Source organism: Anomalospiza imberbis, chromosome Z, assembly GCF_031753505.1.
Source record: "Anomalospiza imberbis isolate Cuckoo-Finch-1a 21T00152 chromosome Z, ASM3175350v1, whole genome shotgun sequence".
Taxonomy (NCBI): domain Eukaryota; kingdom Metazoa; phylum Chordata; class Aves; order Passeriformes; family Viduidae; genus Anomalospiza; species Anomalospiza imberbis.
Genome location: NC_089721.1, coordinates 35,825,523 through 35,885,996, shown reverse-complemented (window position 1 = coordinate 35,885,996; position 60,474 = coordinate 35,825,523). Strand labels below are relative to the sequence as shown.

Sequence of the window (60,474 nt, the reverse complement as noted above, 5' to 3'; positions counted from 1 at the left end):
TACAGAATTGTATTTTGTTCTGTCAGCACTTCAACCAGTTTGCTTCCCACTTAATATTTTTGTGGGTGTGGTCTACAAAAGCTGAAATGCTCCTCTTTTTTTTTATTAACTGCAAATGAGAGCTTTAGTTACAATTAGGAGAATATTTAACTCTGTCAAAGAACTGCTAAAAAGTTGGGATGATTCAGTGACTGAAAAAATGTGATTACTGCAGTATAGCCTAAAAGCAGAAGTTCATATAGCACTTCTCCTTTCACTTTGCTGTTTTGACATCAATTTAAATCTACTGAAGAACAAGCTCTACAGCTCCACACAGTGTTGACTTACCAACGTCAAACCTCTGAACAGGCTACAGAATTCCTACAGATTTTTCTAAATGTGGATGAAGTCAACCAACTTTCTAAAATTTTTCAACTGCATTCTTATATAATGGTTTTATTTTTCATTTAGGTTATTTAATATTTGTCAGGTCTAAGAATATAACTGACAGTATTCACTTTCTTGTATGTGTGTATTTTCAGCTAGTCCTGATGTTACATCTTTTGCCACTTCAAATCTCCAGTTTCTGCTGAAGTACAATCTTCTGCTTGACAAAAACTTCAAATCTGTCTCCTTAAATAATTTACACACTTAAGTGTGGTGATGCACATATTTTTAATAAGATTTTAGCAACAAAGACTTTGATGACATCCTAGAGACCACAAAGATGTTTGCAGTATAGCCTTATATATATATATACACACTAATATATATATATATATACATACACTAATATAATATATATATATAACCTATACTGCAGACATCCTAGAGACCACAAAGATGTCTGCAGTATAGCACAGTCTCAGACTAGAAGACAGAACTCTTGGCTTGTAACTGTCCTCATTGTTCTGAGCCTCATAATTATAAAACATATTTTGTTTAATGTGCAGGGCACAGTCAGGAATGAGAGCAATTTACTAATAAATACAGTAATGAAAAGGCTCAATTTTATGTGATGATATTTTTGCACTGAAAGGATTACCATTTAATCAATGATGATTTGTAATGAGCAATCAATTTTCATATAATTTACCAAGAGAGGAATTATTTCCAAGTTCTGTCCTACAACTGGAAGGTACTTTAAGCCACAATACATAGAGTATTAACAAATAGGTAAAAAAAGAGGAATTATAAATAATTTTTTACGTTGAACACCTGTAGGAAACAGCTCAAAATATGATGCTTTCTCCAACACTGTCATTCTCAACAATGTCATTCATTGTACTTGCAGTTGTATTTAAGGGAAGCTTGGACGGTTCTATTTCAGTATCAACTTGGCTGAAAGTGACAAAAGGCCCTTAAAAAGAAGTTGAATTTTTTTTTTTTTCAGTGTAATCATTGTTTACAAATAACTAAAAGCTGAATTGATCACCTTTTTTTTTTTAGACACAGCCAGGTCAGTACAGACAGAAATAAGCGTCTAGGGGAAAGACAGAGAGGAGTTGGAACTCCTGTTGCTCGGAACTCTATATGGTTGTAACACAAAAACTAATAAGAAACCGGGCTCTTGAAACAAGCATGTAATTTGTGTGCCATTTCATGAATCACTTACAGCACTCTGTGTATGTTTCCAAGCAGCTTGGGAATAAAATTTCAAAGTTCAGATGATGCTTGGCTAGGAAAATATTTAAAAAGAACCAGCTCAGCTACTACAAACACATAATCAAGAGTGGAGATACTACAGCTCTCTCTAACCACCATGAAAAAAGCCTGCAGAGGGCACTGCTAAACACTGTCTTTATCTTAATATACTTTTTGAGGTTATTTAACACACATAATAAGTGCCTACAATGAAGTGACATAGAAGACAAGGTTAAGAACCACTAAGATTATATAAGAAAATCCCAGTGTTTTATTTCTTCCTTTTACTTGTTCCTTATATCTGCTCAAGAAGAAACTTGTGGATGTGTTTTACAACCTGTGACCTGAAAGTCAAAGCCCTGCCTCTTGGATATAGACTGTGTTCCATGCTGCAGTGGATGTTCAACAGACCACCAGATCAGACTCTTGCCTCTGGCATCTGTTGTCCTCTACTGCTCACCTTCAGACCAAAAACATTCAAATCCATCAGATGAGCTGAGGCATGATCTATTATAGGTAACACTGTATTACACGTGTTACAGATAACATGTATGGCTATATTATGTATAGCAATATAATTCAAGTGCACTTCCTTTGAATTTCAGATTATACAATAAAGCAGATGCTCACGAAATTCCAGAAACATCTAGTAAAAGCAGTAATTTGAATGTATAATATATGACAAATCTAGGCCATCCTATCTACCAACGCTTCCATATGCAAGAGCTCCTACCTCTCCAACTCTTCTGTCTGCTAGTTCCATATCCATCTAATACACTCTAACCCTACTGTGTAGCCTGTACTTCACATAGGTGGTGTTACCTGTTAAAAACTTGCAGTTATCACCTAAAAAGGTTTCATTAAATTACTTCTATACACAGAAGCTGCATGGTTCTTTGGTCAGTTTGTTTACAATGAATATAAAATGTCTTTCCAGCACTGGTTCTACTGAAAATTATGTTAGTAAATGCATACCTGAGTCAGTTAGCTCCTTCTACAATCCCTTTTTCCTCTTGCAAAGTCATGTATAGTTTATATACAGACTCTTTATTGAGCAGCAGTGACCCAAAGCAATGAAATGATCTGCAGTTCATTATGTTGGTGCTTTGCATAGGAGGCAGCACTGTGAGTTCCAGAAGCTAAAAGAATTTAATTCTTTTCTGAAGCTGAGATTTCAAAAATGATCTGTGATTCTGGATGTTTTGTCTTCTTAGTATCAAATATTGAAGGAATGCAGTTATCTAGAGATATTTAGAAACCACAATGGCTTTTGGCGAAGTAATTGTGTGCACAAAGCAAATACTTCAGTGGTAAACTATTCATGAAACCAAGAGCATATTCACCAGTCACTGAAACCCTGATAATGAAGTCTGAAAGCACAGACTGTATTTCTAGGGATATTTTTACTAATGCAGAAGACTTTTTTTTTTAAATACCCTCCACTGAACTTATACCAGTTATGAAAACCAAATGGAAGACCTCAGGGCTGTATAATCTGAAGAACCCAGATTTTCTGCAAATGCTGTGCTAGGTATGTTAAATCTGATAGACCACGGTTTTGGCATTCCAAAACTTTGAAATACTTGTCTACCTTTTTATCTGGCTTTATATATTGGTATGGCTGTTAATGCATGGAATGAGCTCTGTCATGATTTCCCTTTCTATTTTCTCAGAGATAAGTAAACAAAAGAAAGTATTTTGGGCTCAAATTTATTTGATTTCTAACCTAACTAAATCATAACCACAACTTTATCCACTCTAAAATTCACTAGTAAGCTTGAAAATTTTAGCTTTGGGTTATTGAATGCGTGGTGAAAGCCACTTCTCAATTCTATATACATTTAAGAAATTTAGAATACAATTTTGTCAGTTGTTTGATTTATCCACTGGAAAAAAAAAAACAAACCAAAACATTACTGCAACACACTGTTGAAGAACTCAGGAAACTGGGTTCTAACACTACTGTTTTTTACTGCTAATGACACATTGTTCAGTCAAAAAACTGAAACGGTACTGTGTGATGTATACAAAATACACTATAAAATGGATATCAGCATATTACATATAATCAGAGAATGATCAGAAACCAATCATTATTAATTGCATCAATTTATAAATTATCAAATGGTAAATAATATTGCCAAATAAATTTATGACCATTTGTGAGTGACTGATCGCTAGAAAAATCAGGTAGAATTTATCTAATTGATTTTATTACTGGCACTTTCTTAGCTCAGAATTAGCTTTTTACTGTATTTAAATGCAGCTGGATATAGTAAACAACTTTGAAAAATTGTCAGAAAGTAAATCTAAACATTGGGATTAAGAACTGTACTGTATTCTGCACCAGAATTATTGATTTTTGTCCCAGTACCTCAGGCCATCCACTGTACGTAAGAACAAATTGCTGCATTGAGTAGTAACAATATAATAAACTGTTCTTCCCCTTCTTCCTAACAGTCTCTTCACAGGAATACTCCTTCCAGCTCTCTCAGCTGATATCAGAAATTGTCTGAAATAATCAGAGTGATTTTCCACTTTACTAATTGCAACTGACTAGCCTTAGCATCTAATCCACTTGTTTGTTTGGTTTTCTACCTTTTAAAATATGCAAGATTTTCTTGTGGTGTTACAAGAAATCACTTCCCTTTTACTGGGTTGGTTTCAGAGTGTTTGGATTTTTTTTTAATTTCTGGTATTATTATTTCGATAGTTCTTTAGATTTCATTAAGGATGATAACAACCATTTTAACTCAGCCTCTGAGAACACCTCTGTGGATGGTCTGTAGGAAAATGGTTTGAATATTTGTCCTACCTTGTTCTGTTTATCTGGAAATGTTTTCAATGTAAATGTCCATTTTTTGGTTCAGTGGATGACTAACAACATGGGCAGCTTAAGTAACAGGCTAATATATGGCAATCTTTACACTTCATCAGCAGAAATCTGCAAGATAAAGGACTCATTTGTTCCACAACCAGTTTTACAAAGTGAAGATGACTTAATGAAGACATTTTTATGTACATAACACAGATGCTCACTCACTGTCACATACTTCATGTGTTTTATATGACACAATGCCTCCGTGTGTAAGCAGCATGGCAAAAACTTTAGACACTGACTCTGATCATGCCTCAGTCTTTCTGAGTTTCCTTCTTTTACTCTGAACTATATTGCTAGTAGTGGCAATAGTGGGGGGAGGAGTAATTGCTCTTTTAAAATTTAACATGCAGGAACTAACACTGTTACTGCTTATGCAAGAGCTGCAGACACATTAGGTGAGAGCTAGCTGCACAATCTAAAGAACAGCTCAGGGCACCAGCTGCACATCAACACCAGGAATCTTAACAAAGGCAGCTATATGGAACAACTACCCTCATACAACATATTCATTTCAGACCTGCTTTGTCACCAGCAGTATCTCCTCCTTCCTTTCATTAGCCTGCTAATATCCAAACTTATGTATGTAGGCTTATGAAATTTCAAAGCCCCTGGATGTTCCCACAGCTCTGTATGAGCTCTTCCTTTCCAGGACACAATCATCTCAGGAGTGTGGTTTCCAAAACAACATGACTGTCACTAAGTAGGCAGCTGCAATCAAGACTTATTTTCAACTTCGTGAAGTTGAGGACAACTGACAAGTGGACCTTTGTGTTTAAAAGGCTTTCACAATTCTCTTGAGCTTTGCTATCATAGTGTTGCCACTATCTCCTGTAATTAAGCCTTGGTAGCAACTGCCAGAGCTGTTCAAGAAACTCTCTGAGCTTGGTCCACTGCACACATTTCTGCACTTCCACTGCACTTGCTTCTGCACACACAATTTCTATACAACTTTTGCATCGTAGAGTATTATGAGTTACACTCCCATACTGCAACACTCAGAAATGCTTTTCTAGCCAAGTACAAACAGACTATTAGAAAAAGTTGATCACTACTGATCTACCATTCTAGGCATCTAGATTTGTTCTTGATTCAGCCTACGAAAATGTACCATAACCATTACATAATTTGGATCACATTTGTATTATTGGTTTGAGAATTTTGGTAATCACGCTTCTAACAACACAGTGCCATCATCATGATTTCTAATTTCAAATATGTGCCTTGTGTCTTTACACAGAGAAAATAACAATAGCAGCAATCCAAAAATTGCAAAGGCTTCAGTCTCTACTTTTTGCACAATGTACAGTTACCACAAAATCCTACCAATGTAGTCACTACTAAAAGCAGTAGCTGTTAATTCTTCATTAATGCTGGTCTTGGCACACAACCTCACACTGATCCACACACATGAACAGCATGATCTGGAAGTATGTTTGCTTCTTCCACAGCCATGTTAGGATGCTGCAGCATTAACTAAGGAAGCTACAAGCAAGCATGAAAAACATGCAGGACTCTTACTAATTGTTTCATGGAATTTCCTTGACAAATCTCTCCTTACTTTTAAGTAAAATGAACTTAGCTACAGGCAATTAATCCAGAAAGATGATTCTATAATTGTTACTATTCTTCACTGTGTATTTTGTACCATTTATTTAATAATCTGAGGAATAGGAGAGACAGTAAAATGAGATGATGCCACACTCCTGACATAATATCTATTTCCTAATTTAGAAGGCTAGCAGTCAAAAACACAGATCAAAAAGATTCAGTGAAAAGGCTAAAGCAAGGAGAGTATTTGTAGCATAAAGCACTGGTTGCCATACATTTGAGAGTGGTGAATTTGATTTTAAGGCAATTCCAACTAGCCCAGTTAAAAGCCTAAGATATGAAACATCTGGGTATTTTGTTCCCTTAGTACTATTTTTTACAAGTTATATTATGGTGTTAGGATTCTAGCATATGTGTTCTCTTAACTCACTTCTCTTTTTGTGCTTGTGCTCAGATGAAAACATTTCAGCTGGAAAATGGTATTCAGATGGTAACAAAAATCCATATGGTAAGGTAACCAGAAAGCTGTTGGGAGAGAGAAGGCCTTAGGTGTGCAGATAACCTATGTTCTTTGAAGAGCACTGGGTAAGTTGTGCAGTGAGACCTGTTACCAGACAGTTCAGTCCAGATGAACTCCTCTAACAGGAGTGCAAAGGGACTGGTTGATAAAACTGTTCTGATTATTTTTACCAATAGCTATTTCTTTCCAACGAGGCACTGCCCTTGTAATGGCATGGAGATCTTACCTTTAGTTCTATTTCCCTTTATTTTCCAGTTAGAGAAAAAGACGTAACTTTACTACCTCTAAAGCTACAACTTCCTACTTTCCATTCTTCACACCACATGCTCCTGCTCTCTCCACAGTGTGTGAATAAAAGCATAAGAGTAATGATGGAAACAAGATTAAAAACACGTCTTGGGTAAAAATAGCAGTGTGGATGCTCAATCCAACACATCAGTTAGGATAAAAGTTTGTGGTAGCACCTGTCAGAAGCCTGACGCCAAACGCAAGATGCAGCACATTCACTATGTAACTGTGCCCTGCACTCACCTTGTCCCCAAAACCACCTCAGTGGCAATGTTCACACCGGACACTCACAAGGTTTTCTCACGTGGATTTCATCACAGAACCACAGAGTGGCCTGGGTCTGAAGGAACTTCAAAGGTCATCTACTTCCAAGCCCCTTGCCATGGGCAGGAGCACCTTCCACTAGGCCAGATTGCTCAGACCCCCATCCAACCTGGCCTTGAACACTTCTAAGGACGGGGCATCCACACCTTCGAGCGGCAACCTGTGCTAGGGTCTCATCCCCCTCACAGCAAATAACTTCCTCCTCAGATCTACTCCAAACCCACTCTCTTTAAGTTTGAACCCACTCCTCCTTATCCTGCCACCCCTGGCTCTGGTTCTCTGTCCCGCCATCCGCTTCTCTCCCTTTTGTGCCCGCACCCCACACTCTCGCGCACCCCCTCAGGCCCCACGCCAGGCGTGTCTTTTCCGCCCGGACCAGTGACGCTGCATCTCTGTGACGTCACTTCCGGCCGCTAGGGCCCCGCCCCGTCCCTGCCTCCTCTTGCCGCCCCCGCCCCTCGGGTCCTCGGACACGGGAGCGAGGGGAGGGGGAGGAGGGAGAGGAGGAGGGGGAGGAGGAAAAAAGGAGAAGAAGGAGCAGAAAGAAGAGGAAGAATAAAAGGAAAATCAAGAGAACGAGAAGTCGGAGGGGGAGGATCCGAAGAAGGAGGAGGAGCAAGAGGAGCGGAAGCGGAAGAGGGAGGAGATGGCGGCGGGGGCCTCGGCGACGACACCGATCCGGAGCGCGGGCGAACGAGACAACCGTGGGAGGGCGGAGCCGCCGCCGCCGCTGCCGCCGCCGCAGCGACCCGGCGCCTGCTCGGAGCAGTGACTGCCTGGCCGCGTCCCCCTCGCCGCCGCCTCCCACAGGCCGCCCGGCCCTTGCCCAGCCCGCCTCCGCCTCCGCCCCCGGCGGCTGCGACGCTCTCTCGTCCTTGCACCGGCGGCCCCAGCGCCGGGGAGGTCTCAGGCCCCCGTTCCCAGTGGTGCTGAGCCCAGGCGTCCCGTCGGTGTCCCGGTGATTATGCGTGGTTTGCCGCGAACGCTGTATCTCTCCTTCCGCTGATGCCCCCGCTGTCCCCCCGCCTAGGCTAGAGCAGGCTGAGCGCCAGCTCCTCTGGAAATCTTCGGCCATGTATTTCCTCAGCGGCTGGCCTAAGAGGCTCTTGTGTCCTCTGGAGTCCCTGGAGCGACCGCTTCACATCCAGACGGATCCCCAGAGAGCTTTCTTCGCAGTTTTGTTCCCATCTCAGCTGAGCATCTGGTACTGCAGAGTGAGTATCCATCGTTTTATAAGCTCTGGGACGCTGCTCTCCCAGCTGAAAAGATCTGTCGCCTGCTAAATTTTTTTCTTCTTCCAGATGCAGTTGTAAAATTTGATGCTAACTTTACAGGATATTCCAGTATTTGTGAAACTGAGCGGTTATCCACGATGTTTAGTGATAGCAGTGTAGGCTTAAGAAAATATGCAACGCCAATCTGCTTACAGTTAACACTGTTTTTTCCTAAAAAATGAGACTTCCAAGAAACTTTGTGATGTTTGTGCTTAACATAAGGAGTATTTGTAGCAGTGTAGGGTTTTTTTGCATGTATGTTTCATGTCTTTCACCTTTGTATTGTCTGTGTTTTATATAAATGAACATATGAATATAGAAGATATAATACACTCTTTGTAAAACATGGAACAAATGCTATCACTGCCCAGAATGTTGTAACATAAAAATTCATAAAGTTTTCTTTTTATGGGAAGTTTAAAAGTTTTGGGGATCTAAAAGAAGACTTGTTATGGCTTTTGCATGGAAGGTGCTGGTTTAGTTATATCTCGTTTGAAACTATGTGAATAATTGACATTAAGTGCCTTGCTTTTAACTCACATTGTATTAGTCTGGTAGCAAAAATGCTGTTTGTTTGATTTGATGCAGTCAATGAAAACTGTGATACTGGCTTTAAATTTTGATGCTGGATCCTTTTAAATACTGCCTAGATTAGATCCTAAATCTGTCTATAAATATCTCTAGATCCAGGTGGTTTATAGAGTTCATCTCAGATTACCAGGGAAAACAAACAGTCCAGTTTTAGAAAGCTAATACTGAAAGATGTCAAATGACAGTCATAGCCGTAAAATCTCGCTTTAAGTTATGCAGCGATTTCATCACTTTTTGTTTTATTGTGCTCAGTAAGGCTGTTTACTAGTTCCTGGCTGGGGTGCTCATGCTGTTTTTTGAACCTAGACAGGTATCCAGCTAGTACATAATCAGCCCAGTAACTTTGCTGTGTGAACATCATCATCTGGCCTCCCGTTTTCCTTCAGTTTGTGGCACACAGTATATATAAAGTGTACACTTTTGAGTTTTTGCCAGTTGTTGAACCTGTAGTTGTAATCTGTCAACACAGCAGAACTGATCTTTTTCATGGAAAGACATAGAAAACGACAGGCTCATGAAATGCTTCACAAGATGTGCCCTGTTGTCTAGAATGTAGCTTACTTTATGGGCTGTTTTGAAGGATGAGGTTCATTAGCTTGCATGCTCAGACTTGTTTTGAAATGTTAAACATATGACTCGCTACAGACAGCACTAGAAGAATTAACTTGGTGCAGAAGAGTTGCCTAAACTTACATTGGTAAAGGTCATTGGTATTTTTAAAATAAATTTTGATTCTGTTTGTAATGGGTGCTTTTGAGGAAGGTGCAGACTTTGCCAGGCCTGACTGCTGACTGATCTTAAACTGGAAAACGTGTTACAGTCTCATGGCCTCTGTGGACAACTGGCTGTTATCAAAAACCTGAAAGAATAAAGAGTAAAGTTCAAGGTCATTTTAAAAGATAATTTCTTGCATTATTTTTATGTATATAGCTGGGGTTCTGAATGTGGTTTGTTGGGGTTTTTTCCCCCCAGGCTTTTATTTTTTTCAATTTCTTGTTTGTTTTTGAAGGTGATGCTTAAAATTTGAACTTTGATAAAATAAAATAACTGCATTCTAGTAAATGTTTTCATTGGTCAGAAGTACAGTCTTTGGAACAAGGATAAATTCTGTCACGTTGCACTAACTTGATTTGTAGTCGCAGAAAAGCCTTCAGTTCTTGTTAAGACTTGCTACTATCTCAGCTATGTATCAAAGGTTTCATTTAAGAATGAGATGATGAGACTGGGAAAAGTTCTGTTTTGAAATTTTCAGAAACAGAGGTCTTTTAAATGCTTTCAGGTGTGTGAGTTTACATTCAGTATGTGTATTTTTTAAGGTGACATAGTAAAGTTTAAAACTCCTTTTCACCTACTGTGCACTAAGAAATAGTGGAACTAAGGAAAGTTGATCCTAAAGTGTGGATTGTTTCCTGTTTTGGAATCAATATAGGTATTAAGACTCTAAACAGAGTAACTGGTGTTGAAATAAAACCAGATGGAATTCTGCTAGTGTTTTTGAACCCAAAAGTTATTGACTTTTTACATGTTAGGAGAGATTGGATTGTGGATAGAGAAGATCACTCAGGTGAATGATTTTGATCATGCACTAGTATTGGTGAAAGGTTGTTGAGCGTAAATGATTTTGATCATGCACTAGTATTGGTGAAAGGTTGTTGAGCGTAGCCCCCAGATATGTTGACATTTATTTATGAATTATATACATGTGCTACTGTACTAATATACCCATTATCAAGCATACACAACGTAGTCTAATTTTTTTCATCTGTTTAGAAGGGAGCTACATTGGTCACCTAGTCCAACTGCCTGACCAATTCTGGGCAACCAGAAGTTAAATCATTTTAAGAACATTTTTCAAATATACATTATACACTAGTAGACTCTAGGCATGAACCACATCTCTTGGATGCCTGTTCCAGAGTTTTAAAAGGAACAAGAAAGATTGAGGTGTGACCAAAATGAATACATTTTAAAGTTTTTACTTTATTTTGTTTTTTAGTGGTATCAAAAATCCTTTATTGCTCCCCAATGGATTCTGTTAAATACATCCCACTGTGGAGACCTCTGCTCCAAGCATTTTCCTTAAATCAGAAGTTTTAGGACTACATACTGTAGATAATTTCTTGACACTTGAGAGCCAGCGTAACTATTTTCATTGATAGCATGGAAAAGCTTGTCTAACATTTTCATTCGAGTAGTTTAAGTACTTGGATGCTTGAAATGAGAAACATCTCAATGAATTATAGAACCTTTCTGAAATGCTATAATGAGAAAATTGCTGTTTAATAGATTGACTTGGGAACTGAAGATGAGGTTTCACAAGGCAGCTGTGCAGTCCTGTGTGTCATCATCTTTCCTGCTTGCACCTTTATTTTAATGGAGCTTATGATGGACTAGTGATGTCTTTTTACAGGGCTGTTAAGCTTATAAAAAAACAGAAGCCTGTTTATTTAGTTGATGAAAGAATGAAAGGAACATTATAGTTGGTCCTTTGAAAGTGTTATTCCTTTGACAGTGTGGCTTTAATTTTAAATTGCTTTAGTTAGCTCTTGAATTCTGGAAATTCACCCATAGGGCTCTAGGTATTAAGAGAAGAGGTAATGTAGCTAAGGAAGAAGGTGTCATAGACGAGAGGATTTCCTTGCCTAACCCTTGACAAGTGGGTTGCGTGCAGCAAGAATAGTCTGCTGATGTAGTTTTACATATAAATATTGTTCAGTGTTTCCTTTCTTTAGTATTAACAAACTTGTGACAATGACAGAAATAAGTACTGGCCTTGAATATTTAATGAAAACTCCTGTAGGTTGTTTGGACTATCTGCTATGACTCTGTCAGTCAAAACCAGTTTTGTGAGCCCTTTCGAGCTAAGAGTAGCATGTCCCATCTGCTCATTTAGGGGAGAATTCTTGATTACCTGTATGCTTCTCTGCTTTGTAAATGTAAAATGATTTACATTTACTCTTCTTCTTCTTCTTTTGTTTCTTTTTTTCTAATGATCTGATATTGAGTCTGAGCACCTAAATGAACTAAAAGAAGCTTTTGAGAAAGCATGCATGTCAGAATCCTAAATTGTCAAATAGTTGGTATTCATTTTAAGTGCTGTGTAAGTTGATATTCAGATAGCTCTCATAACTCTCTCGTATGTGCTCTTCAGTCACTAGCTGTTGCTGTACTAGAGTTGAAGTCAATGTGTAAGTTAAATCTAAGCATACAATAAGGTAAAACAGGGTACTGGGCTTCTGTTGGGGAAGTGAGCTCCATAACCTGGAATTTTGCCACACTATAAAAAGGAGTTACTTGTGACACAGTGCATAGAGTTCATAAAATACATTAATACATTCATAAAATACATTAATAAATACATGAATAAATACATTAAAATTATCTGCAGTTGTTTCTGTAGTATTTTTTTACTTACGAGGGCTGTTAAATGTTTTTACTATGCTTTCAAGATTATGTTTTCATCTCAAAACTGTAAGCAGAACAATTTACAGAATTATTGTGCGAGGCTTTTTCTTAATAGAATTGGATGCAGTCTCTGGAGGCTTTTTATCTAGAATGTGATTGCAGAATGGGACAACAGATATCTTGTTATAAGTTGTTGTGTTGGCTGTGTATTGTGGACAATATGATGCAGATAGCATCAGTGCAAGTTAAGATATCCTACCTACCGTTTCTGTTGTGTTTTCTTCCTTAGGAATTTAACCCCCAAAATGCTGATCTCATACTTATACTCTTTAGACACTTGTCTGAGAAGGCAATTTCTTTTTATTTGTCAGTAACAGCTGTGCTGTTGCGTCTATTAAAAAGATGCAGTTGTGATTACATAATGAAAAAAAGAAGTTACATTGATGAATTTATCTAATTAAATCCAAAATTGTCATGCGGTTATTTAGTAGGACTTACAGGCTTTCAGTGTCTCTGGTGTCGTAATTACATGCGTGATGGGAAAATGCATTCTCAGTTATGACTTTTCAGTGTCCAGTTAATTGCATGTAAGAGAAAACCAAAGATGTATAGATTATGCCTTTGCTTTTTGGCAGCATTTTTGAGCAGTAGGTTAACTGAAAACTTTTATTTGGGAGAGGTAGTGGTTGGCAATTCTGCACTTTGGTTTTCTGAATTATTTCACAATAGCCATGAAACACACAATTGGAAGCTGTGTCTGCTCTGCTGGGTGGATCTTCTGTTGATTCTAAGCTTTCCAAACACTTCAAAAATTAAAGGAGTTATGATTTTTATAATTAACATTGATTTTAGAAAATAATTTGTCACCACCTTGTATCTCTGCTACTGACAAAATGGCCTTTTGTGGTCTATTTATACGAATTTTTCTGTTCCTTATGTGCACATGCTTGCTTTTCTCCATATAACTTTTCTGTTTTATTAGTTTGTAATTTTAAAAAGCTTCAGCATTTAAAGGAAGCACAGACCATATAGTGACAAAATAAAATGCACAGTGTCACCAGACTTTTGTTCTATTCTGTTTTATTGTTTTCTCCCAGCTTTGTCTGTGTCACTTAGATCATAAGCTCATCTGAACAGCATTTTTGATTTTTGTCTTATGCCTACAGTCTAATGAAGTGTTAAAGCATTTGGCATATAAAACTAAACAGAGCATTGGTGTTTTTCAAGGAAATGGCTTCTTTATCCTCAATGAGGTGGATTTTTGATGTCTAGAGTAATATATGGTAAGGAGATGAGAATATTAGGTTTTAACAGTTATCCACAGTCATGCAGGTTCTTGGATTGAAGTTACATTAAGAAACCCAAACCTGTACATAACACCATGTTGCGTCTGTGCTGTCAGGTCATGTGTTTGCTTTTTAGACTTTGTAGTTTTCTGCTGTATTTGCTGACCTACTTCTAAAATCCACAATTTGCACAGTTTGTCATGAACTTGCAGTCAAACCAGAGAATCTGGTTTAAGGAAACTATTTTTTTCATTATTTTATTTTCTGTCAAATGATTGTGCCTCTTTCCAGTTGGTTAACGTGTCATTTTCTGTGACAGTGTAAACATCTCAGTTAGGACGCTTGCTTGTGGGAAGACTGTCATTCAAGTCTGTTCAAGGCTGCTTGTCCTCTTTAAAGAGGGCCTTTGCAAAGCAACAGTCACATTTTAGTGACTGTTGTGACTGATGTGACACATTTTAGTGTCACATCAAATGTAGTAGAATGCTTGTGTTAAGGTAAGTGAATTGGTAATTTCCCATATCTAAGCTTGCTGAGAGAATTTGCTGCAGGGTTTGTATGCCTTAATAGATCTTTTCATAAAAACTACTTTATACTTGGCTAAGTGTTCTGAGGTGGGTTATGGTGTTAATACTTGGTAAGTGAGCAAGTTACTGTATTACATCAGGTAGAATTAAGTTATACAGTAACAATTAGGGATTATTTCATTGTGAGTTTGGCTGGGGTGTTTTATGTTGTAGTTTTTTCTAATTGTTTGCATAGGTATTTTGTCCAGCTGTTGATACAGAGCTCACAATTCATAGTGGAAAGTCCAGGGGGATTCTTAATGCACAAATCACAATGAAGCAGCTCTGAGTTTTTAGGTTGTTTGAATTCAGGTGGTTTTGTTGATGGAGCTGTCTCGTTACCTTACTGTTTTACAAATAGTGCAATTCATTTCTGGTAATGCAAACCAGATTTGCTTTCATGTTATAATCTCACACCAGTAAAAAAGAGGCATGTTTAATGCTAGAAAAACATTGTTGTGAAGCATAAAAACTTCTGAGTAAGAACTGTGGAACATGTTCTTTTTAAGAGATAGCCAAGGTAGCTGACTGATGGAAGGAGATAAAGTTTAGCTGTGAGAACAAGAAGTTATGTTTCTTTTCAGAACTAGTTAACTAGTGCTCTGGAGAGTTTGTTTACATGTTAGTAATAGTAGTGCTATATTATTTTTAAGGTTGCATTTCTTATTTTTCATTTCACCACTTTTGTTATCCTGTAAGCATCCACTGCCACAGTTCCTTTTGTAACTGAGTGTCAGCTTCTGTTTTGCCTGACCTTACATTCCTCTTGAGAGACAAAAGTACTGTATCAAAATGCCAGATTTTCTTTGCAGCAGATTAAAAATGCTAGATATGCTTCTTATCTATTTTGGGAAGCTTTTTTTAATGTTAAAATGCAATTAAGACTTGCTTACTCACTTCTTTCTTCCTTAACATCTAAAAGTGTTTACTTCTTCCTCAAAACAAATTTTTTACTTCTTTTTAAACAACTCTTTATTTGTTAGGTCATTTGATATGGTTCTGGAATCCAGTTTCTCCTAAAGCTCTGGCTCTACCATTAATATTTCAGCAAGTAGATTTTAAGCATTTTAAAGAAGAAGGATCAATATATTGGCTTATTTGAGACAGTGGGCATAATTAATTAGCTGAGGTTAACTACATTTCTTCATGTTAGTAGCTGCATGCAGAAGTGTGAAGAGTAAAAGACATGGAATTTTAATGAAGCTTATATGGAGATATGGGGGGTTTTTAACAGAAAAAAATGTAAATATTTAGGAAAAATTCTAATTAATAGAATAGAATCTAAACCCCTACTGTTTCTTATAGGGTATGAAATATATAAAACTAACAAGAGGAGAATATCTAACTAACTAGCCTTCCCCGCCCACATTTTTTTGTGTTTTTTGGTGGTTTGGTTTGGTTTTTTGTTTGCTTTGGTTTTGGTTTTATTTGTTAAAATGTATGTTAAGTGGCTTGCTGTGCTTGGGTCAAATAGTTAGGTTGATATATATTCCTGTTCACAGAAATATTCCCGTGCCATTATACATTTTCAGTCACTTTAGATATAATAAATTACTTCAGGTGTAAAATCACCATTTCTCATGCATAAGCAGAGCAGGATCTTGAGCTCTCCTTCCATCTTTGTTAATCCAGACCATTCACACATGTGTGGAAAGCTTTTAAGCAGGGGGGTAAATTTGTATGTTAGGGTTTTCCTGATGTCTGAATTCATACTTTTGAGCTCTGGAGTATGTAGAAATTAATAGTATCAGTGTAATATTTCCTCATTTGTCCTCTAGCTAGGTAGCCTTTGTGACCTATTTAATTTGAAGTGGGTCTGCTTTCTAATAAGAAGCTACTTAAACTACAGAAAGATAACAGTTTGAGTGCAAGCAATAGTTTTTAACTCGTTAAGTCCTCATCTGCGAGTCACAAAGCCTGGAAATCAATTTGTATACATTTTGTTGCTGATATGTATGTATAATGTTCTTCCAGCTTTGAAGATGTAATAGCCACTTTCTTGTGAATCAATGTCACAAGAATTCTACACTATAAATACTGTGATTACATTCTGTAAGAGTAGTAATATAGAAAGAAAATTGTGTATTACTGAGTTTCTAATTTTGCCAGCGGTTAAAATGCTTCAGGCACAGAAGTGCTTTAAGAATGATCTTCAGGTTTGTAGTAATGATGCAGATTACCAAGACACTTCTTTTTCTCAGTATATCTAAGGCAGTTAGGGTGTTTCTAAGCCAATCAGTGAAAAGCTGTGTAGTTCATTGAGAACAATCAACTAGAGTCTGCTGGTAAGAATAATTAGTTATCTATTTAATGTTAGATAATTTGATGCAAAAGAAGCCACACAAATTGAAAAAGCTCATACAAATAGGTCTTAGGGTAAAGATTAGTGTGCTTGTTATACTTCATAAATGTTTAACTTTATTTTTGATAATTCAGTTCTGTGTGGGTGTGAAATGTAAAGAATAATGCTGTTAGCAGCATACCAAATCATACTGTGAGTTTACCAAGGCTAAGGCTGCCCATGTGAAACTAATTCAGCTTGTTATATACGTGCATGAGGACAACATTTCATTACTTTGTTTTATACTCTTTAAAATTAATATTCATACTTTAAAATGAGGTTGTTTGCAACTCTACTTTTTCTGAAAGGAAACTGAAGGAAGTGATTCCAAATAGGATGGTAGTAGATACTTACCAAATTCTGGAGTGATGGACACTCACAAGATATGTGGGTAGAATTAATGTTTTTATATTTCTTGTACTGCTTCTGCTGGTCCATCAAGTAAGCAAAGAACAGTACTAAACTTCATCACCCGTGGTGGTAGTGGGGAGCTTTGCCTAATGGTATTGTGGTTAATTTCAGTAAAAGGAGTGGTTACTCTGTACCCTCTTAGTTCCCTTTCAGTGTACTTTTTTTGGTATAATGTTTGATGCTCCAAATCTGAATGACAGCTGAAATTGATAAAGTTAGGACAGCATATGGTATGAAGATGCGGGGTAACTTCTTCGACAAAACAAGAAGTGTGTCCTGCTTAATTTAACTTCTGACTCCCAGAGTTGGAGGATAATGGAAGGGGAAATACCCATCTAAGCTGAAAGCTATTATTGATTCAAGAGCAAGAAAATAGAAACAGTTGTGCAGTATATTTTAGGAGAATGAATGTTTCTAAGCGCTAGAGCAAGGAAGGGTAAGTTTGCATTAGGTTTTTGTGTTGCAGCTCTCAACTGCATTCGTGAAAGGGAATGAAGGCTTAGTGCCTGTGGTAACTTTGTCTGGTCTTCATCACCCCAAAGTTTTCTCCCTTCCCAGAAGGAAAGGTGCTAATGGGTGCACCTCATTACTGGTAAAATCCTTCCAGCTAACTGTAGAGGTGGATTTTTAGCAGGTTCTGACAACCTGTTCTAGAATCAAACTTCCTGATTATCATTCTCTTTAATACAATGGCCCGCCCATTTAGTAGAAATGAAGCAAATTATCTGTACCAAATATCCTATAGAATATTTCATCCTAATTCATTTGACAGTCCTTGTCATTATTGGAGCCTGTTTGATGTGTGTCTGTTCATCTTAAGCATCAGTCACCCTTTATCAAAATTGAAACTATTTCTGTGTTCTGTAATGACTCCTTACTGTGCAATTAAGTATTTTATTCAAATGTCCTGGGTTTGAAAGAGTGAGATTAGGAATGACAATGTGGCAACAGTTTCTCTCTGAATTTTATTTAAAAACACTGTTTTCTAATGGATTGTGAAATACATATTAATTTTTTAACCTCCTTCAAGGGAAACACATTGTAGCTGTTAAGGAAACATAGTTCTTTACAGGTATACCACAACATATAAAACATCCTATTCCTTCTAGATATGAGATGTAATTATTTATATCTTTTTTCCTCCAGCCAAGTGTATTAGTCGTAAGCTACAAGGAACTTTCAAAAGCAGTTTCTCAATTTGGACCTTATAAACAAGCAGAATGGAGGCCTGACAGCACAATGATAGCTGTTTCGGTGAGTAGAATTTTTCCTTCTTACTCTGGTTAAACTACTGCAAACAGAATTTTGTGTTACCAATTTCTGTGCTTATAGAAACTTGCAGATTGTAAATATATTTAATTGATACTTGTCTTGTGAAAATATATAATCATACCAAGGACCTTTTAGATGATAGACGCTTTCTTTTGTAGTTTTATTAATTTTTCCCAGTGAGAATGAACTATGGTTTTTTGTCTTAAAACAATGGTTATATGTTTTGGCACAGGGTGATACAACATCTCATTACTTGAGTAATCTGGTAACAAATAATACGGTAATGTAAAGTTATGTGAATGAAAGAAATAGTTGTGGACTTAGGTAACATAATCATGTTTAACTTGATAAATAGGGTTTAAAGGTGAGTCTTAAGAGATGAAACTGTGGCCTTATTTCTGGCTTTTGGTGGTTTAAATATTGCAAGTCACTGAGAACACAGAAACAAACTCTTCTGTTTAGAGTCTTAGAGATGAGATCTTGTCTCACATGGAAATAAAGTCGTTTCATAGCTGGTGCAGTGTTCATAACACTTCAGATTATTTCAGCAGCAGTACTTAAAGTTTGAGGTGCAAGGTGAGCACAAGAAAGATGGGAGTACAGTTTACAAGAGTTGCAATATGGGATAATCCTCTTCGTGTCTTTTGGTCAGGTCTTAACATTAGGACCAGGTCTTAAATTAGATATTGTTATCTTAGTGGAAAACACCAGATGATTTATGGAGTAGTTCGTGTCTCTCGCAATATCATGATAATCGTAAATCAGCTTATTTTCCCATGCTCCAGTTTTCTTATCCATAATGCAAGTTAATGCAAGTAAGTAGTTAGTCTAAAATGCTAAAATTGCCTAGAAGTATCTTATGAAATCAAGGAAGTTAAGTATTTCTGTTAGTGCCTGATTATATTCTCAGTGAGTACTAATAATTATCAATAAAGTCGGGAAGATTTTTGTAATCTTTGCTATGGATCAAAAAGAATTATTCAATTTTATATTGCAGCATGTACGTCCAAACACATTTTAATTAAACCTTTATGTAGTAGTTCAGAGGAAATATGAATTTTTATATTTAATTACTTTGCATATTGTGGGTATTTTTTTCTGAGGTGTTGTGATCCATTTGCTCAAGAGACCTTGTGGTTTAGCTTACAGTCAGATTAGCTTTAGTTTCTGCCACTTCAGTCACTGAACTTTAAAGTTTTTCTGCAACTAAATGTACAGTGCTCTTCTTGGCAGATAGTATCAGGATGTAAATGCCTATAAAGTCTCAGTTTGTAAGCTAAAGTTCTGTGAATTAAAATTCAAAATGGTCAACACTTATGAAATAATGAGTGCAATAAGATTTTTTATATTCTTCATGTTTCTTAGGATGATATTTCTTCCCTGGGTGTATGTATACAAATTATATAGTCAAGCATGTTTGTTATGGTGGTTTTAACATAAGTTGTTTTGCAGTATACTTTAAAAAATATATAGTTTAATTTGGAACAGTTATTGAGTCCTACTGAAAGACCACACTTACAGTATTGCTGGTTTTGTTTTAGTTATGCAGGGCAGAAAGTCAGTTTTTGGAACTTTAATGAAGAAGGTGTTTCTGCAGATGTGTGCTACTCTCCACCCCAAGAAGAGTTCTGTCCAAGTGAATAGTTTTCTCGTTTTTCTTAACTAACACTATCAAATGAAGGAGCAATGGCAAAGCAAGTTTTTAATGAAACACCCAGTAAATTTGAACTGAATTAGCATCACTTAATTACTGAAGTCCTGTGCAACAGCTAAAAATTTCAGTTTGAAAAGTGAGTTAGGTGATGTTTCTCAGTTATTACTACCTGTGCTCATGATAACTTGATTATAATAATTTATTGTAACAATATTTTAAGAAGGTGAACATAAGGCTTAGTATGTACTTATTAGTGAAATGGTACATTCCCTTCCCCCCCACTACTTTTTTTTTTTAATGACATTATCATGGGGAGTGTAGTCTGAATTTTATTTTCATCATACCAGTGATATACCATGTTTTTTTGTATCTGACAGCCCAAATATTCAAAGTGCCTTTATGAAAACAAATCACTTTGCAGCATATGCTTTGAGGTAGCTATTATTTGTACTGCAGGCAGACTTTGGGCCAGCATATCAGGCTTTATAACATACCTCAAGTAGCTGTAAAGGTATGCAGTTAAGCAAGCTTAAGCAGTTTTCACAGTGTCACCATCTCTTAGAAATTCTAACTTCTTTTTCTACTAGTATCTTTTGTTGCTAAACTGTTGGCACATTTCCTAGGCAGATATTATTTTATCCCCTTATATTTTGTAGTTTCTTCCTTCATATTGCTGCCTTTGTGATTTTTCCAGTGTTACTAGGAAATACTTTTTCTTGTTTAGATTAGTACATACATCCAAGGTAGCTAATTCTAGTAGTAAATCAAACTTAGGAATTGGGTCAAGATGCTTCATTATGGAGAAGTATAGGAGGCATTTTGGTCCTTCCAATATTACAGGCAGTCCTCCAATACAGACTGCTCTTCAGCATACGTTCCTATAGCTAAGGCAGAACTTTATTAAACATGAAACCATGCTATGGAATCCCTGGCAAGATTATCAGTGTTTATACTTCTGACTGTCAAAGATTAGAATGATCAGGGAATGGATGACAGTGATAGTTACTTATTTAGTTAGTTTCACTAAGACATTTTTAAAGCAATGAAACCTCTGTAAATATGATCAATTTGCCAGAAGTCTGTGCTTGAATGCTTCAGTATTCCATCCCCCTCTACATGGAATGTAAGATTATAGTTAGAAATACAATAACAACTTTGTGCTTTGAATAGTTTTCAGTAAGGCCCTTTGTACCTTCGTATCAGTATAAAGATACTTCACAGTATTGTTTTACTCTTCTTTCCAGGATAAGATAACTTAGGGGTTAAATATTTAATGATGTAATGGAAAGAACCTGTAAAGATGTTAGAAATGAACACGTTTCTTTGCCACATAAAACCTGAACATGATATTACAGCACACAGAAAAGCTTCCATTTATTGTCATCCTGTCTCAAGCTCACCATTATGTTTCAAATCTTATTCTTGCTTGAAAAAGATACTGGCTTTGAATGAGAATAATAGTATTTCTATTTCTAAAATAATAATAGTATTTCTATTTTCTAAAACACAAATTTTCTAAAGCCAAATGTTTGACTGAGGAAAGCCATGGCATCTATGAAATGATACACTAAGCTAACAAGAGTGTTGCTTTATTCAAAGAAAAGGAAACCAATATTGCAAAGAAATGTGAAACAATTCATTTCAGTGCTTTTTGTCTCCAGTGCTTTGGATACATGCCCAGCCCATATTAAAATAATTGAATGGAAATGCTATTTAACCAAAATACATTTACCAATTTTCCTGGAAAATAAATTCAAGATGTAAACAAATAACACTTCTTTGAACACATAACATTATTGGTCATCTACTTCTTTCATGCTTATGCAAGCAGCTTCTAGATATGACTGGAACATCATGTAACTAAATGATTTGTATTTGTTCCCTGTATATAGTATGAAGTCATTCTTCCAGAATGACAGCACATGGCTTGGGATTGAATTATTACAGGTGTTGTGGTAGCTAAAGATAAGTGATGTGAGGATTTTTGGAAACTACCTGGATGACCATCACTGAGAGGCAATGCCTAAACTCTGCGTTCAGAGTGTTTGTATGTGTTCAAACACCTGGAGAGTTTATTCAGGTACTTCCCACCTTCTACTTTGTTTTCTACGTTAATTCATGTAGTTGATACGAATTACGTGCCCAGGTTCTAAATATCTGAAATAGTTGTCAGGTTTTAAAGGTTTGTATGAGTTAGAGGAAAATTTCTGATGTACTGGTGCATAAACAGAATTTTTTTCTTCCAATTTTTGATCTCCTGCCTAATCTATTCACTTGACTTTAAGGGCGGCTATGGATTTTACCTGGAATTAATATAAACACACAGTATTTTAAATGTCTGAATGAATGTATATTTGAGTTCAATATATGAGACATACATAGAAATCACATGACACTAACAGATTTTACTAATGCTGAGACTAGATATGTGTCTTATCAGTATTTCTCTTTCAGACTGCAAATGGATACATCTTATTTTTTGAAATCCCATCAGCAAGAGACAAGTATCTTTATGAGCCAATATATCCCAAGTAAGTAGTTTAAACTTTTCATCCTCACAGTGTGAAAAAATATGACTAGACAACTTCTAAGCAGTTTTTATGACAAAAAATACCTCCTTACAGAGTATGTTTTAACACTTGATGAGTATATAAGCCATGATTCCTCTCAGGGTAGGGGAGAAGTTGTGTTCAAGTAGATTGCTGTGTGCTGGTGTGATTCCTTAGGTTCATCTTAGAAGCTCTCAAAATCCTTAATAACAGAGTTAAATTACAAGCTCTCAAAATCCTTAATAGCAGGAAAAGTCTAATTTTATAATTCGAGGTAGTTTGTTGCATTCATGATCTGCAGCAAGATTTAATGACGCCTTTTGAGTAGTTCAGTTGGAAAAAATCGAGTGTTAGGAACTATTAAGATACAATTCAAAAATAGATCCTGTCCCTGATGTTTTCATAACTTAGAGATTTTTTTAAACAAATGGGGAATAAAATCCCAGTATTTTTGAAAGCAAATGGATACTTTTTAGTAAGAATGTACAAGTCTTTCTGGTGCAGTGTGTTATATTGTCAGTTTCATCTTATTTTCCGTGTTGTGAATGACAGAATACATCTTATGCATTTAAAACTTGACTGTTATTTTGGGTGTATTTGTGGTTGACTTAGTTGATTTTGGATTTTACAAAATTGGGAAATGCCTAGGACAAATTAAAACTTGGAGGAGTATATGCGTACGTGACTGTGTGTTTAGATGGGCAGAATCTGTAGTCATGGGTTGGATTGAATTTGCCTGTGCATGTAATAGCACATTCTTGATTTCTAATTGGGTAGAAACTTCTTTTTTTAAAATATATCCTTCTATATATCTTCATCATTATGTTAATACTACTCAGTTTATTTTTTTTCACATTCATAAAAAGAGTTAAAGTTGAATCATGGATCTCTCCACATGGTCATCTCTGAGGAGTATTGGATAACCTAAGATGTCATGTAAGAGGAAGATATTTTGACTTCTTTTTCTTTTCAGTGAAACCATGAGCATGAAAAGAAAATAAAGGGAGTTTCCAAAAGTATTTAAATTCAAAATCTATCTTCTTTCACAAATATGTGTAGGAAGAAATGACTTAGCAGGTAGTAAATGATTTAAACGTGAATTTTCCTTTATTGACTAGAAAACTTTTTGTGTGTTATGGCTATAATCCATATTTTGACCTCTGAAATAGCACACAAAGCTCTGGAATTAACTGGAATTTATTGCTGCAATTTACTTTTCTTGTTTTCAGAAACTTAAGACTAATGTATACAAGTTATATTACTTTACTTGCCTCTTTGGAGAACTGAATAGCAGTTTTCAAACTGACTCTTCATATCTGGCTTACTGTCATCAGGGGAAAAGGCAGACAGCCTGTTGCTGCAACTTGCCCAAATAAATAAACTGGTAGTATATCCTTGGCTGTACATTACATAATGCAGAAAACTAAGCAGTAGTTTATTGTGAGTTTTTCTTGTTCTTTTTGGGAAGTTGGGGGGTGTTTCAATTGGCAAAGTCTGAAAACTTATGGAAATATATATAAAACACACAGTAGAAGTTGAAAAAGAAGCTTTGGAAAGTTTGCTTAGAATATCACTTGTAGGAAGGCTTTAAAATACCTTTTGAGACGTCAGTGACTAACCACTCTAACTTTTATAAAGTTATATAAAACTTTAATAAAACTTTAGTAATTTATATGAATTGTTGACTGAAAATGCATATTTTAGTTGTTAGTTGTGTGTTGAACCATCAGGGTTTTAAAATACATCTGTATAGCCCAAAAAGGACTATAATGCAGATTCTGTAGATGAGTAGGACAAGGTGTTTGTCGCTAATGTGTTTATTATTGGTTGCTCACAGTCTCCTAAGACTAATGTGTGTGCTTACCTTTAAGAAGATGAATGATCTCACTGAATTTACTGGAATTACTAGCTTGTCTATACTTAGCCCCCAGTTTTGAAAACCTAAATAAAATTACTGCTGTTCTGGTTATATTAGATCAAAAGAAAGACACAGGCATTTGTGGGTGAAATGTGCCTCCTGTGATTAATGTCAAATGATTCTTTTAAGTTATTAAAATGGAATGAACTTCTTTTGCAGGTGCAGGTACAGTGCACTGCCTGTAGGCAGTCTCACTAATTTTCATTGTAGAGCAAATACTTGGCAGGGGGTTAATCAAACAAAAAACCTCCAATCTAAAATGAACAAACAGACAAATGAGACCAAAAGCTAGAATTGAAACTTTTATCTTTCTTTTGGCATATGTTCATTTCCCAAAGGCATTATTTAATTGAAATACTTGGATTTCACTCCTGCTGGGCTGAACAATATCAGATTCGTTTTCTTCTCTCTGAAGCCATTAGAGATCAGTGAAAGACCTTGTATGTGACTTGTCTCATGCTTGAAAGGGGACATCTTACTGCTTTTTCCCCCTGTAACAATGTGTTTTTGGCTCCTTCCTCTTGTTGGAGCAGTGATTATGCAGCTGTGCCTTAAGTAAAGTTGGGTTGTTGACCTGATGGGGAAACTAAACCTGCTTATCTCCCTTTTTTAACCCTCCCAATCCCCTGCCATGGATTCTAGTAGCTTAGTTTGCAAGCTGGCATTTAATAAAAACCTGGCATTAGAAAATGGTGACTTTGAAGTAGCAATGGGTAGCTACACTGAGAAATTGAAAAACATGAAGTGTCTGTTCAATTATACTTGTATAAATCTTATGATTCATGGGAAAGCAATTGCTTGAAACATTTTTACTGTCATGGAGATACTAATTAGGACTCTTCCAGCTCTGTCTTGTGTGGTTATTTACCTGTGCTAGGCAAAGTGAGACAGGGTGATGACTTTTGCAAAAAGTGTGCGGGTGTCCTTGCATTAGCAAAGTGACAGACAGCTGCTGGAAACAAGTCAGTAAAAACTGAGATGAATGTTCAGTCATGTTCTACTTTTTAAAATTATAATTAATTCTTAATGTTTATTAAGTGCCCATATCTACTAACTTTTTGTAAGCAGAATGAAGCCAGTTCTTTAGTAGCCATTCTTTAAATACTAGTGCCCAGTTGTGGCAGAAATACAAAATTTCAATGTCATTACTACAATGAGAAAGGGAAACCCTCTTCATAAAACATCTTGTTGAACAGAATTCTTAAGCTGTGCGTGTCAGTATAACAAGGTGGTTGTGCACTGGGAACACACACCAGTAGCATCCTTAGCTGCGCGAAAATACTGGTCTAGTGCAAAATTTCCTAGTTTAGTCACTATCCTGAAATTGCAGCTAGGTTTCTTAACATGCAGGTGAAAATATTGAGAATGGTTGTATTTAGAGCCTTTTGTCAGCTTAGCTTTCATTTAAACAAAATGTGCATATTTTACCATAAATTAAAGAAAAAGTGGTTAGTCAGAAAAACAAGTACTAGTTATATGATCATTTCTTGACTTCAGTAGTTTTTTGCAGTCTTCAAGATTGGGATACTAGTAACTGAAGTAAAGTAACTTCATGTGATATTGGTACTTTTTTAATAACTGCTTTAAAATTTGCTTGATAATGGTTTAGCTTTGATTTGAAGAAAAAGATAAAATGAGTTGCTGAAAGTCAAAATCACTCATCAGTTGTTCGTATGGGAGAGGGATGTTTGTGTAGAAATTGTCCTTCCAATTTATAGTTACTTTTATACAGTTGTTACTCCATGTAGCTGTTGAGCAAGATGGACCAGAAGACCTTGCCTGTATCTGGTGTGTTAACAGAACTATTCTAGCATACAGCTATTGTGTAAACTATAATTGCACTTATGAAAGTTTCTTATTAGTCCAACTTAAACAAAATACTTCAATGTGGAAAGCAAAACAAAACTGTATGAGAAGTGACAGAAACACTTGTGCTGTTTATAACTCAATATGCATTGTAGTATATCTAATCATAGCATGATTTATTTTCAGGGCTAAGTCTCTTTTAGTCAGCACATATTTAGTAAAAGAGCTAAAGTGTGAATTGAGGCTAAGATGCCTTCCTGTTTGAATGCCAGAGTCTTTGCTTTTCCTTATCTTTCAGTATTATGAAATACAGAGATTTTGGAAAGTAAGGTTGAGTGAACTTTCCTTGCACCCTGCTATTGTTTGTTTTAAACCAGACAGAATCAGAGCATAGGAAAATTGATTTCCTGTTTAAAAATGCACATTTCACATGATTACCTCCTTTTCATATCAATTGTAATGGTCTTTATATTCTGAAATCCAGTGTTTTAATGGAAGTACTAAAATCCAAAATTAACATTTGTGGCTGGATCCCACAAATCTGTTGAAGTTTGTTGTATTAGTAACTGAGGATGTAGCTCTTATGAAATTTAAAATATGTTAACTACTTTAAGAAGGTTTAGTGGGAAATACTTCTTAAACTCTTTTATACCTTTAGAGATTTAATCTATATAAAATCTACTCATGTAGGTGTGATAAGAGTTAGACAGCTAACCTATTCAGTATTACGCATCTTATATGTAAAAAGCTGTTACTAGACTTACATGATAAAACAAATGCTTATGCCAGAAGTGCAACATATGAATATTTATATATAAAAAAGGAAACTTTTCATTTTTACTGCTGGAATCCATTGTTATTTTTTGTCATATTATGATATTTAAGGAATGTAGTTTTTCTGTCAAAGAAAATGTTTCTGACACTTTTGATATTTGGCTAGAAATTGCCAGTCTGTTCTTGACGTGAACTGTCATTCCTGCTTAATGAAAACTTACAGTATTCTGCTTAATTTGTGAGACTAAAAACAGGGGGAAGAAAGCAGTAATTGCATGGTGTTTAGTTTTTAAAATTGAGCTAGAGTAGCCTGCAGTTTCATTCCAGCTCTTGGATGCTTTGCTCCAGTAAAGAGCAGATTTGGAAGAGAATCAGTATTGGCCATTAGCCCACATTCTGGGATATTTTCCTACAGTGAGCACAAGTACAAAGTCCTGCTTCAATTAGCTCAGTCTGGTTTTACCACCCAATTCCTAAAGTAACTACAAGACAAAACATGAAAAATAATGTATGTAAGGTAAGATTGTAGCATGTTAAAATAAAATTTATCTCTGCCTGTGATTGCTTAAGGAAAGTGACAGTGCATAGAAGCAAATTTGCAGCTTTGTAAGCTGTGGCAAGGTACAGTGGTAACTTTTTGAGGAGTTTCAAATGAATTTTGCAGCAATTCTTAAGTTTGACAGTCAAGAGGTGAGAACACCATCAGAGTAGGGGCTTTTCTGTACTGATCTGGTTGTTGTTTCTGTTTAGAGGTTTGTCAAGGAGAGTGAACTCCTTGAACTTTTTTCTCTTGAAGAGCATGTGTGACTTAGTGTTGAGGATATTTTGCCTTTCAAAAAAGACAAAATCTAAACACTTGCATGGCTAATTTAACTAAATGTGGTAATTGGAGAGTCTTTTGAGTCATGTTCTTCATATCCTCAAGTGGAGCCTGCATTTGGGGAGTGATAAGAATGTTGTGCAAATTTACAATGACACCTCAATGGTGTAGATTATTAAGTCTCTGAAAGTGCTTTGAAAATTAATTATTATCTAACCACTAGGAATTTGTGAAAAAACTAGTTCATACGATGGTTTTCAAAGCTGTATTGTTGCTTTTATACCTGGTTACTTCATGTCTTAATCTTTCTGGCATTTTTAAAAGCCATCTCCTTTTCTATAGCCTGATGTTTTTATAGGTGCCATAAATTACCTCATCAGTGGACATTTTATTCCTGATTCAACGACTGAAGATTAGTATGTACAAAGGTTTTGAACTTCAAACTCTGCAAGGGTAATCAATGAAGTGTACGGTTAATTAACTTACTAGGTAATTTTTGCTCAGCATTAAGCTTCTGCTGAACTTTACCATTGTGGTTTTCCCTGTCAGATTTTAGCATTGTTTGGAAAATGTATTTTTCAAACTAGACTAGCTGAAGAATTTTTATTAACCATTATGGCACTTGCAAACGCTTCATGGTGTTTCAAGAGGTTTTAACCTCTTAATTTAAAGAAAACACAGGTTGGATATCAGGAAAAAGTTTTTTACAGAAAGAGTGATAAAGTTCTGGAATGGTCTGCTTGAGGAGGTGGTGGAATCACTATCTCTGGATGTGTTTAAAAAAAGACTGGATATGGCACTCAGTGCCATGGTTTAGTTGAGGTGTTGGGACATGGGTTGGACTTGATCTTGAAGGTCTGTTCCAGCCCAGTGATTCTGTAGTTCTGTAACTGTTGTCAAGAAATCTTTGCAACTGAAGTAATAATTTGGTAAACCATTTAGCTTTTTTATATGAATAGTTGATTAATATGCTAGCTAGCTGTTTATTTTCTCAAACTGCAGAAATGTGCTACTACCTAATTGTGTAGTAAAGGCTGTACTAAGAGCTACTTTTCTAAGCACTTATTCTTTATTCTTTATAGTTGTTACCATAAACTCACTTTAATTTTGTTGGCAGCTATTGCCAATCTGTATGAATACATCTCTGCATCCAGCCAGATGTATTTAATCCTCAGGTGGTGTCTGCCCTGCAGTGTGTTGTGGAGAGATGCAGGTTTAGGAGTGAAAATATGCTAGTTGCATTACAACCAAAGCTCACAGGTGATGATGCAGGCTCTTTGAATCAAGTATAAAAAATGAAGTCCTCAGCTTTTGAGTGTGAACATTAACTGAAGTAACCATTGTAAAATTGTTAGGAAACATTGTCTGATGGTGCTAATGTAGTGATAATGGCTGTTGTCAGGGTTTTTTTTTCCTTCTTGCCTTCAAGGAGAACAACTTGTTGGTGATGTAAAATGTTTTAGAAACATTGCCCTGGTTTTGTCATATAAATATTGCCATTAATAGCTGAAGCATCATGATTTTTAATCTTCTTCTTGTCCCTTCCCTCCCACTCCAAGTACTACTGAAGAAGGCATTTTATCAGGAACAACTAAGAAGATAATAGCCCAAAAGAAGTATAAAAATATTATACCTTGTTTGTATCAAACAATTGTTCTAGAAATAATCTTGAATTGCCTGAAGTCTTCCTTATTTTTTTCAGTGAAATGTCTCCATTACTTCTCATTACTTGCATGGTTTAGCGAGTGAGAATGGATGCTACTGCCATGTTTGTTGTTTGTTTGGCTTTTTAAGTAATATACTGTTTGCCATTAGCCACAGTATTTTTTTGAAGTACTGTATTTTTTAACTCTGAGAGCATTTCTGATTTTTTAAACTATTATCCAACAATAACTGCCAACTATATTACTGTGATTACCCCAAATAGTACAGTGGAAACTAAAATATGAATATAATGCTAATTCTGTCTCCAAACTAGAATTCTCCATTACGAAGCAGAAAACGGTGGATGTTATTTTCAAATACTTAGAACAGACTTAAATATAATATATGTTGTGTACCTTAGTTGCAATTATAAAGAAACCTTTAAGTACATGCTTTCAGATCCTGCTATAATTAACTTTTTAAGTATTTCTTAGATGCTTTTGGTAGCAGTGACAAATTTGTCTGTTTATCATGTTGTGTGACTTAACCGCTGCGTAATTAGTGTAGGCCATAAATGCAGTACTGTGCATCTAGAAAAATTAGCTGGTTGGTGTCCTGTTTCCTCCCTGAACTTCCCACCATTTCAGATAACAAACTTAAAGGAAATTCTTCCTACCAGTTGAAGAGTCTATCTGACTCTGCTTTTGCATGGTGCTGCCTCTTTCTTGAATTTAAGATGCTTTTAAGTTTGGTATGGTGGAGCTTTTAAAAACAGCATCTCTAATCTTTTCATGTTTGAGGTTTTCTTGGGTTGCAGATTTTCATCAGTTCTGAGTTTTAAGAGATTTATTCACAGGCTTAGTTACATTAACAGATGCCATGCAAATAGCAATGATTATATTTGATTCGACATGCAGCTGGTCAGTCACTGTGTGGACTGTGGAATGTGTTCCTCTCAATTCTTGTGCAAAAGTGAGTTACTTAAAGTTTGGCTGCAACCATAGCAGATGCTGATGTGGCAACCCAGACCAAACATTCTTTCCTGCTTCAGTCATCTGTGTGCATTCTTCGTTTAAAGGTCAAAGGAACTCAGCCAGTAAGGCTGACTCATTCGGATGTGGACTATATGAACACTGTACTTTCAGTAGCACCTCCTTTGCACCCATACTATGGGTTTGTTTTTGAATTGATGAATTAGACAAAATCATGGGCAATGAGATGAAATAGTGGCATTTTTGGAGTTTCAGTCAAGGTGATGTATCTCAGCTGTGTGTGGATTGGCCTCTTGCAAGGTGGATAAAAGAACTCTTTTTGGGACAGGAATGATAGTGTCCCAGTGGAAAAGATAAGATGCCACAGGTGGTGACCAATTTGCTAAAACTAGCTTGTGAAACTGAAAATATTCAAATATTCTTGCAAGCTATTTTTTATCAGGCGTTGAAGAAAAAAAAAAAACAGCCTATGTGGAGAGTTGAAATTTTTTTTCCTGCAAAAGATTTCTTTTAAACCATGTTGTTACCATTCTGGCTTTGTAGTTTGTGCTGTGTAGAAATATTGAGTTTACCCTTGGTTATGTACTTCAGTCAGTTAAAACAGACATGTCAAGTTGTGTCTTATACCTACCTAACAGTAACATTTCTGCATTACTCAACCCTTTCATCTCAGTTTTAGTCACTTGCTTTCACAATTCAGTTGTATCATTGACTATTGATAAACCAGAGTAATTTCATCTAGTTTGGGAGTATACTCTCTGGAACTGTATGTCCACATGGGTTGAAAAGCCTATCTCCAAACACCTGGGCTTTTGTATGTTCTAAAAAACACCACAACAACCCCACCATGTTTGTATTATTAAAAAAAGAAATTACTGGTTTTTTTCAGGATTCCTGACAGTCCATGATAGCTAGCTTACATGAAGGGCTAGATATTTCCTAAGACAGCTGCCTTTTACAATTAATTTTTGTTCAAAATGCAAAACAAGCATTCTAATAATTTAAATTTATACAAGTTACAAATCTTTTGGTGATAGATTAACTAACCTTAATTTTTTTTTTCATATTTTGATGTCATTTTTCACAGCCACCATAGTTTTGTTCTGGAAAAATGATACTACGTCCATCTGCTAAATCTAGATTGTCAAAGGTTACCTTGGTTTTACCTTAGCTGGCATATATCTTTGTCCTTGCTACATAAGGAAAGGTATAGTGCCCTTTTAAGAATAACAGATATGAATTTGATGTTGCTATAAAATGGTAATGAATTAAGGAACTTGATATCTACTGAGATAAGCAAGGCAGGAAAGAGATTGAAAATATCCTTGTGCTGTGAAACTTCTCTAAAGCTGCATCTTCTTTGGCTTCTGCCATGTCTTAGGCAGTTATATTTACTACCCTGATGTAAATTGAAATAAGTGGGTTTTTTTCAGTTAAAATACAGGTAAAGATTACATGAATTTGTGTACATATCTTGAAGTTTCTATGAATTCTAACTTGTCCGCAGTGCCTGTTACAATTATAGTTTGCTTTGCTTACTAGCATAATGCTCATTAGATAAATGAGCATTGCAATACTACGGCTGTAGGTCAGTTTTCATTTTAAAAAAAAGTTAAAAAAGCACATGGCACATCTGATAACCCAGATAAATAAGGAATACTTTAATGGTGCTATATAATAATGTATAATGATGTTTTAATACAGTCAGTGGAATGTGAAATTTAAAGTGTGGAAGATGAAAAAGAGCTTTCTACATCTGGAAGTTGGAATTTTGTAATGGTCTGTTCAAAGGGACAGAATCAGTGTTCAGTCATCTCTTCTTAGTAGTCTTAAGTTAAAAACTAGTTAATTTACTTCAGGGAGAAATACTCCTATGAAATACTGTGATAGATGTCTACTTGTGTTATGCATACTGAATTTATATTATAAACATTGATCTGATAAAAGGAGTGGAAGAAACGTAAACATTTTGGAGTCTGTAATATCTGTAATCCATCTTGAAAAAGAATGAATTTGAGATCCTTAAGAATTCAGCATGTTTTATTGCTGTAAACAGTTGAGTAACTATTTATTAAATCACATTTTTCACTGATACATATCCCTTATTTTAGGAGTATTAAGGCAGGCCACACAGTATTGTAATGTTCATTCTCTGTTCATGGTCTTATTTTGCCTACATACTCTGTGGACATAGAGGGTGATACGATAGACTAAACTTCTAGCACCAAAATTACATCCTAGATATTCAGTGCTACTTGTGGCAGATTGCTCGTGACTGGTTGGTGTGTGTGTGTATATATATATACACATAAATATATGGAGGAAAAAAGACCATGGGAATGTAAGTCAGTAACTTGCATCTTTTGAGGGACAACCTGTTTTAATTCTAATATTTCTCTTGTATTTTAGAGGAAGCCCTCATCTGAAGGGAACCCCACATTATAAGGAAGAACAATGTGCTCCTTCATTAAATCTAGAAATGAAGAAGGTGCTGGACTTGCAAGCCTCTATCACAAGGTATGCTCCTTAATTGGGTCTTGAGAATTTTTCCATATAGGTCAATACTTTTTAAAAGCTGAAAGGAAAACTGAATGGAAGAAAATGCTTTTAGTAAGTTTTTAGGCTTATTAATAGTAAGGACTAATATTAGTAAGTTACTATTAGCATCTAGTAAGTCTGAGGAGGTGAAAAAGTGAATTGCTCTTTAAAAATTCTTTCTGTGCTTTGCTATACTGATATTATCATCATATAGAAGTATGTAGTATGTTCAGTATTACTGTGTATTACTATAAATGAGTTTGTCTTTCAGCTCAAAGTGTGTATTAGAGATTTCATGGAGGTGTTGGTAGGTCAGAGCAAAACTATTTCAGTATTTCTCCAGATGCCTGCAGAGAGTCCACATTTGTCCTTTTTCTTTACCTCTTGCTTTTTTGCAGTTGATGGCCTATCCTATAAAGAAATTTTGAACATGCTAAATAAGTATGTGTTAAAAGTTGGTGAAACTTCATAGCATTGAAGGAGGTGGAAAAGTAACTAAGTGAAGTTTGGGAAGAGGCTCCTTAGGACAAAATGGGTGTTGGACGACATGCAGTATATACTGGAAAAAGCTTTGTATGCAAGTAGATTAACAGTAGTTTTCAGGAGTTTGGAAATGTTTAAGGAAGGATTTAGAAGGAGTCTAATTTCTCCTTCATCAATTTGTTCCAACCACAGATTAAAATGTACTGTGAATTATTTACACCCTAAGCAGTATTGTTAATTTTCTGGGATAGATGAATAATTGATTGTTGGCAGCAATGTCTTATAGTTAAGCAAAAGTATTGAAAATCTCTTCAGCAGTTAGTATACCAGTTAAGCAATTACTCTAACAATAAAGACCTGTTCATGAACAGTAATTACTCGAGAGAAGTTGAGGTGTATACTGTATTTTGTCAGCGTGGTACATGTTTGTAACTTGCATGTAACTTTACAATGTAGTTGCTGGTACAAGAGGCAGTAATACAGTGTTTATGACATTAATTGATACTTCTGTGACATTGATTTGCGATGAAGTTTTTTTAGGGATTAACAAATACGTTTTATCAGTTTGCAGTCCATGTTGGAAGATCTACTTGTGGCTACTACTGATGGATTTCTCCATCTCATTCACTGGGATGGTATGACCAATGGGAGGAAGGCCATCAACCTGTGTACAGTTCCCTTTTCTGTAGATCTGCAGTCTTCTCGAGGTAGGTTTTAGGGATTCTATTGCTTACAATAGTTATCTCTTAGTGACATACAATCTAATATAAAATATTCTCTCTGTTCTTAAGCAGAGATGGAAAAATTTTGTCATTTGTAAATGGGAATGAAATAAACTGTTTAAATTAGGTTTTCTCTTTGAAGTTTTAAGTAAATATCTGAATGGCTTGCAATATTTCTGTGTTCACATATTTTTAAATTACTCATACTTTCTCAGCAGGTTCACTTTTGGGATTTGAAGATGTTTACATCAGAGATATGGAATACTGTGCCACGCTTGATGGCTTTGCTGTTGTTTTTAATGATGGCAGAGTTGGTTTCATTACACCGATGTCAAGTAGATTCACTGCTGAGGTATGTTTCCTGTAGCATTTCTACCATGCACAATAAATGTCTTTTCCTTCGTCTCAGTTGGCTTTCTACTTTAAATTCTGTTCAGCTACAAAGAAACTAAAATTTAACATCTGCTTAAGAGATTACATAAGAACAAGATTGCATCATTTGAGCTAGATTTTTATAGGGTTGGTACCACTGGGAGACCATAATTGACAATAGATTTAACTTTCATTTATTCGTTCAAATTGTCATTATAGACCGTGTCTTATTGTGTCAGACCAACAGACTTCCTGTTAGAAGTTACAAGCGGGATGATAGGAAGTGGTTTCTCCTATGGCTAAGTATCATAAGTACTATGTTTAGGACTTAGTTCTTATCAAATCTATCTCTTTCCCATAGTGACAAGCATACTTCAGAATTTCTTTTACAGGAATCTTTTCCAAGTTAGGTGTTTTCTTACCTGTAATTCAGCTGAAAAAACTATTAACATTTGTTGTTAGATGTGTGTATTTTAATTATGGAAAACCGCAAAGTATACATCTATATCCGATTCCTTCACCCACTTAAAAAACCTGTGATCTCAGCTGTTGTAGATGGAAACTTACTTTCCTGTTTTTCTTTTTCTCTTCATTCTTAGTACCATTTACCAATTTTTTTTCCACTAGGCAGTGTTAGGGCCTTTTTTGCCTTATAGGTATTGACTTATTTTGTTATTAAGAGATCTTATAAACAGTTTTCTTACACAATTATATCTTTCTGTAATTTATATTAAAAAGAATATAACCAGTTTTATATTTACTGGATTTTGTTTGTTTGAGCCATGTCAATTGATCTTGACATTTATAGAAATTTTGAGATCATGAAGGTTAGCTGGCAGATGTGTAATATGGTGGACATGGATAGAAGCTGACTGTTGTTAATAAAAGCACTATTTAAAAAAAAACTTTTGAATTCCTTTCTCTACAGCAGCTCCATGGTGTTTGGGCACAAGATGTAGTTGATGGAACTTGTGTGGCAGTGAATAACAAATACAGGCTAATGGCATTTGGATGTGCCAAGTAAGTTTTTTAAGGGTAGTTCAGAGCGGGGGAGATTGTTTCATTATAAAGCTGAATTAGTAGTTACTTCATACTAAGTTGGACTGCAAGAACTGTAAAGATGATAATAATCAGTTAGTGTGGAGATCGCGTAATGTGCTGTCCAGAAGGCAGGAGAGAGGTGGAAAGAAATGGTTGCTTGCTTGAACTGCAGTTGAAATTTATGTTTGCTGTTCAGGTCTGGGAAAAAAATTAAAAGGTGGCTGGACCAGTAGCAAGGACTGGAAAGTGCTGCAATCCCAGCTAATCTCAAAGCAGGATTTTAAAGTCAGTTTTTAAGTCGTTAGTCATAATAATATTGGACAAGAATCAGCACTTCACATTCAGCTGAGAAAATGCTCTGTGCAGTCATGATTTGGTCAAGAAGAATGTTGCCTGTTTGAGTAACTGTGAATATTTGTAAATTAAAAGTTGCAGAAGTGCTTTTCATTGTAGTATTTTGCATACTGCTCCTTCAAGTCCCCCCTGTATAATACTGCTTAAGCTGGCCTTAGAGTGCAGCTTTTTATTTTTTATTGTATTTTACTTGGGTTTTGTATTAGAACATTTTAAAAACTCTGGTTTATTTTTCATCTGTCCTCTTAAAAACTAGTATTCTTGTTTGTAGTAACAATACAGTATGTTGATGTTTCCTCTGAAACAAGAATAGTTACTTTAAATTACTGATCATGGTATGCCTTGGCACATCACTGATGAAACTTTGGCACTGAGTAAATGCTGCCTTCTATCATGGATTGTCTGGCAATTGGAAGCCATAAATGTATGTGGATTTTTTGTACATATGTATTTTAAGAGAATGAATTAGTTTCAGTGCATGGATTATTCTAGGGCTGGTGTTTTGGGTCCTCTCATGCCTTCTGGAAAGCATCTTAGAAATTTGTTTCATAAAATTCTTTGGCTATTACTTGATTCAATATCTCTGTTCTAGATAAATTTGTTATTGGCGAGAGAAATAGCATCTTTTCTTAGTCTCTTGAAAGTGATAAGAAATCCAAATGGTCTGTAGTCTAAAGCATGTGTAATGTCTTCCAGTGGCTCTGTGCAAGTTTATACAATAGATACCACCACTGGCGCCATGCAGTTTTCTCATAAATTGGAACTGACACCAAAACAATATCCTGGTGAGCTAATTTTATTGCTAGAATTTTCCAGCTGCTTTTAGGGTATACTGTATTTTTTATAATTGGCTAGTTAACCTCTGTTTATTTGTTTGCATAATCACTGATGTGAATAGTATTTACTCCTGTCTGTTTGTAGTAATTAACTTTTGTATCTTTGCACTTTTAGCTGCTTGCTTTTTAATTAACTTTTGGATGTGTTTTGTATGTGAGGGTTTGGGAGGCTGGTTTGTGGTTTTGTGGGGTTTTTAACTAATTCGTAGTCTTGAAATTGCTTTTCAATTACCTCAGGAAGTGAGAGGTTATTGACAAAACTGATAATGAGTATAATAGAACTGTGAATTAATTTGAAGCAACTGACATACAGGGTACTGAAAAAATCCTGAGTAATGCAGCATCCTTCCTGCACTGCAGTGTATTTTTTTATGTAGTATTCTGTGTTTGAGAGTTAAGAACATACAAAGTGGGTAAATTGCATCCTCAACTGAAAAAATAAATATCTATTGGTTTTCAGTTAAAAAACAAATCCATAAGTAAGTTTTACAGTTGAGTTAAGTGCCTCTATAGTCTGAAAAACTCTTTTATTAGAATTGTGGTTCTGTGGTTGTCTTATAGCAGTGTACTTCTGGCATGTTTTCCTGTATTCTTAGTTTCTTATGAAACCAAGGATGCATTGAAAAGAAACCGTTTTTTGTTTGCTACTTATTCATTTTAAGATGCTCAATTTGATAAATGCATCTGTTAATTGAAAAATGAAATTTTTACTTCCATATATTTTTGTTCATACTTTTACGGTGAAACCAGTTGAAGGACTTTCACTTACTTTTTTGTCTACTTTTAAACAGATATTTGGAATAAAACAGGACCTGTTAAACTAATCAGATGGTCACCTGATAGCTGTGTTGTGATGGTGACCTGGGAATGTGGAGGTTTGTCCTTATGGAGTGTTTTTGGTGCTCAACTTATCTGTACTTTAGGAGGTGATTTTGCGTGAGTATTTTTAATGACATTATAAAGAGTTTATTAGAAGTCTTTGTTTTTCTAATTGAAAGCATCCAATTACAAATTAATTCACTGAATTAGCTTTTTAAAAATCTCTTGTTCCTTTATGATTTCTTAGATATTGAGATATTTTGGCAAATATTTAGGAGAGGATCATTTAAATATAAAGAAAAATGTATTTTTTTCATTTTGTAATAGTCTTTTTTTCTGTAAGAGAAAATTACCCTAGAAGCAAGCTCGAGCAGGCAAATATTAAAATTCCCTCAGTGCCTGTATTTTGAATAGTTTATGCTAGACATCTGACAGTTGCATTGCCTTTTTTGTAGTGTCATGGATCAAACAGGCTGTACCATTTGAGATGAGGTTCAGTATAAACCATATGAAAATATGAAGATAGAAATTTAATTTAGTATTCTGATTAAGTCATTTGCAAACTCAAACTTGTTCTGTTTTTAAGGTATCAATCTGATGGTGCCAAAAAGGACCCTCTAAAAATCTGTTCCATGGTAAATATGAATGTAAATATACTGTAATAGGATGACTCCTAATGTTTTAAATTGTTTTTAATATAACAGATTTTCAGAAAATCAAACTTTCTTTTGCCTAATTAGTTTTCATAGTCAGATGCCTTCACTACAATGTTTTATTGAAGGAAAAAAGGACTACTGATGAATTTTTTTCATGAAGTATGCATGACATGCCTTTTCTTGCCTTTGTTTTTAATGTTAAGAATGAACACTTTGGGGTTTTTTCTTATTTTTCTTTTTTTATCTGGTGCTATATTTCAAATTGCAGTAAGACACATATCAACAGTAATTGTAAACTCCCTTGTTTCTCTAAAATTACAAGCTCGCCTTTGACACTTAAAGCAACTTTACTCAGATTATGAATTCCAGAGAAACTTAACTGCTGTTCTTTTAATATAAACTAGGTAACATTAAATCCAATCCTGCTAATCTGTAAAATCAATAAATAAATAGAATAAATTAGAGTAAATTTTAAATTAGAACAAATTTCAAACACATTCTACATGACCTCATACAAACCATGGTGAATTTCATGCAGTATTTCTAAAACAATTTGGTTTATTCATCATGACATAGTTGCTATGAAGATTGACAACTCTAAACATGCATCCCAAGTGGAGGTACATATATGCAATGAAAGTACCTTTTAAATGTACCTTTTAAAAATTTTCAAACATTGAAATTTTGATATAATTGAATTTGATGAACAACAGCCAGTGTAATTTTGGAAATCAGGATTGTTTCATACCTGGCTCTGTGAAATTTTTAAATAATAAACTGTGAACTAAACAGTCGTCATTAGTTATGTGGGTGTCTTTGCACAGTTACACTTCATTTATTTATTTATTTATTTTTACATAAGATAGGAAATAATTCAAGCTAGATTCTTACTGTACCTTGTGAATTTTACTGTTTGATTCCGATAATTACATGGTTTAGAACAAGAAAATGTGTGGATTTTTTCCAGGCTCATGTATATCATAAGATCAGTTACAATAAGTTTCTGTAGTTCTTGTTTTATGAGAATATATACTATTACAGTTATATGTATGTATGTAGTGTTGAGCTGGGAATTTTATTATTGTTATTCTTTTACCTTCAGACCTGGGGATCAGAAGGGTATCATCTTTGGGTTATTGATGGGAATTCTTCTTCAAACATGAAATCTGAAAGAAATGCAAATAATGAAGCTCAACAGTTTGGTATTCTGCAGTTTCAGTTTATCAAGAGTGCACTCACTGTTAATCCTTGTATGGTAAGTTTTTTTGTTGATAAATATATCCTTGTTTTAGATCATAGTTCCTAGTTTTAGGTGACCTCTGAGTTGTTATCTCAGATTTTAAGTCTGTTCTGCAGCCATTAGAGTTGTCTTTCTTTTTTGTCATAGAGCCTTTAAAATGGTACTGTGAAAATATTGCTATGCAATATTTCATATTATTTACTTAGAATCTCTTAAATATTGATCATGTGTTTTCCTTTGTCTTCTGTATGTGGAATTCAAAGTTGCTTTTTTCTTTTGTTTTGTTTTGGTTTGGTTTTAATATAGAGTAACCAGGAGCAAGTCCTCCTTCAAGGAGAAGATCGCTTATATTTGAACTGTGGAGATGCAGCACAGACTCAGAGTCCCAGAAATACTTTGGCACACTCTGAACATAACCACAGCAGGGAAAGAGGCCCATTTTCAGATGGCAGTTTAGATTCTCAGGGTTTAAGCACCTTACTAGGACACCGGCATTGGCATGTTGTACAGGTAATTGATCCTTGTTTCCCATATCTGCTTTGTGCTTGAAAGAGTTTGTAGGAATAGAATTTGCAGCTGATCTCTTCACTGTCTGCCAGACCTTTTTCCTCTGGTATGAGGTCATTGCCTTTTTATTGTCTCTGAGGGTTTGCCATGGTACAGCTTTTTCTCATTGACAAAAGGTAAACAACACTGGTCCTGTCAGCCTTGTGGCTATGAGTTTGCCTCCTAGCCAATAAATACGGACTTAAAGGTCTTATGACTTTGAGAACGAGTAGTTAGTTATTTTCCTGTGCTTTGAAAGAGACTTAATATAACATAAAAGAAATAATTTAGGTGTTTGTTTTGTTATTTATGCAAAATGCTTTAAAACATTCAACTGATTAATATAGCTTTCAGACTCCTGTATTTTCAAGCATAAAAAATGGCATCTATTTAAGCATGTAACTAAAACTTCACAATATCAGGCTTTCAAAGAAGAAATTGTTTCCAGGGTAGTAATGGGACTTCTCTTTTCCCTGTACTATAAATAAAAAAATAAATATCTTTTGATCTGTAATTCTAATGTGTATTCTTTGATGCATGAATATGTCACACTTTTTAAATAAAGGTTTCTGAAAGGTCCCCATATTTTGTTCTTCACACAGCACATGGATCAGTAGTATTAAAAAGTATTTGATTCTAGGCATGTCAGGCAGGATATAGATACTGTTGAATTTCCACTTCAGTTGGCCAGGTAGCTCTTCTGTCTTCTGAAACAGGTACAGGAGGAAGAGATCTTTGTTCTGTGGTAAAAGTAAAGCTGCCACAATTAGAATTACTGTGCAGAGCAACATATCCGTGAAAAAGGACAGTGGCTGGGTCTCGAGTACCTACCTGCCTTGTGTCAGATCAGAGAATGGAGTTCTAAGCTGGGTTTGCATCATCCCATTTGATGTGAAGAATACAGAATTGAGATTTGATCTGACATATTCCAATAAAGTTCTCTCATAAGAAGACTTTTAGATATGCTGGTGTGTATTTGTGACAGGATTAGAAATTTCATCTCTGTACTGAAAGTCTTGCCTGAAGACTGTATTTATCAAAGCCTGTATGTTCCTTTGAAAGATTCTCTTAGAGAGGGAAATAGCTGGGAGGAGAGATGAGCAAATTGTGATTAATAATCTGTAATATAGTATTAGTTGGTGTATGTTGTTAATGCATTCTGATATATTGTGTATTCAAAACAGGGTAACATTTAGGCATCAGTAACTGTTGGTGTATAGGCAGTAATTGTATTTAAAAACAAATTTCCAACATTAAATAGCTTTATGACAGTGTTTTGAAAAAAAACACTGACCTTGTCCAAATTCCTATAGGATGTTACAACTAATTGGTATTTTAATGGTAGTTGGTATAGTCATGTGGTTTTGATTTTATCTTTTTTAGATTCATAGTACATATCTAGAGAGCAACTGGCCTATAAGGGTGAGTTATTTTAACATGTTCATGCTTATTTAAAAATATTGGAGGGTTATAATTGTCCATTAGGATTAGCTGAAAATGAAATCATTATTTTACATTACAGAAAGAAAACTGTATTAGTAAAGTATGAAACATGAAGATACTTTACATGTTTTGAGTCTGATGTTATATTGCCTTGTGGGGCCATATTTGGATAGGATATATAGTTTAAATAAGTTCCTTCTGAGGTTCTGGTAGCTTTTATTTCTTTTTTACAGTTTTCAGCTATTGACAAGCTTGGACAGAATGTAGCTGTTGTTGGCAAGTTTGGCTTTGCACATTATTCTTTACTCACCAAAAAATGGAAGCTGTTTGGAAACATTACCCAGGTGAGAAGTTGTGGAATTGTATTCTGGTGCACAGGGAAGATTCAGTTTGTTGGGATGTAAGACTTGGAGAAAATTAAAGAGTATCGTTTTCAAGTAAACAGCCTGTAGACACATTTGGGATTAGGGTTGCTGGTTATACATGTGTTTCTCATATAGTGTCTGAAACAGATCTTGTGGTTTTGACACACTAAGTTGTGTCTGAATATAAGCAGAGTATCCCAATTTCGAGTGCATATAGTCAGACACTTAATTCCACTTATCTTATCTGAGACTTCATGTGATGTAGCTTTGGATTTAAAGCTTGTAAATTCTGGCTAGAATTTACATTTGAGAAAGTCCAGGGATACCACCAGTAGCATAAACTACTGTTTTGTGGAACTGTATTTTGTGGGATGAGATTTGTCCTTCACATACTACTCTTTAGTACTTTGATTATTCTAAACATTAAAAACTTCATATACATAGTCTTGCCACTATGTGTAAAGCTTATAGAGATCATGCATGGTTTTAAGAAATTACCCATATAATGTAGATGTCTGTGTGTGTAAGTATATAAAAATACATACCTATATGTCATCTGCTTGCTTTTTTCTTTTCAGGAGCAAAGTATGATGGTAACAGGTGGCTTAGCATGGTGGAATGACTTCATTGTTCTTGCATGTTATAATTTAAATGATCACCAGGAAGAGGTGAGATAACTTTTCTTCAAAGTAAACATATAATGAATATCTGATCTGTATGACAGTAGTATTATAAGCATGAAAGTTATTGTGGTCTTGTAAGCATGTTTATACACGATAAACTTTGGTGGCTTTTGGTTATATTTAGAGTTTATATATCAATATATAAGTAATTCTTTGCAGAATTTTTTTTTGTTGTTATTAAAAACTGGTTTCTGCTGATTACAGTGAATCTACTCATTGTTCTGAAAACTTTGGGACATTTTTGCATGTTAGCATGAAGTGTGTTCTGAGATACCTGTTTACAGTGTTTTGGGACAATTTTGCAAGCTTTTAAACTATATGGGCAGAGGAGATTTACTTATTCTTTGCTTTTTAAAACTGGTGAATAAAAGTCCTTCCTTATGATTGTTGTTCAGTACTTCAAATTTGGCTGTACTGTACTTTAACTGCTTCGGCTGTAATAATAAAATGCAATTAATAAAATACTTGAAGAAACAAAAACTAGGTAATGTGTCTTGGTAGAAATTCTTGACAGCCATTCCATAATAAATAAAATAACCACAAGTGGAATTACTGTTGGCTTGTTGGTAAACAGAACGTTTATTCAAACTACTCCTTTTCCTTGCAGCTGAGAATCTACCTGCGAATGTCTAACCTTGACAACGCATTTGCTCACATCACCAAATTGCAAGCAAATACATTACTACTGAGTGTCTTCCGGGACATTGTGATATTATTCAGAGCAGATTGTTCCATTTGCCTTTACAGTATTGAGAGAAGGTCTGAAGGGTGAGTCGCTATTTGAATGCTTTTGCACTAAGGTCTCTCTAGATCTGCTCTCAGTCTGAGTAAATGCCTACAATAATACAAAGGTATTTGATAACTGGTGGAGTCTGATTTTTAAAATACAGAGTGGTGTTATCTCAATTCACAAGTTTATGAGTGTTTTCACTTGCACACATGCTGATAGGCATGTGCAAGGTAGAGGTAGGTAGTGGCTGATGTGTGTATATTTCCAGCTGTCTGAACAAACATGTTCCTAAATTATAGGAACTTGAAAACTGAATATGAATAGGAGAAAAAGGGACTAGAAGACACCCACATATTTGAATATTTTAAAATAAAAACATATTTCTAACGTTAGAAGCAATAATTAGTGAAGGGAAGGTGGCAGCAGGCTTGCAAAAATGAAGAGAGAAAAGGTTTGGTCTAGGTGTGGTGTTGAGGAATTGTTTTAGTGCAAAAGAACTAGCAACATAAAATATGCCATGTGCTTTCAGACAGTTAAGATTAGTGAATCTAAGGAGGAGATAAAGATTCAGAGATGGAGGGGGTTTAAAGTACCTGTGTAGGTGATTTTTCTTACAGTTATGGTATCTTCTTTTTAGCAAGATTGGACCTTTTTGTGGTAGAAAAAAGCAAGTTGTTGATGAACTTCAGAAAAATATTTTCAGTGCTTTAAAAAAAAGCTCCCAACAGAATCCAAACCTGGAAACTGTCTAATTGAAGGGTCAATAGAGTCATACTCTGAAGTATTTGACATTGTCTTTTACCCACGCACAGCTGTATTTCCCAAAGTATCAAGATCAGTAACCCAGTTTAGGTTTGTTTGGTAATTATATAGAGTAGATATGTGGGCATTTCTACTGATTCCTGATAAAAGAAATGTCATTTGATCTATTGAGTAAATTGTTTGCTAAGGGTAAGTTGCTTATTTTCATTAGGTTTACTTCAAGGTAGTTATTTCATGTTAAGTAATGTTGTAAAATTTCTAAATGTAGTAATTTTCCTTTCAGTCTTAATCCTACTGCCAGTATCCAAATTCTTCAAGAAGTGTCCATGTCTCGGTACATTCCTCATCCTTTTCTTGTAGTGTCTGTTACGTTGACATCAGTGAGAACTGAGACTGGCATCACCTTGAAAATGCCTCAGCAGGTAACAGATCTCAGAATTTGGTAGAATTGGTGCTTCAATTTGTTAGCTTACTCCTTAAAGGTTACCTGGTGGATAAATCAGTCATGAAGCAGTGGCTCTTCTATGTGGTAAAATCCAGAACATGTTTTTTTCTGATGTTTATTATATAGACATTGTATGTGGTAACTGGGGGTGAGGGGGTGGATAGAGAAGTAAGAATTTAGATTTTATTTCATATCTTCTCTTGTTAACTTGCTAAATTTGGGACCAAGTCTTGGTGAACAAATTAAATTTAACTCTGTCAAGGGTATGTTGCTCTATCGTGTATTAAAAGTCAAAAAGCAGAGCAATACATGACATTAGGAATTACCTGTCTTGCAACAACATATCCATTACTCTAAGAATAAATAGAAAAATGAAAAGATGGCATACGACCCTATAAGGCACTCTTTGTCAATTCTGCAACAGCCAAACAACGACTTAAGATGTGAAGGTCCCTGTCTTAACTTCAAAATTTTGTCAGGGAATTGAAAGCACATGCAAAGAGAACTTGCATTTTTGTTGTAAACAAAAATGGAGTAGGCTTAACTGAGCAGAATGCTTTCTTGACACACCTTACTAAAACAATTTTTCTCTAACTGCAGCTAAATAAAAGTGCAAGATTCTGTACAAGTGTGACTCAGCTCTTGGGTTATGTACCAGTGTTAGTCTTTGCAATCGGATACTGGCAATCATACTGTGATGATACTGATAAGAATACGAAACTTTATTTTTCTTAGAATACTGGTGGATTGCCCATTTTAAGACACATAGTTGGAAAAATTCCATATTAAACACATGGAATGAGTCTGGTAAATAAGAAACCTTCCAATATTTACTCCTTTGCATAAGAATTGGTTCTTGATTTTTCTGAGTCCTTCTATATTGAATTCACTTGTTAGTCATCTCTGTAAAGTGACACATTTAATTTACATTTTTTTCTGGGTTTTTAGTGTGGTTATGAGTAAAATTATAATTCAAAAAGCTTAAATTTTTGTAATATTCTTTCTATCTTTAGGCTTGTGAAGCTGAAAGTATTATGCTTAACTTAGCAGGACAACTTATCATGTTGCAAAGGGATCGATCTGGACCCCAGATACGAGATAAAGACAATAATCCTAATCAAAGAAAGCATGTGAGTAAATGTATGTGGAGTATTGCATATGGCTTCAACGATGTCAGTGATGGAGGAAGCTGTGCAAGAGAATGATCCAGACATAAAGAAAATAAGACTATAAGCAAGAAAGTATCTATGCTTACAGATGGAATTGTTGGCTGGAAGTATATTACCATTTGCTCATGTTTACTTGTTATATTGAAATTAAATAGACAAGCTTTAAGAGTAAAGATAGTGCCGAAAATTTCATATGCATCAGTAACAGAAAATCTCTAGTCTGTCCAGAACTGTTTTATATGTTTATGGAACATTATCATTTTTTGCAGGGTACATTTACATTTACATTTAAAATTTACAACATTTACATGTTGGCAATAACAACAATAGAAATAAATTACTGAACTTTCAATTCTTCTGAGCTGATGAAAACCAATTCTATGTGAAGCAAGTACATTGGGAGTGTGAAATTTGGAAAATTCAGATAAAGATTTCTGGGTTGGAATTGGGGACTAACTGAAGAAGCAGAGAGCAGGTTTTTATTTTTCACCTTTATTCTTATCTGTCTGCTTCCTGACGAAGTATTAAGGAGGTTAAAAAAAGAAAGAAATGTCTTGAGTTAATAAAAGTATTAAGTGGTCTTTTGTCACATGCTAGGCTGCAGATAAGAGAGAAGCAGATTTGTTTCTTCTTTGTTCGAAGAATAACATGTTTGAAGACAGTAGTTCTTAGCTGAAAAATAGAGTTCTTGTGAATAGGGTAAAAATAAAAGGAATAATGGATATTGATTTTTTAAAAAAATTTTTATTTTTCATTTTAAATAGCTGCCTTTTTGTGCTCCAGTTGTCCTAGCCCAGTCTGTTGAAAATGTATGGACTACTTGCAGAATTAACAAACAGAAACGCCACTTACTGGAGGCTCTGTGGCTCAGCTGTGGTGGGGCAGGTATGAAAGTCTGGCTTCCCCTGTTTCCCAGAGATCATCGAAAACCACATTCCTTTCTGTCAAGACGGATCATGCTGCCTTTCCACATCAACATATACCCATTGGCTGTTTTGTTTGAAGATGCCTTGGTTCTTGGTGCTGTTAATGACACTGTGCTCTATGACTGTTTATACACTCAAACCAGTGCTAGAGAACACTTAGAGGTTCTATTTCCTTTCTCCATTGTTGAGAGAACCTCTCAGATCTACCTCCATCACATTTTACGCCAGCTCTTGGTTAGGAACCTCGGTGAACAAGCCTTGCTTTTGGCCCACTCCTGTGCCACATTACCATACTTTCCTCATGTACTAGAACTGATGCTTCATGAAGTGCTGGAAGAAGAAGCTACCTCGCGGGAACCCATTCCCGACCCTCTCCTTCCCACTGTGGCGAAGTTCATTACAGAATTCCCCCTCTTCCTGCAGACAGTTGTTCATTGTGCTAGGAAGACAGAATATGCCCTGTGGAATTACCTTTTTGCTGCTGTTGGAAACCCGAAGGACTTATTTGAAGAGTGCTTAATGGCCCAGGACTTGGACACGGCTGCCTCTTACCTTATTATCCTACAGGTAACAGCACCAGATATATTGCAAGAGTACTGATATTTACTAATACTGCAGTATTTTAAAAATAATGTCATATCAAAGTTGTGCATGTTCAACAGATCTTTAATTTAGTGGTTTTCTGTTGATATTATGTCCAGTTATGAAGGGTGGTAAGATCATGCAGTGTAAGTAGTTAGTTTACTGTTTTAAATAGGAAAATTATAGCATGAAATTTACTCTTTATAATCTTCAGTATACTCGAATGTGAAGCAGTGTGGCTTGACTTAGTAGAACTTCTGATGCTCTATAGTAAAAGTAAAGCACTTAATTATGCTTTGTTACTTGCAGAATATGGAAGTTCCAGCAGTTAGCAGACAACATGCTACTCTCCTATTTAATACTGCCTTAGAGCAGGGAAAGTGGGATCTTTGTCGTCATATGATTAGATTTCTTAAAGCCATTGGCTCTGGAGAAACAGAAACACCCCCAGCTACACCAACAACTCAGGTTTGTGATGAGAAAAGTAAATACTGTGCATCAAGTCTTTTATGATTAATCTTCATGTTATATATCATGTTTGGTCTGTTCAGTGTATGTTTCAGTGTATTGTTTTCTTGGTTTTAGGAACCTAGTTCAAGTGGTGGTTTTGAATTCTTCAGGCATCGCAGCATTAGTTTATCCCAATCAGCAGAGAATCTCCATAGTAAATTTAATCTGACAAAAACACTGAGTATGCCCTCTGGCCCATCTGTAAAAAGGTAATGTCTTCTCCTTCCCCACTTTTTAGGTAGAGGATTATCTTTCTTACCAATTTAAGTTATAGAAATAAATGATGTGATAGATTTGTCATGATCTCCTTCTACAACTTTTGCATTTATTATTTCACGACTTTTGTACTGTTTGTGTCTCGTAACTTTCTTGGGAAAATATATTCTCACACATGTAAATATATGTATGTGTGTTTGTATGTATGCACAGGCATGCTTACATAGATATTGCTGACCAAAAGACTCTGAAACCACTGGATCTAGTACACATTACATGTGTAGTAATTTAAGTAGCTAGTGAGCCCATGTGCTTCATATTTAAAGGACCTGTTTTGCTGAAAAGTACATTTTGAACAGCTCACAGTTCACAGCATCACAGTGTAGTGCTCTGCTACTGTGCACATCTTGATCTGGCACTGTGTTGCCAAGCTACAAATAGAACCTTTTACATCTTGGGGTGAACTCCTCTAGAGCTGCTATATACTGACTTGAAATTGATAGGTATTACAGTTCAGAAGTAGTATTGAACTGAAATTCATGATTATCTTTGCTTTGCTGTTTTTCCCCATCCTGATTTCTAAAACCGTCCTAGTATAAATTCTGAATTAGTAATTTTTAATACAGAGTACTGTCTTAAAGGTTTTGATAGGAAGGGTTCTAGGCCAGTACTTGACTATTTCTCTAAACTTTGCAATGTCATCTGCCTTTTATATGTCTTACTTTACTTTTTTCTGCATTGCTAATAATTTAATGCTCTATAAAAACTGCTGCTGTTGTAACTTAAATCCTTTATTTCACCTACTTGTTGAGGCAGTGGGATCTATTAGAGAATATAAACAGTGAGGAATGATGGAAACTGCTTCTGCTGTTACATAGAAAGCTCCCCTTTTACTACTCTGGTGACTTGATGTCCTGCACTTCTGGCCTTTGTGACTTAGCTTTATCAACATTCACTTGGCTGTTCTATGTGTAGGTGGAGTAAAGACAGTGACTGTGCTGAGAACATGTACATTGACATGATGCTCTGGCGGCATGCTCGGCGTCTACTGGAGGAAATTAAGCTGAAAGACCTTGGCTGCTTTGCTGCACAGTTGGGCTTTGAGCTGATTGGCTGGTTGTGCAAGGAGCGAGCCAGAGCTGCCCGTGTGGAGGATTTTGTGTGTGCTTTGAAAAAGCTACATAAGGATTTCCTCTGGCCATTTCCAGTTATACCAGCTTCATCCATTAATTCACCTTTCAAGAATGGAAAGTACAAGACAGGTACAGTAACAGCTGAGTTTAATAGCTTTCAAACTCAGAATTCCCTCCTGCAGGGCTACATCTGTGAATCTGCCTCTGTTTAGCAAAGATAAGAACAGGCTGAGGCTTGCCACCTGCACAGCTTTCTCACACAGAGTGTATTTTTTTAAGAGATTCTGTTTAGCATAGACAGTATCTCTTGTGTCATTATCATTTCTGTTGAAATCTCCTGCTTTCCAGGGTGTACTGAACTGGACATTAGTGTAGATGCTGAACTCAACATGGAAATTGCTTCAGTGTAAATTCTGCTGCAGAAAATTACTAAAATTAATATTCCTTTGTAGTCTCTAGATGAGCTTTTGATTAACTGTTTTAAAATTAAATAGCAATGTTCCTAATGTTTGAAATTTACTTTGTTAGATGGTATGAACTTTGAAAACTTCTGTAAACCTCCTTTATGTTACTGATCTCTCAGTTCACCACCTTACATCCTTACTGCAAAGTTGATATTTGCTACCTTATCTCCATATGGCAAGGTTGACATTACTGCCAAGTCTTCCTCTCCTTGTAGCAGCATCATTATTTACTTCTGTTGATGCTAACACTTTACTACATCATACTTCTTTCATGCCAGTGCTCACATAAAAAGCCGGTCAGTAATTCCTGAAATGCATCAACTTGCTGCATTCCCTTGAATTTCATTGGTCCCCTGAATATTGACTTAGATGCAAGTTTTAGCTTCCTGAAATGCCTGGAGAGAACTATCTAAATTTCCTTCTGGATACTTACATGATTTTTCTATGGTGTGTTTTCATTTTTTAGCTGTGGGGGAGCAACTACTAAAATCTCAGTCTGCAGACACCTTTGTAAACATGGAAATGGACACAGGGATTTCAAACACACCTCGCAGTCGCAGCTGGCTCAGTACTATCAGCTCTTCTCAGAGAGAGATTGACACTGTTTCATCCCATGGACCACACATGCAAGATGCATTCCTTTCTCCTTTGCTAAGTAAAGGTTAGTCACTCTTCCTTCTATCTGCTCATTGGAAAAATGTGAAGTGTGTGCTTATATTTTGATATTTGTGTGTCACTGCTGTACTGTCACTTCTCAACTACTGATAAAAATTCAGGAAAAAAAAAAAAGGATTTACTGAAAAGTGAACTGAATTTTTTACAACAGAAAGGTAATGCCCATGTTGTATATCTCTTAAATATATAAAGTTGAATATGAAATAGATAGTTGCTGAAGTTTCTACCTGTGGTGATAACTTGAAGTTCAGTATTTTTTCAGTCTGGATAGGAAGAGTGTCCTATGTTGTGGCTTTTTGTTTCTTTGTCTCTTGCATAGCCTTCTTCTCAGCCTCTTGCAGGGGTTGGACAGCTCTAATTGCATGAACTTTGTGCTTTTGGGTTTCTTAAAAGTGATATTAGATACATTACTTATTGAGGAAGTTAAGGAAATTAGAGATCCATATAGTTGTATTTTTTCCTATGGCTTTATGTAAATTGCTTTTTAAAAGCTGCAATGTATGATGAGCTTACTAAAGTAGAAATTGTACTTTGTATGTATTTCTTCTGAACACAGATAGAAAAAGTTTGTCAGACCATTCTAGTCTTTTAAAAATTTTGTATACTTCCTCTTGTCCTTGAGCATAGAGCAACATTCCCAACAGTATCTAAATCATGTGATTTCCACTCCATTAGGGCAAAGATCTAAGTACCTAGTGTGAACTACATTTTCTTAATTTTTACAACTGTAGAGCCTTCAGTGAGATTCAGAGCATTTGGAGGTCCTCTCTGTCTGCTTGGGCACAGTCTCATTTTATTTTCACTCCTGTTTCTCTTGTTTTTTAAATCTGGGGACTGCAAGAAAATAGGTATCTCTTTCTATTGCCCTGATTTTACTGCTGTCTGCCACTACTGCTCTTTCTATAAACAAGTATATGTGGGGCTTTTTTCTGAGCTGGATGAAGACCTTTGAGTTCAATGGACTTTGGTATGCATTTTGAAGCAGTTTATTTCAAAAGAAACTAAATTAATAGCCTTTAAAACATTGCAAACTGAATTATAATAATAATTTCACTAATTACTAATCCAGCACTGGTATTCATGGGCAAGAAGATAATCAAATAACTTTTTGACTTCCGAAACATTTTCCAAGAAAAGATGCATCTGCTTTAATATGGAAATCGTTCTTAAGAGTAGGCGCCTTTGTGACTCACCATTGTAATGGTTTCTGCTTTGTTGTTACTGTTCCTTTGAAAATTGTGTTACTCCATGTGCTCTTCATGTTTTTACTGGAAATATTTCCTTTTGTAATTTGTGCTGGTAGATATTTACATTACAAAGCATTTGAAATCTTCATGGTTTTGTGTGAAGAAAATAATTTGATATTGAAACTTCATTTTAACAAAATTTAAAGTTAAGTAAGCAGAATTTTAGACAGACTGTAACCCTTCCTAGACTTAATTCTAGGACTGTAGTATGCAAGATGCTGTATTGGTGCTTTTATGATGATTGCCAACACATACCCAGGATCCCTTACTGATAATAATTCTCCTGAATTATTTTTACTGGATAGAAAAATTATTGCATTCCTGCAACATTAGTTCTACCATCCAGTGTGACAAGAAGAATGCTGAAGCCGGATGGACAATATGCCTGAAGTAACTGTGATGCACCGTAAAGCATTACTGTTTGTAATTTTTTATAGGAAGTAGTTCAGTAATTCTGAATCTTACTAAAGTAAGTAGTTTCTTTTTTCCCTTATGTTTCTGAGTGTTTTTGATAGGTGATGAATGCAGCATTGGTTCAGCAACGGACCTGACTGAAACAAGTTCTATGGTGGATGGAGACTGGACTATAGTGGATGAAAACTTCTCCAGTCTAAGTTTAACTCAGTCAGAGCTTGAGCAGCTCTCTCTAGAGCTGGCCAGTAAAGGGCCACACAAGTCACAGGTGCAGCTGCGGTAAGTAGTGACACCTTTGAGACTGAAAATTGCTGGCAATGCAGCACTTGGAGAAAGAAACAATCTACACAATCATACTGCAATTTTTGTCTCCGGAGTAGAAAAATAAACAGCCTTTCTTTCCGTATAGGTACTTGCTACATATTTTCATGGAAGCAGGATGTCTGGATTGGTGTGTTGTCATAAGCCTTATTCTCAGAGAATCTTCAGTTATCAACCAGGTTTTCAGTATCATGCAGTCCTCTGATATTGATGGAGAAATCTGTCAGAGTATCAAGACTGGCCTAGATGCTGTTGACAAGTGGGCTTCTACGGATTGGTAAGTGTTACTTTTCACCTTCAAATTCATTTGAGCTGTAGATAGTTTGTTACCTAAAAAGTAACTTGGAGTTGTTACCTTTGCCTTAGATGAAACCTCACTTCAGAAAGTTGTAATCAAACTAGGAAAAACCCCAAACACAAACCAAACAAAAACAAACCTAGAGCAACCTGCTTTCCAACTTTTATTATTTGATCAGGGTTGCCTTTTTCTCTTTATTTATAAACATTTCTGCTTTTCAGGCACATGACAAAAGTACTAATTTTAATTCATTTATGGTGTTCGGTCCCATTCTCTTCCTAGCCCTGGGTACAAGCCATTTCTAAGTATCATCAAACCACAGATCCAGAAACTAAATGAAATAGTAGAAGAGCAAGTACAACCAGAAGCATTTCAGCCAGTGAATCCTTCTAAGGTTCCTGAACAGGCGAACGCAAGAGCTGAGGAAAGCAGGACTTCATCTAGCCATGGCACTAATCCTCAGAGTGATGCTGGCAGCAGCAATGCAAGCAGACATGAAGAGGACAAGGCTAAGACAGAGGATGAGGATTCATTTCAAGAAGGCAGTTATGACTGTGTTGTGTCTTAAATGGAAGGTGAACAACTTCATTTGTTCAGGTGTGAAAGGAAGCAAACCAGCTCTTAGATCTGCTTCTGTGTTTTGAATTTGACTCTGTTTTAAATTTTGTTTGTTTTGGTTTTTTAATATTTCAATCTTTGAAATTTTTTGTGGGGATAACTAAACACCAGTTTCATCTAATAATTTCAAAAGGAGGCATGACTCTTTTTTGATGCAATGGCCAGACTGCTGCTTTACATTTTGATACTTTAAATAGCGTGGGAGAGATGGAGACAGATTCAGCCAATGTTCATCAGTACCTTTACGTAACCAACACTTTCCGAAGAAACTACTTATATCTTGAGTTTAAAAGGTGAAGAGGGGATTAAATATAAAAACTGTTTTCTTTGCAGCTTGCCTGCCTAATAAGTGTCTGATCAATGCAGTTCAGATTGGTTTGATACTGATATTTTCTATTAAAGAACTGTAAAATATATTGTATGTTTTTGTGAATAAGCTTGTACAAATACTCAAGACTGTACCATATTTGGAGGTACCTATGTGTGTTTGCATGTTTCTAGATGACTAGTAAAGTTAAAGCAGAGTTGCACTTCTTTCTGGATGAGGCATACTTTATTGACCTAACACTGACACAAGGTGGCTTACCTGTTTTTTACTGCCACTTAACCAATCTTGTAGTTGGATTAAGGGATTGCTGAAGGTTATTTATTTCATTGTAAATTCTTTTCTGATAAATGGATTTTTAAAATGTAAATAATCATCATATACTCTTGCTATGGAAAACTAGTTTAACAGCTCATACTTAAACATTTTTCAAACATTTTATAATATGCATAGTTCTAAGACATATTTAACTTTCGTACAATGTTATGAAAACCTGGCTGCAGAAGTCTGTTGCTTTGAGGTACTTATTTTTTCTAGCTGCTGTCCCTATGTAATAACTACCTGTAACAGTATTAATTTAGATATTAGCTTGTTTGTACTGTGCAATCTGAACAAAAATGCAACATTACTCATTTTATACATGATAAACTAGTTTATTTTTTATAACATCACTTGATTACTGACATGGACCAAACTAGTCATCGTAGGGTAGTTCAGTATCTGTTGCTTTTCTGGTGTAGTTACTAAATGCACATCCATTTAAACTCGGAAACTAAGACTATTCACAATTAAATTTTAAATGAATTGTGGTTTCATTATCTTTATTTCCTTTGTAGATAAGATCAAGTGCTTTAAAATGTACAGATATTAAGCTGTTGCTTTAGAATGGCTTTACTAAGTCAATACAACCAGTACAAGTGCAATAATTGAGCATATTACATGGAGAGCTGGAGCTATTAATGAATGCAACTTGAACTTCATTTTAAGAGTTGAAACTTGAGACAAGTTAGAGGAAAGAAACTCAGTCTGAGTCCCAGCATTAAGCTTATTCTGCATTGTAGCTACTGGTTACAGATAATGTCTATCATACCTACAAGCCTGTTGTGACCTGACGTCAAAATTCATTATTGTTTTAAGGGGATAATACTTAAAGCTTTTTTTATTATAAAGAAACCTGCTTAATCTATGTTAAAAGAAATAAAAACTGTGCTTCAAGTTAATATTTTTCTGTGGTTCTGTGGTAATGATGTAAGCCAAGCCCATTCTGGTCAGCATTCTGCTGTTCAGGTTTTGGATCTGTGCAAGTAAAACATACATTTACTGATATATTAACATTCTTAATATTCATATCTTACTACTGTGCTACTGTTGTTTAGCAGGTAAAGCTTTTTAGTTGTGAAATTTTAGAAGTTTGTACTTCTTTAGTAGTAATTATCTCTATGCAAATCTTACATGCTAATTTTGTATTTTGATTTCACTGCTGTTATACTTGTAATTAAAAGACAAATGTATTCAACTTTACTTGAAATTACTCCTGTGAAAAATAACCATTTCTGACTTCCAAGCCATTCAGGTAGGCCATCTTAGACAAAGCTCTCAGAGAAACCACCTGATGAAATTGTTTTTTATACTCCTGTGGCTTGTTTTTTACAGGATAAAGGAATTGAACCTTTACCTTAATATTGCATCTTTGAAGTTACATCCACCTGCTGCTGTGAAAAGAGATGTAGTGGGTTTAGGTGGCAAGGGGGGCTATGTCAGACACAAGCTGGTGCCTCCTTTCTGTAATGTATTTAACAAGGAGTAAAAAATGCTGTGGAAGGTGAGGAGGAGTCCTGCAGGCAGCCAGGCCTATAAAGGAGGATCAGGATGCAGTATTCCAGGCACTGGAACATAGATTCCCTGCAGCCTGTGGCTCTATGCAAGTAAACACACATTAAATGTCCATCAGTCTTGCTAATTAGCCTCTTACTGCTGTGGTACTGCTCAGCGGTTTAGTCCTTTTAGATGATGGGGAAGCAGCCTCTACACCTGCAACACACTGTGGAGCCCGCTGGAGCAGATACCCACAGTGGCAATCCACCCACACTAAGCAGGTGGACAGATGAGCCCTGAAGGAAGCTGCAGCCCAAAGAGCCCACATAAGAGCAGGTTTCTGGCAGGAACTGTGGCCCACAGGGATCCATGCTGGAATAGTCTCTTCATGAAGGACCACTCCAGCAAGAGGAGGATCCACTTTGAAGTAGTTTATGAGAGACTATCCCATAGAGTGGACCCCATGCTGGAGCAGGGCAATACTGAGGAGAGGAAGGAAGCAGAGAGTAAATGTTACATACTGACCGCAACCTGACTCTTAACTGACCAAACCCAGTTCTTCTACACCACTGTGAGAGAGAAGGCAGAAGAGTGAATCTGGGAAGGAAGGGGAGGTTGGGGGAAAGTATTTGGTTATCATATTTTAATTGGAAATAAAATGATTTTCCCAAGGCCAGTTTGTTTCATCTGTTGTGGGTACCAGTGAGTAATGAGTCCCTGTCTCAACCTATGAATTTTCTCATCCCATTTTCTCCTGGTCTGCTGAGGGGAGAGTGTCAGCAGTTTGGTAGGTACCCACCAGCTACCTAGGGTTAACCCTCCACAAAAGATCTATTCATCTACAGCTGTGCACTATTTAACTAAAGATGGGGAAAATGGGCCACTTAACCAGTTGAGGATAAACATCTTTTTATGGAATTCCAACATGTTGACATTCTTCACTGTGTGTATCCAGCTCACATAAAACTGGCTGATGTAAGATTTCCTCCTTCACAACAATTTGCACATCATCATGTTTTCTTGATCTGTTTCTCATCCTGTGCAAAACTGTCTCAGAAAAACAGGAACAATATATTTCTTGCTATTAGATCCTTTCACAATGGGTATACTTACAAAACTGCTTGAATCAAGTTGCATTTCTGAAGGTAATTTTTCACTATCACTTTTGTCAACCCAAGTAGGCTAATTTTTCCTCAGCATGTTTTAGCTCAAAGAAACCAGTTCAAATGGTTTTAGAGCCATAGTGTCTCTAAGCTACAGGTTTGAGAAAGCAGAAATACCTGAATTCATAATCTAGCCAGAACCTGTACAAAGGAGGTCCTTTTCATAATAAATTGAGGGGAGATGTTGTCTATGGTTATAATGATACTATAAAAGATGAAGAGTAACTTGCTGAGGGTCGTAAGCTGGCTCCAACTGGAGGTGGATTTCCCACAATTAAGAGGGAACATAAAGGCAACAGATGCAACCTACTGTCTCAGCTTCGTCTCCTATCCTAGAGCTGAACACTGTTGAAGTACTCTAGTAGGTAGTGACAGCACAGGGAGAGTGGTGTAAATCATCCCAGTGTCTAAGCAGAGAAAAGAGAGATACAAACTTGAGTGTTCTATTTATCACGTGGCCCCTGAAATGGGAAACTCCTTGGGCTTACTTATTCAGAGAGCACTGAGAGAAGACGTTTAAGAGTCCACAGCTGGAGCCTAAAGCTACTACATAGCAGACACAAGGCACCTAACTACTCTTTCCTTCCTTTTTTCAAGTTATTGTTTCCTAACCAAAAAACTCCAAACCCCCCAGAAAAACTCCAACAAATACAAAAGAATAAAACAAAAAAAAAATACCACCAAACAATACAAAACAAAAACCTTGAAACAAAACAAACCAAAACCACCCAAACAGAACAAACCTCCACCTTCTCCCTTGAAAAAACCATCTCCAAATAAACTTTGCATGGGCAGCTTTCTACGATGGTTGCTTAAATTCACCTGTACACTTACTGGCTTTGAAGCTTCCTTTTGTTTCATTCTCAGAACAGATTGAAAGAACTATTCCTTTTTAGGTTAATTACTGCTAGTTTTTAAGACTGACTCTTTCATCTTTCTGCAACTGTATTTTTAAAAAAAATCTTTGCTAAGGAACACTGATGCTTGACATCCTGCTTGAAATACAGATCTCCCTAAACTGGCTTGTACTTCCTGCTCAAGACTCTGCTTTAATGCTTAGCATGTTCTTAGCATGATAGAACCATAAAGAGTTGCAGCCCAACAGAACCTCTTCCACAGTGAACAGAAGAGCCTGGCTAATTTCTAGGATCAATTTATTCCCCAAGACTGAAAGGGATTTACATGAAAGTTGAGAATGAATGTTCTGTCTTCAAAATGGAAGCCACAGTTACATAAATTGACATAAACCACAGAATGTAGGTTTACTGATCTTGCCTGTCTTCCTACCATTCTCCACCAAGACCACATACCAAGTTCTAAAATGAGTCATACTGCAGGTCCCTTCCAATTATCATAAGTCAGATTATGTTTAGCCCTCAAGGGAGGAAAGCATGGAACAGCTTTGTTGTGCAGGCAAACTTCTTAGCTATGTCCCACCTGCTACAACTACCTCTGTATAGACTTGTTAGATCTTGTCTATTTGATTAGTGTTTCTCTACGAGAACTGCAATCCAACACAGACTGACAGACATTAAAGACAGGTCTTACTAGCATAGAACAGCCCCACTCAGCTCAATAGTCTGTCAGTTTGTGTATGATAGCTGATATTTTCCTGTTCATTGCACCTATCCCAACACTTCTTTCTTCAAATGCATGCTTCTACTTGACAGACAATCTTGAAGGTATGGGGACACATTGTAAGGATGCACTAGATTGTCTAACAACATGTAGGGGCTTCCTTTGCTTAAACTGATAAAGTGCTTAGTACTCAGCGTCAGAAATACGTATTTTAATAGAAAACATAGTAGATTGTCAAAGCCATCAAAATGAGGGAAAAACAGAAGAAAGCAATTTAGAAAATGTTGTGCATGTAAATTGTTTCTGATGAGCATAAGGTAATTCTAACCAACTGTTTACTGCCTCTACTAAGAATAAATTATGTTTCTACTTTATGCCCTTGTACCCTTAAAGCTACCAGCTGCTTGCTTTTCATACATTTCAAAGAGTAAATCACACAATGCTTTTTTAGGAGAAATAGTAACCCACAGTAACAGAACACTCATCTGCTTGTACTTGAATAGGGAAGCAGATGGACACAAACAGTGAATTTTTCCATCCTGTTTTTTTGTTGTAGGTTAACAATAAAATTGGTCTCAACCATCAATTTTACAAAGAATACTTAGCTTGGCTATCAGTGACTCCTCTGTATCACATCTTTTTCAAAAACCACCTTCCTCTCCAAGAAACCAGCCAGAATTCCCATTTTAGCTTTTCTCAACTCGGATGATTTTTGCATTCTTTGGCCAAACTTATCTTCCACACAGCTCTAAACACCACCTATCTAACCCAGCACCTCTTAGCAGTATTTCTACCCCAAGGTCAAGTAAAACATTACTGCAATGAACAAAAACTCAAATATATAGCCTTTAATCATGCTAAAAATCAAGTGTCTCCAATCAAGTTTTGCTTTTATTTACAAAGACAGAAATTTGCAACAAACCAGACATACCTCATAATAAATTTATTTAACAAGGATTAAATCCTGAGACAGCAGAAGTTATTGCTTCACTTAAAAGTTTCAGAAATTGCCAACAGGCATTTATATATTTTTGGCTCCCAATATGAATTCTTCACACAGCACTTCCAAAGCTTTAAATTGTAAGCAAAACACAAAAATCAAAACTGAGGAAGATGGTAAATATCAGTGCAGCTTTAGTTAACTAGCTGTGCATCAGCTAGAGTACAGTACAACACATTTGTTGAGATTCAAGACACAAGAGTTTTAGTTCGTAACTCTGATTTTCAAATAATTAATAGCACTTTTATGTAGGGATTATGCTTTCAAATCAGACACAATCAAGTGAGTTATTAATGCACATTAATGTATAAACCCACAGGTTTTAAGATACTGATAGCCAGTTCATTATGATTACAGTAATTAAACCTCTTACCCTAGTCCATAAGTTGACAATCTTTGTTAATGTCCCTTGCACCAATAACACTGGTTCTTTCCACTATTACACACAACTACAGAACAATCCAAAGGAAAAATACTTGACTGAAGAGTTGTTATCCATCACAGCTCACACAAATTAACTGTCACACAATTTTCTTTCATGTGCTCTGTAAACTTACCAGTCCTAGCATGTTTCTACTCGAAATGATGATGCCTGCTCTGCATGACATTAGGCTATACTCATGAGATTAAAAAAACTATTTAAATTTGTAGCATGGTATTGATATAGCCAAATGCTTTATATATAATTTCGAAAAAAACATTAAGTTCCTTCAGATACACCAAATTCTTTGAATTTCAGAAATTACCCTTAACTATTAACTACTGCACTAAAAACCCTAAAAATCCGTTAAGTATAAAAAAAGAGGTCAGTAGCTTCTGATTTCAAAGTTTGCCAATTAAAATTGGAAGATACTCTAAAACACAGTAATTTATAAAATCCATCCTTTGAAAATAAAATAAGAACAATCCAGAATATTAGACATCTTTACTAGATTACTATTTTAAGTGCTTTTCCTTAAGGAAAGGGAACTTTATTTTAAGAAATAGTGAAATGTATTAGGAAGTGCAATACTGACACTACCAAAAGCTTCTCCAGAGGAGATACCAAAATTAACCAATTCTAATAAATTGGAAGGAAACTTAAAATTTAGAGTAGATTAGTTATAAGACATCCACTTAAAGGAGTGAGGACTTAGCACTCATACCTATGAGAGCAAGTCACATGCTCTTGTGCTTGATAATGAAAGATCCAAATAGGAACAAAACCACAAGATGGTAGTTAGGTTGAACTAAGCCACTCATGCTGTAACACCAAAGACACAGGAAATGGGGTAGAACTAAGTTTTTTAACAGAAACATAGAATTTGGATAAACAATTACCATATCCCATCACAATATTGATTTCTCTGTATTGGGCATTTGCCAAGGACTCAACGCAACCTACATGACTACCACAACTTTCAGTGACTTCATCCAGTGACAAAAGTAATGCTCAGGGACTTTGCCACCTCTGCCATGCTCCCACAGGAACCTTCTAGCTGGAGATCAGACATGAACA

At 35.8% G+C, this 60,474-nt stretch overlaps 2 protein-coding genes across 7 annotated transcripts in view; one reads left to right on the top strand and one right to left on the bottom strand.

The window, feature by feature from the left end:
* The first annotated feature begins 8,033 nt into the window (after positions 1-8,033).
* On the top strand, positions 8,034-54,941 carry RIC1 (RIC1 homolog, RAB6A GEF complex partner 1). 5 transcript variants are annotated; one of them, XM_068176816.1, is made up of 26 exons: positions 8,035-8,398; positions 18,205-18,312; positions 22,439-22,515; positions 32,897-33,004; positions 34,073-34,215; positions 34,449-34,582; positions 35,531-35,622; positions 36,694-36,782; positions 37,625-37,769; positions 38,239-38,287; positions 39,411-39,563; positions 39,855-40,058; positions 41,478-41,516; positions 41,771-41,881; positions 42,481-42,570; positions 43,193-43,353; positions 44,361-44,499; positions 45,536-45,652; positions 46,456-47,184; positions 47,509-47,667; positions 47,785-47,918; positions 48,901-49,187; positions 49,989-50,183; positions 51,948-52,137; positions 52,268-52,456; positions 52,760-54,941. In XM_068176816.1, the coding sequence occupies exons 1-26, from the start codon at positions 8,258-8,260 to the stop codon at positions 53,043-53,045; spliced, it is 4,269 nt and encodes a 1,422-aa protein (XP_068032917.1). In that variant the 5' UTR covers positions 8,035-8,257; the 3' UTR covers positions 53,046-54,941. The 5 variants fall into 5 exon arrangements, with proteins under 5 accessions (XP_068032921.1, XP_068032917.1, XP_068032919.1 ...); XM_068176818.1 differs by having other exon boundaries at positions 34,446-34,582; positions 35,534-35,622; XM_068176815.1 differs by having other exon boundaries at positions 8,036-8,398; positions 34,446-34,582.
* A 3,962-nt stretch (positions 54,942-58,903) lies between these two features.
* The window catches only part of ERMP1 (endoplasmic reticulum metallopeptidase 1), a 20,652-nt gene continuing 19,081 nt past the window's right edge, over positions 58,904-60,474 (bottom strand). For both annotated transcript variants that reach the window (XM_068176821.1, XM_068176822.1), the window contains exon 15: positions 58,904-60,474. This exon is cut by the window's right edge and continues 558 nt beyond it. The gene's annotated coding sequence lies outside the window, so the exon portion shown is untranslated.

Coding starts and splice junctions, on each gene's coding strand:
- RIC1 (XM_068176815.1), top strand. CDS start 8,258: ATGTATTTCCTCAGCGGCTGGCCTAAGAGGCTCTTGTGTCCTCTGGAG. Junction 35,623..36,693: donor ATGGCATTTGGATGTGCCAA/GTAAGTTTTTTA, acceptor AATGTCTTCCAG/TGGCTCTGTGCAAGTTTATA. Junction 37,770..38,238: donor ACTTTAGGAGGTGATTTTGC/GTGAGTATTTTT, acceptor TCTGTTTTTAAG/GTATCAATCTGATGGTGCCA.